This window comes from Pteropus medius, unplaced genomic scaffold (genome assembly GCF_902729225.1).
Source record: "Pteropus medius unplaced genomic scaffold, Ma_sr-lr_union100, whole genome shotgun sequence".
Lineage (NCBI taxonomy): Eukaryota > Metazoa > Chordata > Mammalia > Chiroptera > Pteropodidae > Pteropus > Pteropus medius.
Genome location: NW_024352293.1, coordinates 1 through 71494, shown reverse-complemented (window position 1 = coordinate 71494; position 71494 = coordinate 1). Strand labels below are relative to the sequence as shown.

Sequence of the window (71494 nt, the reverse complement as noted above, 5' to 3'; positions counted from 1 at the left end):
ACGGAGGGGCCGGGCAGGGTCAGTCCTCGCTCTGCCAGCTCAGCCATCAGAGGGAATCTCTTGCTATTACAGAGATGGGGAGAGGTGCCCGTGTGTCATGTCTTCCAACTCTGATTGTCACTTGCATTTTTCCTTTACAGGTGCTTCCTCTGTTTGCTATAACTTCACCATTACTACTTATGAGTACACGTGGTGTGAATTTGGAGGCCAGGTCAATGGAAGCACATTTCTGCGTTATACCTGTAGTCATAAAGCCGAATGTGATTGTCAGTTTCTGTCGACAATGGGGAATGTCACAAAGACCTGTAGTGTAGAGAAAGAAACTCTGAAAGATATGATGGAAAAATTCAAAATGATACTGCCTGAAATGAAACCAAAGAATTCTAGAACCAACAGTAAGTTTGAACGGCCCCGGGCAGAAGTAGAAAGGGTGTTGTAGGGATTGGGAGCTTGAATTTATGAAAATATTGGAAGTTGGTCCCAGCCAAGTGTCCCAGCAGCTAGGGGAAAACCCAGAGGATAGGGAAAGATTAGGTAAAAAGGAGGGTACAGAGGGCTGGCTCCCAGCTGGGGACAAAGCATCTGTAAAGAACTAGGGCTGACCTCTTTCCTGTGTGTGTTGTGGGGCAGATCTTCACACCCTGAAGGGCGAGATGACATGTCAGTGGGAAGCTAATGGACCTGCCTATGGAATCTGGTACTTCTACCTCAATGGAAATAAAGCTCTCCTTTTTGACTCAAAGAACGGAAACCAGACAGTGTTGAGTCCTGAAGGCGAGCAGTTAAACACATTGAACAAAGAGAAAGAGGTGTATGAGTTCCTGAAGAAAAACTCAGATGAAATGTGTGTGAGTTGGCCTAAGAAAATGAGGAATCAGAAGGATAATGCGTTGAACACAACAGGTAGATCTCTTGACATGACATTGACCTACCCCACAGTGCGCGTGCGTGTGCGTGTGTGCGTGTGTGTGTGTGTGTGTGTGTGTGTGTGTCGTCATTGATCCATCCGCAGTGAGTTCTTCCTGGGAGAATAATGGCCACAGGCGTGTCCTACCATCCTTCCTTCCCCTCCTCACCTCCTACATCTTGTCCCCACTGCACAGGCCTTCGGACCACTCCCCCTGGATTTCTTGCTGACCCCAAACATGAGGGCAGCATTCTCTTTCCAGACCTTTCCCTCTTCTTAACATCGCTTTTCTTTTTCGTCTCATCTGGTCTATTCCTAGAATCGTCAATAGCGCGTGAAAGGACAACTATTGAGAGGACGTTTCTACCACCTCCTCTTCTGTCGCTACAGGAGTGACGGGTCATATTGTATCCCTTCTTTCCCCCATTAGCTGCATGAGCCCAAGGGGACAGGGACCATCTCCTTTCTCTGTTCCAACCCCAGCATGTGTCCCTGCAGCTGCCACAGGTAGAGGGACCGAAACCGTCTGTGTTTTAGGATTAGCGGGTGCAGCAGAGCTGAGGAGACACGTCCTCAGATCAGGGGTCTGGACAAGGCTGTCACTCTCCTGTTTCCATTGCAGACCCAGTGACCTCAAAACGAACCACAGAGCCACCGACCAGGTCTCCTGCCACAAACCTATCCAAGACGACAATCTTCATCTGTGTAATCGTCCCTTCTATTGTTTTCGGCCTCGGAATCTTTGGCTTTTACAGATACAGGTACTGAGGGCAGAATTGAGTGTGAAATGAGGGGCAGATGGCCTGGAGTGAGGACCGGGAACAGTGAATTCCGAGCCCAACACCTGCCCCCTTGCTGAACCTTCTCATTGTGCAGATGAGACCAGATCAGACCTCATATCCCCTGAGAGCATCACTTGGACAAGCTCAGCACTGAGTTCTGAGATCTCCTCTCTGTGGGGAGGGGGAGGGTCCCCACCTAGGCTCAAGGCCTTTCGCCATTTCAGTCCTGATTCAGATTCTGTGTTTGGGAGAGTCTGTTTGGGCCCAGTGTGTGTGGTGTGGGGACAGCAGGCACACACGGCATGGGGGTATTCACATTCGTGTGAGAGCTGCATGGTGGCTCCGTGTGATGTGTCCAGGGGAAAGGGACTCATCCAGGGAACTGAGAGGAGAGAGGCCTGGGTCTAATCCCGGGACGGGGGGTGGAAGGCCTTGCAGACCCAACTCAAAAGCCTGGAGTCTGGGTTGTGCTCTCTCAGAAAGCGGCTTTGCGGACAACGAGCAAGGAAGAAGCCACCCAGTGGGGGCTGTGTAGGACAAGATGAGGAGGCCAGTATTCTCCGGACACCTGAGATTCCTGGTGAGCTCTCGGGCAGCCAATCACCTGACAGCCAGCTTCCAGCAGACTGGAGACAGAGATCCACTGAGGGGCTCTGCCTTGAGCAGAGGTGAGTAGGGAGACGGGTGTGGCTGAGCTGCCGTTGATGCTCACAGCAGAGCTGGACCAGGAATGGATGGGGCAGGGTGGGACCGGCATAGTGACAGCTACGTGTGCTGCCAGCTAAGAAGCCGGGTGAGAAGAATCACCCCAGGATAGAGGTGTCAAAATGAAGGCCCCGTTCCCCATCAGAACTACCACCTTGTCCTTTAGGCCCTCCCATCACAGGGAGAATCAAGAGGCGATTGAAGGGAGCATATTGAATCACTACTAGCTTTAGTCCTGAGCCGAAAAGGTCTGTAGCAGGGCCTGGGGCTGACTCTTTAGGTGCCTAAGTGGGGAGGAGGTGGGTAGAGGCTGCTGGTCCTAGGGCATAGGTGGCAGGTGCAAGGAAATTCATGACCGTCGTCAGGGCAGAGCCCAACATGAGGAGTGACTGTGTGCAGTAGCCCCAGGGGAACTGACCCAGGATTTCCTCAGCCACTGGGACCAACGCTTGTTCTTTCCTTCAGGCCGGCAACACACCCAGGAAGCCCAGTCTCCTGTGTCTGTCCTAGCGACTCTGATTTTGCATTGGCGGCCTTGGATGACCCGCTCTTCATTTATAGGCCATCAACACATCAGGATGATACAGTAGATGCAACATCTCGTGTCCTTTGTTGCATTTGCTGATTGCTTTGTGTGGTGCCTTTTTTTTTTTTTTTAACATATTAAGTCACTTCCTCTTGGTGCTGAGGAATGAAATTCCTACAGTGAAACTTTAATTGCTTGAATAAGAAAACTTAGCAAGAAAACATTTTCCATCTTCTCCCTTGATTCTGGAAAATCAGATACATTTCTGCATCATGATGTGCTCTTATAAATTACATTGCCCAAAAAATACGAAACCTCAGGAATTCTTCTTGTGTCCTCTTAAACAAACTCATTACATTTATGCAGAACAAAATTACATTTTTAATGTGTTTTTAGTAACTTATTACCCTATAATGTTTAAATAAACACCTGTATAGTCTAAGAAACTTAATGACTTGGAGTTTTGTTTTATAATCCAGTAGAGAATTTATGGCTTTTCACTATTTCTCCATGTGGTAGAGTAAATAGTACCAGTGATTCTACAATGTTTCCTGTGGAGAAGGAGAATTTGTGGATCACTCTTAAGTTAACATGCATCATATGTTGGTCTTAAACATTATCCTGATACTTGGATGCAAACCGATATTCTGACTCTTAGGCATTGAGAATCTTTCTGACCTTGCCCTGTTCCCACACTCCCAGCAGCAGCTTTACTGTGAGCCCCCGCCAGACTCACCTGCTTCATTTAGAATTTGGTCTTCACAGCAGACACATCACGACTCCTAAAAGTTGTTTTATTCCCCTATGGGCCAAACATCCGTATCAAAATATATAATGAACTCCTACAAACAAGTAAGGATAAGGCTACTTCTCCTAAATTTGGGCAAATGCTTCAAGCTGTCCACAGATGGTGAGTAAGCCTGTGAAAAGATTGAACGTGTCCCAAATCATCAAGATCAGGCAACATAGCAAGGGGACCCGTGGACACACCTGTGACCTTGAGAAAATGTCAGTGTCTCTGTAAGCGGGGACAGGAAGTGGAGCACCAGTTCTCTTCATCGTTAGCAGGAGCACGGATGGAGTCACTGCTCTCACTTCCCCACCACGTCCCGACCGGGGGTGAGGGTCCTTCCTACTCCACGAAGTCCCAGTGTTCGTCCCAGGCTGGCAAACATGGGCCAGAAAGCGTGTAGGCATTTGGTTGTTTATTCCAGTGTTTTGTGTCACAGCAAAAAGTGAACAATAGGATATCCTACTAAAGTAGAATGTGCTTTTCAGGGGAGTTAATAGATTTCTATTACTTCCTACTTCAGGCCAAATAATAAACTATCAAAATGAAACCACCAAAATTCCAGATGAAAACTGTTTAAACCTTATATATATATTTATTTATTTATTTATTTATTTGCTCATTTATTTATTTATTTATTTATATATATATAATACATACATATTATATATATATAATATGTATATATATATATACACACACAGACATGATTTATCATAAACATAATTTACATGTAATCAAATATCATTTTGCTTGTTTTATTTTTTTAGTGAGGCAAAATATACATAGAGTTAAGGTACATAAAGAACAATAATCTTAAGTCTCTAGCTTGATCAATATTTTATGTCATAGCCATACATTTTCCAAATCAAAACTTTAAATATTCTTGCAAATGTTATAGCAAAAATCGAATAGAGTCCTGCTTTCCAAAATGTGACATGATGTACGTGTGAGATCTCTGAATGACTAAGATTCCCTATGCAGCCTCAATGACTGCAAAACATCCTTTATATTACTGCCTTTGAATTATATGTCACTGCTATTTGAATTATACATCGATAAGTATGTTTTTAATAAGTCCTAGAGCCAGCATCTCGCCAGAGTAACCTGCGTCCCGAAACAGCCCAGGATTCTCCACACGAGTCCATAGACTTCCTGCATCCAAAGGGCCCACGAATATGTCAAACATGTTCATTTTGTCCCCCAAAGAATGTCTTTGGTAGGTTTGGAAGCTGGACTCAGAAGTGATCCGAGAGGAGATGCTCCCAGGAGAGGCGCCAGGAAAGGCCCTCAGAAACGCCCCCCACCCCAGCCTGGGGGAGAGGAGGAGGCAAAGTGTGGACTCAGCTGTCTGGTCTGGGCCTGGGCTCGGGGCTGAGGGGACTGGAATTGCTTAGAGTCTCTGGGCAAAGTGTCCGAGTTGCAAGACCCAGCCCAGCCCCGTTGGGCATGGATGGTGCCGGTGGCACCATTGACATCGGCCACAGCTCTGTGATCAAGGCCTGGACAAGTCCCCACCCACACCTCCCTGACCACATTCCGTACCTGCAGCTCCTCCATAATGTCCCCACTTTTCATTATGGAGCCTCCGCAGTCAGAGACACACAGGTCCTCCCCAGCACACAGGTACCCCTCACTTCACACGGTCACCCACACTGACTCTCCCTCTGCACACACTCAGCCCCAGCCATAAGGAGGCTTCCCATCTCCCCACATCCTCCCGACTTGGTAACTGTGTCTTTTTGGTGATCGCCATTCTCGTGTTGTGAGGTGGTGTCTCTTTGTGGTTTTGATCTACATCTCCCTGATGGCCGATGATGTGAGCCTCTTTTCGTGTGCTTGATGGCCATTTGTATTCTTCTTTGATAAAATGTCTATTTTTTTAAAGTGAGTCATTTGTCAGGATGTTACTGAGTGTCAGAGTTGTGTATATATTCTGGATATCAGCCCCTTTCCAGAGATACGACTGGAAAATATTTTTCTCATTCTGTAGGGTGTCTTTTCCTTTTCTGAATGATTTCCTTTGAAGCAGAAGCATTTTACATTTTAAAGAAGGCAAATTAATTTACTCTTCACTTTGTCATTTGTGCTATTGGTGTATTTAAGCACGTTTTGCCAAAGAAGTTCGGCAAGATTTATTCCTATGTTATTTTTCATTCTTTCATAGTTGTATTTTATAGACATTGTATATGTATGATCCGTTTTGAGTTAATTTTTACATGTGGTCTATTATCCTAAGGACACATTTATCGTTCCTAAAAATCATTTATCTCCTAAAGAGGACGACAGCCTCCCACAACCACACCCCCACCCGCGGCCTCACCTTTCCCTGTTAAAATCAGATTTCAGTCTGGATTCTAAGCTACCTCACAAGTTGCTTGCTTTTCCCTTGGTACACGGGGTCCTCATGTCCATAAACTTCTGTTTCTTTTTTGGTTTGTTACTCTGTCTTGTCTCAGAAGGGTCTCAGCCAAAAACTCAGAAGCGGAGAGAGAAATTATTTTTCCTCCCTTATAGGTGTCAAGAGGTCTAATTTCCTTCTTTTGCATGTGCTCTGGTTCACTTGAGTCGGTTTCTATGGATTCCTTTTCCTCCCGATTATCGATCACACTTTTTGCTTTTTAGCGGGTCCAGAAATTGTTCGACCGCGTGCTTCAACGTTAGGCTCTTGCACATTGTTGAATGTCGGTGGCCCTTCAGCAGTAGGCTCAGGTAGCCAGAAAGAAGCTGGCCATCTCCCAACCCCCAAGCGTTCGTGGAGGCCCAGCCTCCTCTCATCTTCACCCTTGACGCTGAGCTTCTGAACCCTGCTTTCTGCCTTCCTCGTGCTCCCCAATCCCATCTGCTACCGGAAATGCAATACCGCCTAACCTCAGCCTGCTGGGTCGGGGCACTTCAGTTCTTCCCAGTCACCTTCCACCAGGGGTTAATGTCAGAGCCCTGTGCCTGCATGTCAAGATCTTGCCCCACGTCTCCTAGAGTTTGGTTCAATTCTGCCCGCACGTCGGTGGTGTCTTCCTTCTTCTGCAGGTGAACTGCAGTTTGGACCTTGTTGTCATCACTATCACACTGAAGGAAAAGCTTTTTCTCCACTTATCCCTGAACTTCACACCAGGGCTGTCCAGGTCTGGACTGCAATTTGGCCGTGAGGTTGAGGCAAAGAGAGTGAGCCTCTGTGAGGGAAAAATGCAGGTGAGGCCCTGGGGACGTCCCCTGAAGGGCCTGGCTGCCGAGGGAGGGGTCTGCACGCCCGTGCCCTCCATCTCCTGCATCCTTAGTTCTGTCTCGGCTTTAACTGTCTGAGGTAGTAAAATACTCTGATGGACCCCTGCGTGCACATACTGTGACGAGGAGGATTCATCTGACAGAGGATTTCAGTGACCGCTAGTTACAAATGCAGATCTAGGTGAACACACAGGGCTTTCGACAGCATGGGAAGACCCCATAGAAGCCATTTCAAATTCATGGTGGGTCCTGTTTATTCCAGAAAGGCTTCCTGGAGGAAAAGGTGGGAGCTGGCAGGACAGAGGAGCTGCCACATGTGAGCACAGTACCAGGCACGGTGCTTTGGGCTGGGGTCCCCCGGGAACTGGGGTGAGTGACATCCTGGGACCAGCCCGGCTATTTTCATATATTGCTCCCGAAGCCTACAACAAATGTTCTGCCTTGGCCTTTTTAAACTTAGAACTGGTTTTGACAATCTCTGGTTTAATGTCAAAGAATTTCATGTCGAGCTCTTCCATGAGCTTTTTCAGAGTTTCTGTCGGTGTCTCTCAGTCTTTGGGTCATTCACCTTCATCCCCAGAGGACCAAGGAGTTAGACCTTCGTGCTACCAAAGTGACTGTAATGAAATGTGTTTCCATCGACTTGACCTTGAGGGGCACACCATGGTCGCCTAGCACTGAGCTTAGGAGTGATAGTGAAGTTACAGCAGAGAGAAGGAGCATTTGTAAATCAGAAATGTAGATGGGGGTTCGGATGCGCAGAAGAGGACCCAAAGCACCCCGTTTGCCCTATCTTGACAGCAGAGAATTGTCCCGACGGATGGGCTGACAGAGCAAGGACTGACTCGAGCTGGCTTCCTGTAGTAATGGGGATGGAAAATGTCAAAATCCTGGAGGCCAAGTGGAAGTGCTCTCTGTCAGGAGCAAAGCAGATACGATGATCAACATGATGAGGAAGGTCAGAAATCCAGCAGGACCTCCCCAGAGAGCCATGACTCCCGCTCCCAAGCCCACGGTGACCGTCAGGCAAAAGGGATGGGCAGCCGACCTGGATGCTTACTGTTGAACTCAAGGCATAAAAACAAGCAAGGGCAAAACACGAAAGTGGATGATCAAGAGGCTGAGAGTGGCCTCCCAACAACAGACTGGATTCAGTGTCCAGTTTCCAGAACTGAGATGCTTTTCAGACTTGGAACGAGTACAAGGAGAGGCCAGGTTTTCATGAGGACGGACCTTCCAACAAAGTGGCGAGTGCAAAAGTCCTTCGGCCTTTCCCAAAGAGCCATGTGGCCATTGCCTGTAAGTGCACATGGGCAAGCAGAAACTACCCTGACATTCGGATGGATCTAGTGAGTCAGTTTACATCTACCCAGTGATCCGAAGCATCATCGTGTGCCCTGTTCTTGAAGTGGCGCCTGGGGGTGGGGCCAGGCGATAAACAGACACATGTCCCAGGTCCCGCTCAAAGGCGGTATGGGTCCACAGATCCACTCAGCAGTCATTCCACAATCCCTGGATCTGTAACAGGAATAAAAAGTCTTGAAATATTTAATATATACCCATTTATAGTAAGTGTTTGGACATGGCTGGCAATTAAATAGAGGTAGGACAGGGATCACACCCCTGCGTCTTCAGAGACGTTTTAAGGTTGAAACTCATTGGGTCATTTCATCCAGGATTAGATACCGTTTTAACATTCTAATTAGAGGAAAGAAATGACAGTTTGAGAAGATGGTAAATTTGCCTACTCTGGTAGGCCTCGACTTGCAAGTAATTCGATAACTACAAAGATTTAGTGTTTCCGTTACAAACCCGGGGAATGTGAAATGTCCACTGTGTTGTTTCCAGATCCAAATGACAGTGCCGTGAGCAGGCCCTGGGGCAGGTGTCTGCTTATTAGGCACCACTTCAGCACCAGGGGCCCACGGTGATGCTTCCGATCTCTGGGGATGATGCCGTCCCACACTAGGTCCCAGGCGAACGTCTGGGTGGTTTCTGCTCCCCGTGCCCCCTTACCCGCATCGATGGCACGTGGCTCTCTGGGGAAGGCTGGCAGGAATCATTGAACTTGCTGTCAACTTGAAAGGTCCCTCCTCATTGGAACCTGGCCTCTCCTTCTAGTACTGGGCTCCAGGTCTGAGAAGTGGCTCAGTTCTGGAAACGGAGCAAAGGATTTGGTCTTCTTGTTGGGAGGCAGCTTTTAGCCTTTAGTCATCCATCTTTGTGTTTTATCTTTGTTTGTTTTTATTCTTTAAATCCATCAGTCTGTGGGTTGGCTGTCCGTCCACTTGGCCTTTAGGATCACTGTGTTGAATCAGCCAAAAAAGCGGCTCTCTGGGGGCCAGGCCCTAAGCTGCCATTGCCCATTTCTCTCATTTCAATAATTACACAGTCCCTACTGATGACACGTGAGTGCCTGTACCTCAATGGATTATTTCAGGATTTTTCATCCCCTTTAGTACTGGGAGCCCATTTCTGGAACACCATCTCCTACTGCCGAGCCCGGCTGTCAGAGACAGTCACCACCAAGCTTCCTGACGATGCTCTTGGGGAGGAACATTATTTCCTCACCCCTTGTAGATTCTTTTTGACTGGTTTAATAACTAACATGAGACAGATTAACAGGAAAAAGGAAATTTTAATTTGGTACATTTATAGAAATATGATCCTCTCTGAAGTGACAAAGGAGGCAGTTTTTTACCTTTTAGACAAACAATAAATTTGTGAAGAATTGACAAGAATACGGGATTGGGCTCGAGGCAGTAAATGAGTAAGGAAGTGGCCAGGCTTGTTCATACCGCCTCCTGGGCCCTGGATCCCCCAGCTCTGGTGTCAGGATGTCTCTGTACCTCCTGGTGAAGGGAGGGCACCTTTCACATGGGAGATTTATTCCCTGCTTTCAGGGGGACAAAGGTATATCAGAGAGTACTTCTTCCACTGCTGTTTCTACAGTAACTTCAATTGGAAATAATATACCAAAGTAACATGCTTTAGGGTGTCCTAACTTGAACCCCATCATCACCGTGCATTCTTCATAAGTTTGATGAACACAGAGTCCTGCGGACCTTCCCATGGAGCTCAGTCGGTGGACATCTTCTGTGTGTTCTGACTTTTGTATTTTGTAGAGCCTTTTAATCCCTCCCTGTGCTGTCTGCCTTGGAAGTGACTGATTTTTCTCTCCTATTTCCTTTTCTGATTCCCAAAACCCATTCGAGTAGTAGGTGAGCACCGTCTCCCAGGGCTGTGCTAAATCCCGAGACACGTACTGTCTACTCAAGTGTTGGGCTGTCTGTCACCCCACGCCCACCGTCACCCAGCTTTCTCGGAAGCAGCCAGTACACTCTCTACCAGCTCCCTGCAGGGCTCGGGACATTGTTTGACACTCCCCCGGCACCTAGACCGTTTCTTCCCTCAGCCAGCCTGGTACATCCCTGCATTGCTTATGGACTGCCGATGTTATACACTGGCCTGGTGGATGGAGGGGACATATGTGTGGTTTCTTGCCAGGCAGAGGCCTCCTGGTCCTTCTCAAGCAAGGGAGGGACACTAGCCTTCCACTGGAGTACGGAGGGGCCGGGCAGGGTCAGTCCTTGCTCTGCCAGTTCAGCCATCAGAGGGAATCTCTTGCTATCACAGAGATGGGGAGAAGTGTCTGTGTGTCATGTCTTCCAAGTCCAGTTGTCTCTTGCATTTTCCTTCACAGATGCTCCCTCCGTTTGCTATAACTTCACCATTTCTACTTATGAGTACACGTGGTGTGAATTTGGAGTCCAGGTCAATGGAAAGGCATTTCTTCAGTATGCCTGCAGTCAGAAAGCCAAGTGCAATTGTTACATTCTGTCGACGACGAGTCAAGCCACAGAGACCTGTAACGGAGAGGAAGAAAGTCCGAAAACGCTGACTGAAGAATTGAAAAAGATACTGCTTGACATGACAGGTGAATATTCTCCAACCAGCAGTAAGTTTGAACGGCCCACGGCAGAAGTAGAAAGGGTGTTGCAGGGATGGGGAGCTTGAGCTTATGAAAATATTGGAAGTCGGTCCCAGCCAAGAGTCCCAGCAGCTAGGGGAAAACAGAGGACAGAGAAAGATCAGGTAAAAAGGAGGGTACAGAGGGCTGGCTCCCAGCTGGGGACAAAGCATTGTAAAGATCCAGGGCTGACCTCTTTCCTGTGTGTGTTGTGGGGCAGATCTTCACACCCTGAAGGGCGAGATGACATGTCAGCGGGAAGGCAATGGACATGCCTATGGATCCTGGGACTTCTACATCAGTGGAAGTAAAGCTCTCCATTTTGACTCAAAGAACGGAAACCGGACAGTGTTGAGTCCTGAAGGTGCGCTGTTAAACAACGCATTGAACAATGACAAAGATGTGATTGGTTTCCTTCTTAAGAACCCAACTGAAATGTGTAAGAGGTGGTATGAGAAAATGAGGAATCATCAGGATGAAGAGTTGAATACAACAGGTAACTGAGCAGTAGGTCTTGAAATGAAACTGACCTACCCCACAGTGCTTGTGTGTGTGTGTGTGTGTGTGCGCGTGTGCGTGTGCGTGTGTGTGTGGTCATTGATCCATCCGCAGTGAGTTCTCCTTGGGAGAATAATGGACACAGGCGTGTCCTACCATCCTTCCTTTTCCTCCTTACTTCTTACATCCCGTCCCCACTGCACAGGCCTTCAGACCATTCACCGTGGATTTCTTGCTGACTCCAACAGGAGGGCCGCATTCTGCTTCCAGAAGTGTTTTTTTGTGACGTTCCTTCTTCTTAGCATCACTTTTCTTTTTCTTGGTCTCACTTGGTCTACTTCTGGAGGTTCTTCGAACCACTCCCAACGTCAGCTCCTGAGAGGACTTCTCTACCTGCCTCGTCACGTGTCACCTCCTCTTCCGTCATGGCAGCAGCGATTGGTTACACTGGGACCCTTGCTTCCCCCATTAGCTGTGGGAGCCCCTGGAGGACAGGACATATCCCTTCTCTTTCTGTCTACCTCAGGACCTGTCCCAGCAGCGGCCATTTGCAGACGAGGCACCATCTGCATCGTAGGCTTAGCTGGGCAGCGGGAGCGGGGAGGCATCTCCTTAGGTTGGGGGCATGGATAATGGCGGTCACTCTTGTGTTTCCATCGCAGACCCACCAACCACGGCCTCAGCCACAGCCCATTCCAAGGCCACGACCGTCACATCCACCATTTGGACTCTCCTTGTGGTCCCCACCTGCTTGATTATGTTTGGAATCACAGGCTGAGTCCTTTGCAGTAACAGGTACTGAGACAGAATTTAGGGGGAAGTGGAGAGGTAATGGCCTGGAGTGAGAACAGGGAAAGATGAATTTTCTGCCCAACACCTAAACCCCTGCTGAACCTTCTCGACATGGAAATGAGACCACGCCAAAGATACGTCACATCCTGTGACAGCATAACGTGGACAAGCTCAGCCCTGAGTTCTGATATCTCCTCACTGTCAATGCCAATAGGAAGGGGGAGGGGCCCACAGCAAGGCTCACGGCCTTTAGCCATTTCAGTCCTGACTCAGATTCTGTGTCTGGAGAGTCTGTTTGGGCCCAGTGTGTGTGGTGTGGGGACAGCAGGCACACACGGTATGGGGGTATTCACATTCAGGGGAGAGCTGCATGGTGGCTCCGTGTGATGTGTTCAGGGGAAGCGGACTCATCCAGGGGACTAAGAGGAGAGAGGCCTGGGTCTAATCCCAGGATGGGGGGTGGAAGGCCTTGCAGACCCAACTCAAAAGCCTGGAGTTAGGGCCGTGTTCCCACAGAAAGCAGAGTCATGGACAGGATGTAAGATAGAAGGTAAACAGTAGGGAATGGACATGAGAGTTAGAAGGAGGCCAGTTCTCATTGAACACTTGGTATCCCTGGCTGAGCACAGGTACAAATCACGTGACAGCCTGCTTCCAGCAGACTGGAGAGAGAGATCCACTGAGAGGCTCTGCCTTGAGCAGAGATGAGTAGGGAGACAGGTTGAGCTGAGCTGCTCTTGATGCTCACAGCTGAGCTGGACCAGGAATGGATGGGGCAGGGTGGGATCGGCATAGTGACAGCTACGTGTGCTGCCAGCTAAGAAGCCGGGTGAGAAGAATCACCCCAGGCTAGAGGTGTCAGGATGCTGGCCCCTTACCTATCAGATCTCCCACCTTGTCCTTTAGGCTCTCCCATCCATCACTGGAAGAATCAAGGCCTGAGTGAAGGGAGCAGATTGATTCACTACTAGCTTTAGTCCTGAGCCGAAAAGGTCTGTAGCAGGGCCTGGGGCTGACTCTTTAGGTGCCTAAGTGGGGAGGAGGTGGGTAGAGGCCGCTGGTCCCAGGGCAGAGGTGGCAGGTGCAGCGAAATACGTGACCTTCGTGAGGGCAGAGCCCAAAGTGGGGAGTGACTGTGTGCAGTAGCCCCAGGGAACTGACCCAGGATTTCCTCAGCCACTGGGACCAACGCTTGTTCTTTCCTGCAGGCCGGCGACGCAGACAGGAAGCCCAGTCTCCTGCGTCTCTCTCAGTGATTCTGATTTGTGATTGGCTGTCTTCGATGACCCGAAGTTCATTTATAGGCCATCATCAAATCAGGATGATACAGTCGATGTAACATCTCATGTACTTTGTTGCATTTGCTGATTGTCTTATGCGGTGCATTTTTTTTTTAAACATATTAAGCCACTTTCTCTTGGTGCTCAAGAATGAAATTCCTACAGTGAAACTTTAATTGCTTGAATAAGGAACCTTGGGAAGAAAACATTTTCCATCTTCTCCCTTGATTCTGGAAAATCAGATACATTTCTGCATCATGATGTGCTCTTATAAATTACATTGCCCAAAAAATACGAAACCTCAGGAATTCTTCTTGTGTCCTCTTAAACAAACTCATTACATTTATGCAGAACAAAATTACATTTTTAATGTGTTTTTAGTAACTTATTACCCTATAATGTTTAAATAAACACCTGTATAGTCTAAGAAACTTAATGACTTGGAGTTTTGTTTTATAATCCAGTAGAGAATTTATGGCTTTTCACTATTTCTCCATGTGGTAGAGTAAATAGTACCAGTGATTCTACAAGGTTTCCTGTGGAAAAAGAGAATTTGTGGACCACTCTTAAGTTAACATGCATCATGTGTTGGTCTCAAACATTATCCTGATACTTGGATGCAAACCGATATTCTGGCTCTTAGGCAATGAGAATCTTTCTGACTTTGCCCTGTTCCCACACCCCCAGCAGCAGCTTTACTGTGAGCCCCCGCCAGACTCACCTGCTTCATTTAGAATTTGGTCTTCACAGCAGACACATCATGACTTCTAAAAGTTGTTTTATTCCCCTATGGTCCAAACATCCGTATCAAAGTATATAATGAACTTCTACAAACAAGTAAGGATAAGGCTACTTCTCCTAAATTTGGGCAAATGCTTCAAGCTGTCCACAGATGGCGACTAAGCCTGTGAAAAGATTGAACGTGTCCCAAATCATCCAGATCAGGCAACATAGCAAGGGGACCCGCGTACACACCTGTGACCTTGAGAAAATGTCAGTGTCTCTGTAAGAAGCGGGGACAGGAAGTGGAGCACCAGTTCTCTTCATCGTTAGCAGGAGCACGGATGGAGTCACTGCTCTCACATCTGATCCACCGCGTCTCGACAGGGGGCGAGGGTTCCTCCTACTCCACGAAGTCCCAGGGTTCGTCCCAGGCTGACAAAAATGGGCCAGAAAGCATGTAGGCATTTGGTTGTTTATTCCAGCGTTTTGTGTCACAGCAAAAAGTGAACAATAGGATATCCTACTAAAGTAGAATGTGCTTTTCACGGGAGTTAATAGATTTCTATTTCTTCCTACTTCAGGCAAAATACTAAACTATCAAAATTAAACCACCAAAATTCCAGATGAAAAATGTTTAAACTTTACATATATATATATATACGCATGATTTATCATAAACATAATTTACATGTAATCAAATATTGTTTTGCTTGTTTTATTTTTTTAGGCAAAATATACATAGAGTTAAGGTACATAAAGAACAATAATCTTAAGTCTCTAGCTTGATCAATGTTTTCTTATGTCTTAGCCATACATTTTCCAAATCAAAACTTTAAATATTCTTGCAAATGTTACAGCAAAAATCGAATAGAGTCCTGCTTTCCAAAATGTGACATGATGTACGTGTGAGGTCTCTGAATGACTAAGATTCCCTATGCAGCCTCAATGACTCCAAAACATCCTTTATATTACTGCCTTTGAATTATATGTCACTGCTATTTGAATTATACATCGATAAGTATGTTTTTAATAATTCCTAGAGCCAGCATCTCGCCAGAGTAACCTGCGTCCCGAAACAGCCCGGGATTCTCAGCACGAGTCCATAGACTTCCTGCATCCAAAGGGCTCACGAATATGTCAAACATGTTCATTTTGTCCCCCAAAGAATGTCTTTGGTAGGTTTGGAGCTGGACTCAGAAGTGATCTGAGAGGAGAGGCTCCCAGGAGAGGCGCCAGGAAATGCCCTCGGAAACGCCCCCCACCCCAGCCTGGGGGAGAGGAGGAGGCAAAGTGTGGACTCAGCTGTCTGGTCTGGGCCTGGGCTCGGGGCTGAGGGGACTGGAATTGCTTAGAGTCTCTGGGCAAAGTGTCCGAGTTGCAAGACCCAGCCCAACCCTGTTGGGCATGGATGGTCCCGATGGCACCACTGGCAGCGGCCACAGCTCTGTGATCAAGGCCTGGACAAGTCCCCACCCACACCTCCCTAACCACATTCCGTACCTGCAGCTCCTCCATAATGTCCCCACTTTTCATTATGGAGCCTCCGCAGTCAGAGACACACAGGTCCTCCCCAGCACACAGGTACCCCTCACTTCACACGGTCACCCACATTGACTCTCCCTCTGCACACACTCAGCCCCAGCCATAAGGAGGCTTCCCATCTCCCCACATCCTCCCGACTTGGTAACTGTGTCTTTTTGGTGATCGCCATTCTCGTGTTGTGAGGTGGTGTCTCTTGTGGTTTCGATCTACATCTCCCTGATGGCCGATGATGTGAGCCTCTTTTCGTGTGCTTGATGGCCATTTGTATTCTTCTTTGATAAAATGTCTATTTTTTTAAAGTGAGTCATTTGTCAGGATGTTACTGAGTGTGAGAGTTGTGTATATATTCTGGATATCAGCCCCTTTCCAGAGATACGACTGGAAAATATTTTTCTCATTCTGTAGGGTGTCTTTTCCTTTTCTGAATGATTTCCTTTGAAGCAGAAGCATTTTACATTTTAAAGAAGGCAAATTAATTTACTCTTCAATTTGTCATTTGTGCTCTTGGTGTATTTAAGCACGTTTTGCCAAAGAAGTTCGGCAAGATATATTCCTATGTTATTTTTCATTCTTTCATAGTTGTATTTTATAGATATTGTATATGTATGATCCGTTTTGAGTTAATTTTTACATGTGGTCTATTATCCTAAGGACACATTTATCGTTCCTAAAAATCATTTATCTCCTAAAGAGGACGACAGCCGCCCACAACCACACCCCCACCCGCGGCCTCACCTTTCCCTGTTAAAATCAGATTTCGGTCTGGATTCTAAGCTACCTCACAAGTTGCTCGCTTTTCCCTTGGTACACCGGGTCCTCATGTCCATAAACTTCTGTTTCTTTTTTGGTTTGTTGCTCTGTCTTGTCTCAGAAGGGCCTCAGCCAAAAACTCAGAAGCGGAGAGAGAAATTATTTTTCCTCCCTTATAGGTGTCAAGAGGTCTAATTTCCTTCTTTTGCATGTGCTCTGGTTCACTTGAGTCGGTTTCTATGGATTCCTTTTCCTCCTGATTATCGATCACATTTTTTGCTTTTTAGCGGGTCCAGAAATTGTTCGACCGCGTGCTTCAACGTTAGGCTCTTGCACATTGTTCAATGTCGGTGGCCCTTCAGCAGTAGGCTCAGGTAGCCAGAAAGAAGCTGGCCATCTCCCAACCCCCAAGCGTTCGTGGAGGCCCAGCCTCCTCTCATCTTCTCCCTTGAAGCTGAGCTTCTGAACCCTGCTTTCTGCCTTCCTCGTGCTCCTCAATCCCATCTGCTACCGGGAATGCAATACCGCCTAACCTCAGCCTGCTGGGTCGGGGCACTTAAGTTCTTCCCAGTCACCTTCCACCGGGGGTTAATGTCAGAGCCCTGTGCCTGCAGCTCTGTGGATGGGATCCCCTCCCCTGTGACGATCTTCTGCACCCACCACGCTGCTGCCCGCGCCCCCAAGTCCAGGTCTACACATTCCCTGTGTTCCTGCTGCCACCACACCACCCAAAGCACAGGCCCTTTCTGGACCGTGGCCCAGGCCTGACTCAGTCATACTTGCCAAGCAATCTGGGACACTATTATTTGGTATTTGACTCTTCACTAAAATACAGACAGGCTGATACTGGGTATACTTTGAAGCAACTGAAAGGGTGGAAACGCTTCTTACATCAGTACATTGCTCCTCATTGAATCATAGATGGAGTGATGATTCTTCTTATCAAAAGCCGTCTTACGTTTGGGTTCACTGACAGCCCCAGCAATGTGACTTTAACCCTACATCTGCAACTTTTCCAAAATGCTATAATTCAATGTATAAGGTCTGCCTGGGTCAACCTAGACAGGACACTATGAGGACAATGATAGCGACGGAATAGAGAAGTGAATCCTTCGTGTTCGGGCAGACATGGAGAAAGAGGACCGGCTAGTGGACGTTGGCGTATAGTAGCTCTCTCCGTCTGTCTCTCTCTGCCTGCTTCTGTTTCTGTTTCTCTGCTTCTCCCTCATATAGACATGTCTGATTCCTATCAGAAAAAAGTGTATCGATAATTTAATTCATCATTGAATATATACCCGACAAGAGAAGACTGTGAATTTGTCAAACATCTTGAAATAGGACCCTCTGCTTAAAAATTGTAAAAACATGTTTTCTGTTGAAATGGAACATCCCGACAGTTAAGTGTACAAATCTGAAACGGTCAGGTTGATGCATTTACAAAATGAAATCTACCTGTGCATTCGCCTGTCATAAGAAATACTAGAGTATATTCAGGATATTCATTATTCTGACTCTATAAGCAAAGATCAGTTTGTCAGTGTTTGAAATTGATATAAATGGAACCATAGACTTTATGTTCCTTTGCCTGTGACATTTTCTCTGTATATTTTATCTATGAGGGTCACCCATGTTCCATGGAGAACCGCATTCTTTATTGATGTCTATATAGTGATGAATATCTAAATATATGATCTTTTATCCTTTCTTTTATTCCAGACACCTTAAGACTTGATAATATGTTAATGGATGAATTAATTCACATGTCGGTTCATCCTGCGGCCTGTACCTTTGTGTTACGACATACAGTCAGTCAGCATAGTGGACTTGATGTCTGCGCTTGACGATATCTTGTCTGTACATGAAAGCGTGAACACATAAATAAATGCATTAAACCCAAATAAATATATTTCTAATTATTCTTCGTCTAATTGAATAAAAAAATGCCAGCTGCCACTCCAATTCCACCTGACACGGGGAAGTCTGATGGAAAGGGCGTCAGGCTAAATCTAACACTCCTAATTGCTTACGAACAAATACCTTACCTCTGCAAATTGTTCAAAATGACCAAGTCGACACAAAGTCCTCTTCAAGGGCCACGGAGGGAGCTTGTGCAAGTAAGGGGTTCTGAAGCATAAGTTTCATCGGCTTCTTGGTAAACCCACTTCTGAGAGGAAGATAACATATTAGATTGGCATCCAGACTGTCATCGAGGGTCAGTTTTTGCCACCAGGGTTGGTTTGACGTTGTCACCTTCTCATGGTCAAGAGAAGAAACATCAGATGATAGAGCAGATCTTATGATATTAGGAAAATTGTAGAGCAAATCATTTTATCCTCAGAAAACAAAAAAGTTTTCCTGAACGTTCTTGGGAACCCTGGGTTGGATCACCAGGAGACGGCGCCTCACCCAGGCCTTCTAGACCTTCGCCGCACCCCTCCCAGGAGCAGGTGCCTGGTCTGCCCCTCCCCTCAGTGCACCATGGTGCTGCCTATGCCAGCCTCCTCCCCCCAACCTCAGGCTACCCCCAGACCCACTGTGGAGCGTGGGGGCTCGGCACTAAGAAAGTGCGTCATTTCCATGTAGACATGGATTAGGGGACAAGGGCTTGGGTGAGCCTTGGCTCACATCTCCCACATCCTTGCCGGACGGTGACCTGCTCAACGGCCAGAGCCAGCCTGCTTCTCACCTTCCATGGTGCCTGATCTCCTCCCAAGCGTTCTGACCCGATGGCACTTAAGATCGAGCAGATGAAGATCGTTGAGAAGATCCGTGCAGTCAACTAGATCGATGCAGTCTGGTAAGCTTCTGGGTCTTTAATGTTGGTACTGAAACAAAGAAAAAGGAACGATTTTCCAGGATTTTGTCAAAACAAAAAAGACACCTTCCTCAGCACCTACTTCTTCAGGCAGCACATGTCACTCATGTCTTTATTGACTCATTATTTAATATCCACTCTATTAACTCTTGGGGTAGAAAGATGAAAAGGACTCGTGCCCTGTTCTCCTTGAGTGCATATTTCTACTGAGGGAGATAGCAAATGTCCACCTCATTATCATAGGTTGGATAGGTTTTCTCTGGGTAGACCTCTTGAGGCTGACAGATTTGGGGTCACTCGATTCTGTCTGAGACAGGAGGTAAAGGCTTCATAAGATGTGAACTTTGCATTGGTCGAAAAATAGGTAGAACAGAGGAAGAAGACAAGGCCCGTGGGCACGATGGTGCAGTAGAGCTGGAGACTGTCTCACGATCCAGGGGGACAGGATCACTGGTTCATGAGGGAAGGGGACGCCTGCGCTGAGGGAGGTGGTGTGAGAACAGAGGATGGTGGGAGATCCTATGGCCATCAACCACTTTCCAGACAGGAATCCATCAAGAAATCAACTATCCGTCCATCAAACTTTAAATTTCACTCACAGACTCACGTCACACAGAGAAGGCACAAGACCTTTAAAGAGAGCCCCCACGTCCTCCACACCCAGCTTCTTCCCGTGGGCTCCAGCACTTTCTCCAGCGTCCTAAGAAGTCCCTGATGCAGTGACTGCAATCTCCTGTTGAAAGCTTCCTGACACATCTGCTGGTTCCTTGTTGTCCTCTTAGTCCTCCTTGATCCTTCTGGCTCCAGGATCAATGACCGTGCAGTTCATGGTCATCGCGTCAAAGAGCAGGTTGGTCTGTTTCTTAAAGCTGAACATCCTGGATGCCCTAGGGCCATGTTCTTCCACACGCTGACAGGACCGCTTGGCCTGCAGTGTGGGAGGACCAGCCATGCCCCACACAGCGACATTGTCGACATTGTCCTGACTCGTGAGATCTCCACCACCGCCCAGATGGTCGACTGTGTCTCCACACATTCAGGGGCCTGTTCCCTCTCCATGACTTGCCCTTTCTTGCCACTAGAGCCACAGTGTCTCTGAGGTGCGATGTTTTCCAGGAAGGCCCTCCCCTGTCTGTGCCCGCTCCTTCCTCTCTCCTGCTTGTGACTGTCTACCTACCCCCCCAAAATTCCTCTTCTTCTTTCTGACCTGTTCTCCATGTGCTTTGTGGCAGAATCATGTCAAGCTCTTGCCCCACGTCTCCCAGAGTTTGGGTCAATTCTGCCCGCACGTCGGTGGTGTCTTCCTTCTTCTGCAGGGGAACTTTAGTTAGGATCTTGTTGTCATCACTGTCACACTGAAGGAAAAGCTTTTTCGCCACTTATCCCTGAACTTCACACCAGGGCTGTCCAGGTCTGGACTGCAATTTGGCCGTGAGGTTGAGGCAAAGAGAGTGAGCCTCTGTGAGGGAAAAATGCAGGTGAGGCCCTGGGGACGTCCCCTGAAGGGCCTGGCTGCCGAGGGAGGGGTCTGCACGGCAGTGCCCTCCATCTCCTGCATCCTTAGTTCTGTCTCGGCTTTAACTGTCTGAGGTAGTAAAATACTCTGATGGACCCCTGCGTGCACATACTGGGACCAGGAGGATTCATCTGACAGAGGATTTCAGTGATCACTACCAAGGTCACAGTTATAAATGCAGAAGAAAGTATCTGTCCTCTTGGGAATTTAGATCTAGGTGAACACACAGGGCTTTCGACAGCATGGGAAGACCCCATAGAAGCCATTTCAAATTCATGGTGGGTCCTGTTTATTCCAGAAAGGCTTCCTGGAGGAAAAGGTGGGAGCTGGCAGGACAGAGGAGCTGCCACATGTGAGCACAGTACCAGGCACGGTGCTTTGGGCTGGGGTCCCCCGGGAACTGGGGCGAGTGACATCCTGGGACCAGCCCGGCTATTTTCATATATTGCTCCCAAAGCCTACAACAAATGTTCTGCCCTGGGCCTTTTAAACTTAGAACTGGTTGTGACATCTCTGGTTTAATGTCAAAGACTTTCTTGTTGAGCTCTTCCATGAACTTTTTCTGAGTTTCTGTCAGTGTCTCTCAAGTCTTTGGGTCATTCACCTTCATCCCCAGAGGACCAAGGAGTTAGACCTTCGTGCTACCAAAGTGACTGTAATGAAATGTGTTTCCATCGACTTGGCCTTGAGTGGCACACCATGGTCGCCTAGCACTGAGCTTAGGAGTGATAGTGAAGTTATAGCAGGGAGAAGGAGCATTTGTAAATCAGAAATGTAGATGGGGGTTCGGATGCGCAGAAGAGGACCCAAAGCACCCCATTTCCCCTCTCTTGACAGCACAGAATCGTCCTGATGGATGGGCTGATAGAGCAAAGACTGACTCGAGCTGGTCCCTATTTTCACCAGGTGAAGGTTAGAGCCACTCCTTTGTTGGAGGAAAAATCTAGGAGGCCTTTGCCTGGCAAGAGCCCACATGTCCCTGGGTATGTCCCCTCAGCCCACTAGGCCAATACCTGGCATCAGTCAGCCCATAACCAATGCAGGACTGCCAAATGGCTATGGAGGAAAAGATCTAGAAGCCAGAGGATGTCAGAAGTAAGCCTGGTGTCCTGTGGGGGGATGGTAGACTAGGAGGGGGCAGCTCCTGAGGAAGCTAAATCACAGTGCTTGTGGGGGTGGGGAGTGGTTGGATGTGAATACATCCCCAAAAAGGAGAAGGCAGACTTGACAATTATGGGTGACAGGATTTCACATAGTCCCAGGAGATGGTGCCAACCTCCTCCTAGGATAGAACTTGCAAGCTTGAGAAAAAGGCATGAAATAGAAAAGGCAGAACTTCTCAGGCACGTAGTGGAGGCAGGGATCAAAGGGCTCAGAGAAGTGAATACCCCAGGGGAGGTAGACTGAAAATGCAGAAAAGCGTCCAGTCAAACATGCTCCCTCAGAAAGTATGAAGATAAACTTTGGTTTTTCTCTGAGGATAGCATGTATCGGAGGAGTACCAGAATTCCCAGAAAGCCCAGTGATGACTTGCTGAAGGTCAGGAAGGGTGGGAGGGGTTCGTGATTCCCAAACGGGCTTCCTGTAGTAATGGGGATGGAAAATGTCAAAATCTTGGAGGCCAAGTGGAAGTGCTCTCTGTCAGGAGCAAAGCAGATACGATGATCAACATGATGAGGAAGGTCAGAAATCCAGCAGGACCTCCCCAGAGAGCCATGACTCCCGCTCCCAAGCCCACGGTGACCGTCAGGCAAAAGGGATGGGCAGCCGACCTGGATGCTTACTGTTGAACTCAAGGCATAAAAACAAGCAAGGGCAAAACACGAAAGTGGATGATCTAGAGGCTGAGAGTGGCCTCCCAACAACAGACTGGATTCTCTGTCCAGTTTCCAGAACTGAGACGCTTTTCAGACTTGGAACGAGTACAAGGAGAGGCCAGGTTTTGATGAGGACGGACCTTCCAACAAAGTGGCGAGTGCAAAAGTCCTTCCGGCCTTTCCCAAAGAGCCATGTGGCCATTGCCTTCAGTAAGTGCCCATGGGCAAGCAGAAACTGCCCTGACATTCGGATGGATCTAGTGAGTCAGTTTACATCTACCCAGTGATCCGAAGCATCATCGTGTGCCCTGTTCTTGAAGTGGCGCCTGGGGGTGGGGCCAGGCAATAAACAGACACCTGTCCCAGGTCCCGCTCAAAGGCGGTATGGGTCCACAGATCCACTCAGCAGTCATTCTACATTCCCTGGATCTGTAACAGGAATAAAAAGTCTTTGTAGTTATCGAACGACTTGTGGGCCGAGGGCTACCATAGTCGGGAAATTCAAGAACCATCTTCTCAAACTGTCTCCCCATTTCTCTCAATAGAATGTTAAAACAGTGTTTAATCCCGGATAAAGGGAGGGAGATGAGTGCCAACCTTAAGATCCATAAGGAGGCAGAGCGTGATCCGTGTCCTATAGTCATTGAATAAAACAGTCCAGTCTGAAGACTTTCTGTAAATGACTAGTTACTACATATTTTAGGCTACACAGACCATAAGTCTCTTTGCAACTACTCGACTCTGCTGTTGTAGCCGGAAAGAAGTTACCGGTGATACATGAGTGAATGAATGTGGCTGGACCTGCCACTAGGGCCCTATGACTCCGCAGCATCTATGATACTAGAGGTACCTGTGGTAGGACTTGGTGCAATGGAGACCCAAGGCATCTGAGGGGAGCAGTGAGCCAGGAGGGTAGGTAGGGGTTTAGTGAGAGCCTAGGGTGGGCATTGAGCCCAGCGTGGTGGCAGGCTTGGAGCAGGACTGAGTGAGGGGCGGGAGCTGTGGGATCCCAGGTGGGACCGGTTGTCCCTGCTGTGGTGTGTGTGGGTGTGGGGTAATGTAGGGGGAAGGCAAGAAAACTAAAATGTTAAGTCAAGCTATATTCGGAGACTGCAGGAAGCTGATCAGGCCCTATAGCTGTAGTAGACTGCAAAATGTGAAAAGTTTAAAGGATAATTAAAACCTGAAACTAGACAAAGGAAGTCTATCTCTTAGGCCTAACTTCTGGAACCCCTAACCGCATTCTGTTAATCATGAAACTTGTAACAATGAGCCCATACGCTAACTGCCAATTTTAGCCTGTGTAACTCTGCTTGCTTGCGTGGCATGAAAAATAATCAATTTTATATAAGCTGAGAATTACTGTTTGACCATCGCCTATGGGAACACTGGCTAATGCCCATGGGAACATAGGCAATCACCCATAGGAACATAACATTCTAACAACAAGCTTTCTGCTTCTGTTCTTGCGGCTTGCACACCTGACCAGTGGGTTGACAGGTAGTGAATAGGAGAAAGATGGACCTTTGTGTTTAAGACAGAATGAGGAATAGGATTTGGGGCTTAAAAACCTTGTATCTTGGCATTTCGGGGCTGCTCCTTTGGAAGGACAGCAGCCGGCTAATAAACTGCCTCTATAATCAAAGCACTCAGGTTGAGTCTGGTTATTCCGGTCACGACATTTGGAGGCCCCAGCGAGATCTTCTCGTGGTTGGGACAATTGGTCTGTGCACCAGGGCGACAAGCCATTTGCGGTTGCGGAGGCCTCTAGGGCATTTGCCCTAGCCCACCACCATGGTTTCCCGCTTTGTGGAGCAAGATCCAGGGAGTGCTGAGGCAGTCCTGGTTAAGGGCCCAAGGGACGGTGCGGACGTCGGACGCGACAAGTAAGTCGGCGGTCGGCTGAGACTGTGACGACAGTTTTCTCAGTCCTGTTCCTGGTTTGTTAGTCTGTGTCTGTTTTGCTTTGTGTGCTTCATTGTGGAACTATGGGGCAATCACAGGGTAAGCTTCCACCACTTTAGTGCATGCTCAACCATTTTAAAGATTTTCGCCACAGGGCAAAGGCTTATGGCGCTTCAGTAATCTCTTTTGATTTGCAGCGGTTTCGTCAATTAGATTGGCCGACCTTCTGGAGTAGGATGGCCCTCCGAGTGATCATTTGATATGCAGACTGCATTCCGGGTTCGAAGTATTGTTTATGGGAACCCTGGGCATCCTGACCAAATTCCTTGACATTGTTTCTGATGCCCCTAAGTACTTACAGAATTGCAGTCATGCCCCTGTTACTGTGATGGCAGCTATACCACAAGGCCTCAAGGAGCCCCACCGGTGCTACAGGGGCCTCCCTCAGAAGATGATTGGTATCCACCACCCTATAATGGTGACAGGGGTAGACGTCCTCCTCTGGAAGGACCAGAACCTCCTGTAACCCGGTCCAGGGGTCGTAGGCCACCTTCCCCTGATTCAACCTCCCTAAAGGAACTGGTGCGGGGAGCCGCGGGTCTTCGGGCCGCGGAGGCTTGGTTGCAGGACTGGGTGTTTTGCCTGCCTCAGACATTGCGGAGCCCTACTTCCTACTTCCTACTTCCTACTTCCTACTTCCTTTAACTTTCATCACTTCCTCCCCCTAAGCACACACCCCTTAGGCTGTCAATAACCCTCACCCCATCCCCTTAGACCCAATGGGCGTGTGGCACCGCCTACTCGGACCATCCAAGAGCCAATGCGCTTGTCTTCCGCCAGCTAGCCCCGCCTCCCTTTGTTTGTCCTGTATAAATATCCCCGCTGAAAAATAAAGTTTGAGGCTTGATCAGAATACTGTCTTGCCTCCGTCTCTTTGTGTCTCCTGTCTCGCCTTCATCCTCCATAGGTTCCTCCTCGTCCCGCGTTGTTTTGTCCCGCCGGCCGGGGCAGAGTTGGCGCCCAACGTGGGGCCCGAGGTACGGATCTTTATGGGGGACACCCGTTCATGAGGTCGGCCGACCGCTCCTAGAGCCTCCACGAGGTGTGAGTTAGGCTCGTTGCCTGTCGCTACGAGGTGTGGGACAGCGCTAGAAGTTGATCACCGTGGGACTAGCCGCCCTACGGATCGGATCTGAGTTGAGGTAAGCGGGTGATCATAATGGGACAGGAATTGAGTTCACACGAACTCTTCCTTGACGGTATCAAGGAGTCTCTCAAGGCACGAAGGGTTAAGGCTAAGAAAAAAGATATTCGCCACTTCTTTGTTTTTCTCTCTGATGTTTGCCCGTGGTTTCCTCAAGAAGGGACAATAGATGTAAAATGTTGGAAGAGGGTAGGGGATTGTCTAAATGATTATTTTAGAGTTTTTGGCCCTAGTAAGGTCCCTGTTTCTGCCTTCTCCTACTGGAATTTAATCAATGATATTCTCATGGTTCATTCCCATGAGCCTGACATTAAAAAAGTCATAGAAACGGGGGAAACAGCGCTTAAGACTGCCTCACGCCCCGCCTCTGCCTGCAACTCTATCTCTATCAATATGCCGGATGAGCAAAAAGACCAAGACCTTGCAGGTTTAACCCCCGCAATAAAACCCCCTGCCAAAATATACCCTTCACTCGCTTCCTTCGGCCCTCATGACGACCACCTTTCCCCACAAGATCAGGAGACCTTAGAAGATCAGGCCGCCCACCACCATGATGAGGGCGACTCTTGGGATCCCTCGGTTACCCTTAAAGCCCCCCCGCCATATAATGGCCTCATACGGATGCCTTCCTTCCTCGCTCCGGTAATAGACCAAAACCCCAACCCTAACCCAGTTGTCCTCCGACAAGCGAAGGCCTCTTTAACTCAGGAGGTCTCCTCCTTAAAAGATATCTTAGAACAAAAATGGGAACATTTAAAACTTATGAAGGAACTTCGTGCTCTTGAGGCTGAACTCGCCTCTTTTAATCCACTCCCTTCCGCTAAGAACAATTCCCCTTGGCCTAAAACAAAACCCCAATTGCTCGCCTTTCCTGTTACACGTAGTCAAAACCCTCCCCCTCAAGAAAGTGAGGAGGATCAAGAGGACCATGAAGAGGAGGAAAACCCCAATGACCCTAGTGAGGGACCTGGCATAGGGGGTCCTGGGCCTAACATAGATCCAGAGGATCCCACAGAGGATACTCAACCAAATAACCCCCACGGCCATAAATATCGCTGCTTAAACTTTAAACATTTCAAGGACTTAAAAACAGCAGTTACTACCTATGGGCCTACTGCCCCCTATACACTTGCTATTCTTGAGAGCCTCAGTGACCGTTGGTTAACTCCTAATGATTGGTTCACCCTAGCTCGCGCTACCCTTTCGGGCGGGGACTATGTCCTCTGGCGCACAGAATTTGTAGAAAACTGTCGAGAAACTGCCCAACGCAATAGTGAAAATAGGGAGTCCCGGTCTTGGACCCGAGATAAGTTACTCGGACGCCCTCCTTATGACACCAATGAGGTCCAAGCCGCCCTTCCACCCGGCCTCTTGGCCCAGGTTCAAAACGCTGGCCTTAAGGCATGGCGGCGTCTTCCTCCTAGAGGCGCGGCAACTACCTCCCTGGCGAAGATCCGTCAAGGAGCGGATGAACCCTATTGTGATTTTGTCAGCCGCCTAACTGATGCCGCCGAGCGTCTGGTAGGAGACGCTCAAATGAGACTGATAGTGCCTTTGTTAAACATTTGGCCTATGAAAATGCTAACCCAACTTGCCAGGCGACTATCCGAACTTATCTAACGGCTCCCTTGCCGATTACATTAAACTTTGCTCTGGGATAGGGACCTCCCATACAATAGGTCTGGCAATTGGGGCAGCTCTTAAAGATTTTGCTAAAGAAAATTTCACGAAGGAAAAACAACAAAAAACATGTTTCAATTTTCTGTGGGTAATTATAATGGCTAAAGCCAACAATCATATCCCCTTTACCATAACTTGGACAGTCACCGCAGCCTGGGATGGGGGCATCCTTAACAGCACCACCCAGATTGCACCCCAAGGGACTTGGTTCCCAGAGATTGGCTTTGACCTTATGAGGGCCATGCAGCCAGGGCGCGGATGGCGCCCTCCACAGGAAGGAAAAGTACAGTTTTATGTTTGCCCAGCCTCATCGGGCGACCGTAAGAGATACAACAGGTGTGGAGGCACGGAATCTTACTATTGTGCCTCTTGGGGATGCGAAACTCAGGGCCCCTGGAAGGCTACTGATAGCAATGCACTCATTGAAATTGTTAGAGATCCAAGGCTTCAAAATAATTGCTCATTCTATGTGAGTAGCTTTTGGAATCCACCGCCCCAACCAGGCCATTTCCCGCAGAAAACCCCTCCATGTAATCAACTTCTGATTAAGTTTACAGACCAAGGTAAAAAAGAAAATTGGCTTACCAGCAAATATTTTGGTATCAGACAATATTTGACAGGGATAGATCACGGGGGCATCATCCAAATTAGACAACAAATCGGCTCAGCCCTGACTGTGGCCATAGGCCCTAATCCAGTACTTGGACCCCCCGTTGAAAAACCTCCTCCCACACTAGTTAATAAGCCTCTTACACCAAAGACTCCTGTTAGTCCTCCCATTCCTCAGGGTCCTGCAAACCATCCTAAATCTACTAGGGAGTCATTGACTAACCTTATTCAACACACTTTCCTTACTTTAAATCACACTAGCCCGAACCTAACAAAATCCTGTTGGCTATGTTATGGTGTCAGCCCTCCTTTTTATGAAGGCATTGCTGTCTCAGGTAATTTTACTGTTTCCAACAACCATAGTCAATGTCGTTGGGCTCAACAAGGGTCGGCAAGACTAACTCTCCAATCTGTTTCAGGACAGGGAACCTGCTTAGGTAAGGTTCTTGTTGCACATCAGCATCTATGCACCCAAACTACCAATAGCCTTAATGATAACCAATATATTATCTCCCCAAACAATACATGGTGGGCCTGCAGTGATGGACTCACCCCGTGTGTATATAGTACCCACCTAAAGAGCAATACAACTCAGTTTTGCGTGATTGTACAGCTTATCCCTCGCTTGACTTATTATGATGAAGCTCAATTTGCACAAGCTTGGGACCCTAAAGATGACTATAGTCTCCTTAGACCCAAACGCGAACCAATCACGGCTGTGACCCTAGCGGTCCTTTTGGGAGTTGGCGCAGCAGGGGCAGGGACGGGAATAACCTCTCTCGTTCTCTCCAACAAGTACTACTCAGACCTTCGAATGTCCATCGATGAAGATCTCGAGCGCCTCGAAATTGCCATCTCCCACCTACAACAGTCATTGTCCTCCTTAGCAGAGGTTGTCCTCCAAAATCGCAGAGGCCTAGATCTTTTGCTTTTACAACAGGGAGGCCTCTGCGCTGCCCTAAAAGAAGAATGTTGCTTCTATATGGATCACTCTGGAGTCATCAAAGACTCCATGAGTAAGGTCAGAGAAGGCCTCGAGAAACGCCGCAAACAAAGAGAATCCGAACAAAGCTGGTTTGCTAATTGGTTTGCCACATCCCCTTGGTTGACCACACTCTTGCCCTCTATCTTAGGCCCTTTTGTAGGCTTTCTTCTGGTCCTATCTTTTGGTCCTTGGGCTTTCCACAAACTTACCACGTTTGTTAAGAGCCAAATAGAAAGTTTTTATGCAAAACCCCTTCAGGTTCATTACCATCGCCTGGCATTGTCTGAAGCAGGATTCGATGTGTGTAATGATGCATACACTGATGCTGGCCCCTTCCCTACGGGGACGACATAATGTACGGAGGTATGTCTACCCTTAGGGGTATGGGCACCGAGATGGGTGCAATAGCAAAGCTATTGCAAGGGAAGGTCATAATAAAAAGGACCCCCTCTGTATTTCTCTGTGAATACACCTGGTTTGCATAGAGGTTGGTACCAAAAATCAATTCTAACGGCTCTGCCTCTCCTCCCCAAAAGGTACCAAGAGCCATTACTAGTGGGCCCACATAGCCCACGGGAGGAACCAGGTCAATGTTCCCCCACTCGGTAAAGGCCCACCTTTCTTAAACAGAAAGGGAGGAGATGTGGGGAGCCGCGGGTCTTCGGGCCGCGGAGGCTTGGTTGCAGGACTGGGTGTTTTGCTTGCCTCAGACATTGCGGAGCCCTACTTCCTACTTCCTACTTCCTACTTCCTTTAACTTTCATCACTTCCTCCCCCTAAGCACACACCCCTTAGGCTGTCAATAACCCTCACCCCATCCCCTTAGACCCAATGGGCGTGTGGCACCGCCTACTCGGACCATCCAAGAGCCAATGCGCTTGTCTTCCGCCAGCTAGCCCCGCCTCCCTTTGTTTGTCCTGTATAAATATCCCCGCTGAAAAATAAAGTTTGAGGCTTGATCAGAATACTGTCTTGCCTCCGCCTCTTTGTGTCTCCTGTCTCGCCTTCATCCTCCATAGGTTCCTCCTCGTCCCGCGTTGTTTTGTCCCGCCGGCCGGGGCAAACCGGCTTCTGTTCAGGCCCCATTAAAGGTGGTTCCGGGAGGTGGGGGTGAACCTACTGTCATATATTCGCCATTCAGTACTAGTGATTTATATAATTGGAAATTGCAAACGCCATCCTTCTCAGAAAAACCACAAGGATTAACCTCCCTTCTGGAATCTATTTTCTTTACCCACCAGCCCACTTGGGATGATTGTCAGCAGCTTTTACAGGCTTTATTCACTACTGAAGAAAAGGAAAGAATTTTACGGGAGGCAGCTAGAGGAGCAACAGACCCAAATGGGCAGCCCACAGCAGACTTAACCAGGTTACAGGCTGTGTTTCTGATTCAACGTCCCCAGTGGGATCCAAATACTGATCAAGGTAAGGAGGCTCTCCTAAGGTATCGCCAGTTTCTGCTACAGGGACTCCAGGCTGCTGCACGTAGACCAATAAATCTGTCCAAGGTAAATGAAGTAATTCAGAGTAAGGACGAGTCACCTGCAGCATTCTTGGAAGGACTATTAGAGTCTTACCGCTTATACACACCTATTGACCTGGAGGACCCCAACAACAGAAGAGCCATTAATTTGGCCTTTGTTATAGCCAGTTGGCCCCTGACATTAGAAAGAAGTTACAGAGATTGGAAGGTTTTGAGGGAGAAAATTTATCCAAATTATTAGAAATAGCTCAGAAGGTCTTTAACAATAGGGACGATGTGCAAAAGGTCATGTTTGTGGGACAACAAGGAAACCGACCTCCTTGAAAAAAACAAAAAAACAAAAAAACAAAACCCTAACCATAGAGGGGGACCTAGCAACGAAGAAGGCCAAAATAGAAAACCTAGGCTAGGAAGAGACCAATGTGCTATTTGCAAAAAGGAAGGACATTGGAAGAATGAGTGCTCTGAAAAGGAGCAACCAGGAGGTGAGAAGAAAAAAGGCCCCTCATTCTTTTGGAAGATGAATAGGGGCGTCAGGGCTCTTATCTAATGAGCCCCCAAGAGCCCAAGGTAACTTTGCAAGTAGGGGCAAACCCGTGAACTTTTTAGCTGATACTGGTGCAACTTACTCAGTTTTAACAGAAACTGCTGGTCTATTGTCCAAAGAAAAGACTGTAATTCAAGGAGCCACTGGGAAAGGGAAGGCATATCCATGGACACAGGCGAGAATTACTGACTTGGGAAAGGGAACCATCACACATTCTAACCTGCCTGAATGTCCCTTTCCTTTGCTCGGAAGAGATTTGCTCCAGAAATTAAAAGCCACTATTTAAGTGACCAGTGGCAAGTCTCTCAAAGAGACTAGATCTGGTGGCTGGAGGATGGTCTAGTTGCCTGAGAGCACTAGCTGCTACTGCTATATTGACCAAAGACGCTTTAAAATTGACCTTGGGCCAAAATATTGAAATTGTGGCTCCACATGCAGTTGAAGCCATGCTGTGCAGCCCTCCTGAAAGATGGATTTCCAATGCCCGGATTACTCAGTACTAGGTACTGTTGCTTAACCCCCCACAGACCTAGTTTTTGAAAACTGCAGCCCAGAACCCCGCCACGCTGCTCCCGGATGATGACCCGCAGGCTCCATTGCATCACTGTGTTCAGCACCTTGAGCAGGTAACTGGACTACGGCCAGACTTGAAGGATGAGCCGTGGCCTAATCCGGATGCGGTATTATTTACCAGTGGAAGCAGTTTTGTATCCGACGGAGTAAGGTATGCCGGGGCAGCCGTAGTAACAGTCAGGGATGTGATATGGGCACAGGCCCCAAGCCATGGGACATCGGCACAGAAGGCTGAACTTAAAGCTTTAACACAAGCTTTACGGTGGGGAAAGGATAAAACTGTAAACATCTATACTGACAGTAGATATGCCTTTGCTACTGCCCACATACATGGAGCTTTATATAAGGAAAGAGGACTTTTAACATCAGGAGGCAAAGAAATTAAAAATAGGGAAGAGATCTTAGCCCTGTTAGAAGCCATTTGGCTACCAAAAAGAGTAGCCATAATTCATTGTCCTGGACACCAAAATGCAGAGACTGAGGTGGCACAAGGAAATTCCTTTGCAGATCAGATAGCAAAGGATGCTGCCAGAAAACCAGTGGGGCCCGGAGACATCTTGCCTTTAAAGCTTCCCCCAGCCTTCGAAGAAAGGCCTGAGTATACCCTGTTCGACTTGGAATTAAGTGAAAGACTGGAAAAAAAAAAGAGGGAAAACAAGGATGGAGAATGCTCCCTGATAGAAGATCGCTCCTTCCTCAGGCTTTGGGAAAGACTTTAGTAGACTTAACACACCAGTCCACCCATCTAGGAGGAACCAAGTTAACTGAACTATTGAAAAGGGATTATTATGTTCCAGGACTGAAAATTTAGCCAAGGACGTGGCTAATAGGTGTGCAGTATATGCACAAGTAGACTAAGGAAGGACCTCCACGGAACAAGGAGTGAGACTCAGGGGAAAGAGACCTGGAGAGCACTGGGAGCTTGATTTTACAGAAGTTACGCCTGGAACTTTTGGATTTAAGTACCTATTAGTTTTTATTGACACATACTCTGGTACCTGTGGTAGGACTTGGTGCAACGGGGGTCGAGGCATCTTAGGGGAGCAGTGAGCCAGGAGAGTCGGTAGGAGTTTAGTGAGAGCCTAGGGTGGGCATTGAGCCCAGCGTGGTGGCAGGCTTGGAGCAGGACTGAGTGAGGGGTGGGGCTGGGGAATCCGCGGTGGGACCTGTTGTCCAGGCAGTGGTGTGTGGGGGTGTGGGGGTAATGTAGGGAGAAGGCAAGAAAACTAAAATGTTAAGTCAACCTATATTCAGAGACTGCAGGAAGCTGATCAGGCCCTATAGCCAGACCAGGAGAAAATCTGCACAAGAAGAAAAGATTTCTGCTGGGATTGCTCACAACCCATTTCCCACACAGTGAAGGGAAAACAGGAGAAAGACAGTCTTTAAGTGGCTCCCTACCCAAAATAAAATCATTCCCTGAGGCTAAAACCATGCAGAACCTTTGGATCAGAGGCTGGAAATTGCCATCTGGTCTTTCAGGCTACACACTCTCATCCTTCTTCACAGTTGGTCCAAATCAAAGGCAAACGGGTAAACAAAGTCTTCAAACTCTAACTCACAGGAACTAAAGAATGATCTATAAACTGAACGCTCTGGGGCTCCCCTCAGTGCCTCACTCTGTCTCTGCCGCTGTCCTCATCTGTCTGGATTGTCTCTTCCCTCTGAGTCTCTCTGAGTCTCTCTTTGCCTCTGAGAGGAGACCACCCTCTGTCTATGGAGTGTTACTGTCTTCAATAAAACTTTCCTTTTGACTCTAACTTTGTCATGTATTTGAATTCTTTGTTGCCAAGGACATTCTTCTCTTTCAACACAGGGCTCGAGTTCTCCCGTGGGTCCCAGGTCTTCCCTAGGGCCCCGGGTCTGCCCCGTCCCAGCTGCCTCTGGAACATCTTTGTGGCTACAACAGCAGAGCCCAGTAGTGGCAAAGAGACTTGTGATCTGGAAACCGAAATCACAGCTGCTTGGTGTTTCATCACGCCCTCAGTCCCGGCCCCATGACTCCTCCCAGACACGCCCCCATGACTCTTCCCAGTCCTGCCCCATGACTTTAAAAGGGTGCTTCGCAGGCGACGCGCAGGAGAGCTGGGCAGAGCAAGGAGGCCAGTAGGTCTGAAGAGGAGTTCTGAGTCAGCATCGGGCAGCGCTACGACGAGGGCTAATACCGTGCATCGCTTCGCCTCGATGCGCCTGCGTGTCCATCGTCAATCGGCACTTGTCAGGCGCTGAGACTTCAGCCTCAGCCACGCACCTTTCCCTCTAGCAGCGACCTCCAGTCAAAGAATACTTTTCCACACAAGTCGCTTTTGCCAGAAGAGGGAGGAAGGTGGAAACACCCCGGACGCTTTCCCAGCTCTCCGCTCCGATAAAACTCCCTGCCGCGGTCGTCGCCCTGCCGGCCGCTCGTGGCCATGGCGCCAAAGTTGAATCTTCTCCTGCTCCTGCTCCTGCTGTGGGTCTGTTCCTGGGCGCGCCCCGGTGAGTTGGGATGTAACAGGCAGTGGAGGGGCGGGGGAGGAGGGGATGGGGACGCAGACAGGGGCGGGGGCGTCAAGTCGAGGGACAGGGATTGATTTCCCACCGGGTTGGCGAATCTTTCCATCGGGTGGCGCGGCCGCCCCCTCCTCAATCTCTGCGGGCTCCTTTCCACTTCGGCGACCTCCGAGACTGGTTGTCGCCCTCCAGGCAAGAAGTCAGGCGAGAGACCGACTGAGATGGAGAAAAAGTGTATTTGGGCAAATTGGGAAGCGGGGAGGAGCAAAGGGGAGGGCAGGAGGAGCGGCAGCACATTCTACCGAAGCACCCCCACCCTTTCCGTGCACGGGCGCTTCTGGGGAGGCGGCAGCCGCAGCCCAGGGACCCCGGGCGTCAGGACAAGGGGGCTTTTGCAGGATCGCGACCCAAGAACAACCCTATGTCCCTACTTTCATCACGGGACTTTCCCCCCCACTGACCCTGCGCACTTGAATTCTCAGCGAGCTCTGCCCGCAAACCACCCATTTCCTTCCCAGTGAAGCTCTAGTGTCACTTGTCCCGCCACAGCTCCTGCCACCTTATTCCATAGTTCTATGGGGATCCAAGAACTCCAGTGCTCCCGAGTGTGAAGACCCTAGTCACTTCCTCCCCCTAGTGGCACTTTATGACTCTTGGCTGAGGACACGCAGCAGTGTCAGGTCCACGGTCAGAGGGACAGGAAGCAGTTTCCAAATAGGACCCTAGAACCCAGGGAAGGGAGGTCACTCTTCTCTACTCTTCGGTCCAAACCCACATTTTCCACCTACTGAGGAGGAGGTCATTCAGGACACAGCAGCAAAGGGCATGTAGTGGGTGTTATGATCTTCGCAGGCCACTTAGTACCTGTCTCTGATGCACCACGCACCTTCAGCTTCTAGTGCAAAAGCAGCCAAGGACAGCGTAGGAATGAATGGGGAACCAGATCTGGTCACTGTCCTGGTTTCCTGGCCCCACATTAGTGCATATAGGGTGTTCCAGATACGAGTGCCCCCTTCCCTGGGAAATCATCTCCCAGAGAGCTTGCTGGGTGTCTTGAAGAGCCAAAAATAGGCTTTTTCTGCCTGTGGCTTCTGGGTGCAGAGCATGTGAGAGGACGTGTGTCCCACAGGTGCAGGAAACTGCCTCCTCTTTTCTCTAGACTGGATTCCTTGATCTAACGGGATCGTGAGTCACTGCATGAAGCCATAGGTGTGAGGTGAGGGTCGTGCTGGTGCAACTTTTCTCGTGTCAGAATCAGGGCCACCCGCTTCTGCATCTGTTTTGTTCCTTGTGCCCCTGCTCATTTCAGTGCCCAAAGAATCACTTGTATCTCATGATCACTGGGCCTCTCTGACCTAATGACCCCTGTGATGGGCACTGGGATAGCCCATAATCTACAGAGGCCTCAATCTACAGGCCCCAGTGCTTTACAAAGAGCCTCTATAAATGGCGTGGATGTCCCTGTTCCAAGTGGCAGGGCCTTGCCTCCTAGCACTAGGGGTCTGTGATGTGATTCTCCAGTAGAAATGCCACGAAGTCCCCATAGCACCTAGTCCGACTACAGGTACCTCTCGTACCCCGGGGCTGCTGGGTCTTGTGGCCCAAGAACAAGGTCCAGCCTCCTTTCTCCATCCACGTATTGTCTATACGGCCTTCTGCCACAGTAGCAGGGATGAGTCATCGCAACAGAGACCTGTGACTCGCCAAGTTGGAAATATTTAATATATAGTCATTTACAGCAAGTGTTTGGACACGGCTGGCAATTAAATAGAGGTAGGACAGGGATCACACCCCTGCGTCTTCAGAGACGTTTTAAGGTTGAAACTCACCCGGGTCATTTCATTCCAGAGAAGATACCATTTTAACATTGTATTTAGAGAAAAGAAAAGACAGTTTGAGAAGATCGTAATTAAATTTGCCTACTCTGGTAGGCCTCGGCCTGCAAGTAATTCGATAACTACAAAGATTTAGTGTTTCTGTTACAAATCCGAGGAATGTGAAATGTCCACTGTGTTGGTTCCAGATCCAAATGACAGTGCTGTGAGCAGGCCCTGGGGCAGGGGTCCACTTATTAGGCACCACTTCAGTACCAGCGGCCCACGGTGATGCTTCCGATCTCTGGGGATGATGCCGTCCCACACTAGGTCCCAGGTGAACGTCTGGGTGGTTTCTGCTCCCCGTGTGCACTTTCCCGCATCAATGGCACGTGGCTCTCTGGGGAAGGCTCGCAGGAATCATTGAACTTGCTGTCACCTTGAAACGTCCCTCCTCGTTGGAACCTGGCCTCTCCTTCTAATACTGGGCTCCAGGTCTGAGAAGTGGCTCAGTTCTGGAAACGGAGCAAAGGATCCGGTCTCCTTGTTGGGAGGCAGCTTTTAGCCTTTTAGTCATCCATCTTTGTGTTTTATCTTTGTTTGCTTTTATTCTTTAAATCCAGCAGTCTGTGGGTTGGCTGTCTGTCCACTTTGCCTTTAGGATCACTGTGTTCTATAAGTCAAAGGATCAGCTCTCCGTGGGCCAGGCCCTAGGCTGCCATTGCCATTTCTGATCTTTTCAATAATTGCATAGTCCCTGCTTATGACACGTGAGTGCCTGTACCTGAAAAATATTATTTCTGGATTTTTCATCCTCTTTAGTACTGGGAGCCCATTTCTGGAACACCATCTCCTACTGCTGAGCCCGGCTGTGAGAGACAGCCACCACCAAGCTTCCTGACGATGGTGTTAGGGAGAAACAATTTTTCTTCTCCTCTTCTAGGTTCTTCTGACTGGTCTAATAATTAACATGAGACAGAGTAACAAGAGAAAGGAGATTTTAATTTGGTACATTCAGGAGCTCACAGAAAAGTGAGCCTCTCTGAAGAGACAGAAGCACTCAGTTTTTATACCTTTTAGACAAACAATAAAATTGAAGAACTGACAAGAATAAGGGATTGGGCTCGAGGTGGTAAATGAGTAAGGAAGTGGCCAGGCTTGTTCATACAGCCTCCTGGGCCCTGGATTCCCCAGCTCTGGTGTCAGGATGTCTCTGTACCTCCTGGTGCTTGGAGGGCACCTTTCACATGGGAGATTTATTTTCTGCGTTCGGGGCGACAAAGGTATATCAGAGAGTACTCCTTCCACTACTGTTTCTACAGTAACTTCAATTGGAAATAATATACCGCAGTAACATGCTTTAGGGTGTCCTAACTTGAACCCCATCATCACTGTGCTTTCTTCATAAGTTTGATGAACACAGAGTCCTGCGGACCTACCCATGGAGCTCAGTCGGTGGACATCTTCTGTGTGTTCTGCCATTTGTATTTTGTGGAGCCTTTTAATCCCTCCCTGTGTGTCTGCCTTGGAAGTGACTGATTTTTCTCTCCCAGACGATGTAGCCATTCCCTTTTCTGGATTCCATTCTAGTAGTAGTGAGCACCATCTCCCAGGGCTGTGCTAAATCCCGAGACACATACTGTCTGCTGTCCCTTCTCAAGTGTTGGGCTGTCTCTCACCCCACGCCCACCGTCATCCAGCTTTCTCGGAAGCAGCCAGTACACTCTCTACCAGCTCCCTGTAGGGCTCTGGACATTGTTTGACACTCCCCCGGCACCTAGACCGTTTCTTCCCTCAGCCAGCCTGGTACATCCCTGCATTGCTTATGGACTGCCGATGTTATACACTGGCCTGGTGGATGGAGGGGACATATGTGTGGTTTCTTGCCAGGCAGAGGCCTCCTGGTCCACCTCAAGCAAGGGAGGGATGCTAGCTTTCCACTGGAGTATGGAGGGGCCGGGAAGGGTGAGTCCTCGTTCTGCCAGCTCAGCCATCAGAGGGAATCTCTTGCTATCACAGAGATGGGGAGAAGTGCCTGTTGTCATGTTCCAACCCCAGTTGTCACTTGCATTTTCCTTCACAGATGCTCACTCTGTTTTCTATAACTTCACCATTACTATGAATGGGAACCCGTGGTGTGAATTTGGAGGCCAGGTCCGTGGAAATACATTTCTTCAGTATACCTGCAGTCAGAGAGCCAAATGTGATTGTTACAGACTGTCGATGACGAGGAAAGAGAAAGAGACCTGTAAAGAAGAGGATGAAATTCTGAAATACCTGACGGAAGAATTCCCCAAATTACTGGACGACATGACATGTAAGTATTCTGCAACCAGCCGTAAGTTTGAACGGCCCAGGGCAGAAGTAGAAAGGATGCAGGGATGGGGAGCTATGATCTTATGAAAATATTGGAAGTTGGTCCCAGCCAAGAGTCCTAGCAGCCAAGCTAAACACAGAGGACAGAGAAAGATCAGGTAAAAAGGAGGGTACAGAGGGCTGGCTCCCAGCTGGGGACAAAGCATCTGTAAAGACCCAGGGCTGACCTCTTTCCTGTGTGTTTTGGGAGGCAGATCCTCACACCCTAAAGGGTGAGATGACATGTCAGTCGGACGTCAATGGACGCGCCTTCGGATCCTGGAACTTCTACATCAATGGAAATAAAGCTCTCCAATTTGACTTGAAGAACAAAAACAGGACAGAGTTGAGTCGTGAAGGCGCGCAGTTAAACAACGCATTGAAGAATGACAAATATATGATTGGTTTCCTTCTTAATAACTCACCTAAAATGTGTAATAGTTGGCCTGAGGAAATGAGGAATCACCAGGATGAAGAGTCGAACACAACAGGTAAGTGAGCAGTAGGTCTCTTGACATGACATTGACCTACCCCACAGTGCGCCATATGCAGTAAAGCGGCGCAGTGCTGCAAAGGCAGGCGCGGTGTGTGTCGCTATTGACCCATCCCTCAGTGAGTTCTTCTTGGAGAATAGCTTGCCAGGCGTGTCCTACCATCCTTCCTTCCCCTCCTCACCTCCTACATCTCGTCCCCACTGCACAGGCCTTCGGACCACTCCCCCTGGATTTCTTGCTGGCCCCAAACATGAGGGCAGCATTCTCTTTCCAGACCTTTCCCTCTTCTTAACATCGCTTTTCTTTTTCGTCTCATCTGGTCTATTCCTAGAATCCTCAATAGCACGTGAAAGGACAACCATTGAGAGGACGTTTCTACCACCTCCTCTTCTGTCGCTGCAGGAGTGACGGGTCATATTGTATCCCTTCTTTCCCCCATTAGCTGCATGAGCCCAAGAGGACAGGGACCACCTCCTTTCTCTGTTCCAACCCCAGCATGTGTCCCAGCAGCCGCCACACGCAGAGGGACAGAAATCGTCTGTGTTTTAGGATTAGCGGGGGCAGCAGAGCTGAGGAGACACGTCCTCAGATCAGGGGACTGGACAAGGCTGTCACTTTCGTGTTTCCATTGCAGCCCCAGTGACCTCAGTACCAACCACAGAACCACCAACCAGGGCTCCTGCCACAGACCAATCCAAGAACATGAACATCACCTCAATTTTCGGGATAACCTTTATTGTAATTCATAGTCTAAAGAAACAGGTACTGAGGGCAGAATTGAGTGAGAAGTGAGGGGCAGATGGCCTGGAGTGAGGCCCGGGAACAGTGAATTCCCAGCCCAACACCTGCCCCCTCGCTGAACCTTCTCATTATGCAAGTGAGACCAGACATAAAGACTTCATGTCGCCTGAGGGCATCACTTGGACAAGGGCAGCCCTGGGTTCTGATATCTCCTCACTGTGGGATGGGAGAGGGTCCCCCGCAAGGCTCACGGCCTTTAGCCATTTCAGCCCTGACTCAGATTCTGTGTTTGGGAGAGTCTGTGTGGGCCCAGTGTGTGTGGTGTGCAGACTGCAGCAAGTGGCTTAACGTCTTGGTTCAGAAGAACCCGGCAGAGACAAGAGGTAGCTGAGAGGATGGCGACAAAGTGGGGGTTCTTTTGAGGCGACGTTAATTTACACGTGTGTGAGTGCGTTTGCGCATGTGTGTGTGTGGTTTGAAGAAGTTTTCCATCTGCGGTGAGTTCCTGAGACCGTACTGGCCACAGCCGTGTTCTGTCACCCTTCCTCTCCCTCCTCACGTCCTCCACCTCTGTGTCACTGTCCAGGCCTTTGCACCACTCCCCGTGGATTTCACGGTCCCAAACAGGAGGGCCGCATTCTGCTTCCAGAAGTGTTTTTTTGTGACGTTCCTTCTTCTTAGCATCACTTTTCTTTTTCTTGGTCTCACTTGGTCTACTTCTGGAGGTTCTTCGAACCACTCCCAACGTCAGCTCCTGAGAGGACTTCTCTACCTGCCTCGTCACGTGTCACCTCCTCTTCCGTCATGGCAGCAGCGATTGGTTACACTGGGACCCTTGCTTCCCCCATTAGCTGTGGGAGCCCCTGGAGGACAGGACATATCCCTTCTCTTTCTGTCTACCTCAGGACCTGTCCCAGCAGCGGCCATTTGCAGACGAGGCACTATGTGCATCGTAGGCTTAGCTGGGCAGCGGGAGCGGGGAGGCATCTCCTTAGGTTGGGGGGATGGATAATGGCGGTCACTCTTGTGTTTCCATCGCAGACCCACCAACCACGGCCCCAGCCACAGCCCATTCCAAGGCCACGACCGTCACATCCACCATTTGGACTCTCCTTGTGGTCCCCACCTGCTTGATTATGTTTGGAATCACAGGCTGAGTCCTTTGCAGTAACAGGTACTGAGACAGAATTTAGGGGGAAGTGGAGAGGTAATGGCCTGGAGTGAGAACAGGGAAAGATGAATTTTCTGCCCAACACCTAAACCCCTGCTGAACCTTCTCATCGTGGAAATGAGACCACGCCAAAGATACGTCACATCCTGTGACGGCATAACGTGGACAAGCTCAGCCCAGATTTCTGATATCTCCTCACTGTCAATGCCAATAGGAAGGGGGAGGGGCCCACAGCAAGGCTTACGGCCTTTAGCCATTTCAGTCCTGACTCAGATTCTGTGTCTGGAGAGTCTGTTTGGGTCCAGTGTGTGTGGTGTGGGAACAGGAGGCACACACAGCATGGACGGTATTCAGATTCAGGTAAGAGCTGCATAGTGGCTCCATGTGATGTGTCCAGGGGAAGGCGACTCGTCCAGGAAACTAAGAGAAGAGAGGCCTGGGTCTAATCCCAGGATGGGGGGTGGAAGGCCTTGCAGACCCAACTCAAAAGCCTGGAGTTAGGGCCGTGTTCCCACAGAAAGCAGAGTCATGGACAGGATGTAAGATAGAAGGTAAACAGTAGGGAATGGACATGAGAGTTAGAAGGAGGCCAGTTCTCATTGAACACTTGGTATCCCTGGCTGAGCACAGGTACAAATCACGTGACAGCCTGCTTCCAGCAGACTGGAGAGAGAGATCCACTGAGAGGCTCTGCCTTGAGCAGAGATGAGTAGGGAGACAGGTTGAGCTGAGCTGCTCTTGATGCTCACAGCTGAGCTGGACCAGGAATGGATGGGGCAGGGTGGGATCGGCATAGTGACAGCTACGTGTGCTGCCAGCTAAGAAGCCGGGTGAGAAGAATCACCCCAGGCTAGAGGTGTCAGGATGCTGGCCCCTTACCTATCAGATCTCCCACCTTGTCCTTTAGGCTCTCCCATCCATCACTGGAAGAATCAAGGCCTGAGTGAAGGGAGCAGATTGATTCACTACTAGCTTTAGTCCTGAGCCGAAAAGGTCTGTAGCAGGGCCTGGGGCTGACTCTTTAGGTGCCTAAGTGGGGAGGAGGTGGGTAGAGGCCGCTGGTCCCAGGGCAGAGGTGGCAGGTGCAGCGAAATACGTGACCTTCGTGAGGGCAGAGCCCAAAGTGGGGAGTGACTGTGTGCAGTAGCCCCAGGGAACTGACCCAGGATTTCCTCAGCCACTGGGACCAACGCTTGTTCTTTCCTGCAGGCCGGCGACGCAGACAGGAAGCCCAGTCTCCTGCGTCTCTCTCAGTGATTCTGATTTGTGATTGGCTGTCTTCGATGACCCGAAGTTCATTTATAGGCCATCATCAAATCAGGATGATACAGTCGATGTAACATCTCATGTACTTTGTTGCATTTGCTGATTGTCTTATGCGGTGCATTTTTTTTTTAAACATATTAAGCCACTTTCTCTTGGTGCTCAAGAATGAAATTCCTACAGTGAAACTTTAATTGCTTGAATAAGGAACCTTGGGAAGAAAACATTTTCCATCTTCTCCCTTGATTCTGGAAAATCAGATACATTTCTGCATCATGATGTGCTCTTATAAATTACATTGCCCAAAAAATACGAAACCTCAGGAATTCTTCTTGTGTCCTCTTAAACAAACTCATTACATTTATGCAGAACAAAATTACATTTTTAATGTGTTTTTAGTAACTTATTACCCTATAATGTTTAAATAAACACCTGTATAGTCTAAGAAACTTAATGACTTGGAGTTTTGTTTTATAATCCAGTAGAGAATTTATGGCTTTTCACTATTTCTCCATGTGGTAGAGTAAATAGTACCAGTGATTCTACAAGGTTTCCTGTGGAAAAAGAGAATTTGTGGACCACTCTTAAGTTAACATGCATCATGTGTTGGTCTCAAACATTATCCTGATACTTGGATGCAAACCGATATTCTGGCTCTTAGGCAATGAGAATCTTTCTGACTTTGCCCTGTTCCCACACCCCCAGCAGCAGCTTTACTGTGAGCCCCCGCCAGACTCACCTGCTTCATTTAGAATTTGGTCTTCACAGCAGACACATCACGACTCCTAAAAGTTGTATTATTCCCCAATGGGCCAAACATCCGTATCAAAATATATAATGAACTCCTACAAACAAGTAAGGATAAGGCGCTAATTCTCCTAAATTTGGGCAAATGCTTTGTGCTGTCCACAGATGGCGACTAAGCCTGTGAAAAGAGTGAACGTTTCCCAAATCATCCAGATCAAGCAACAGCAAGGGGACCTGCGGACACACCTGTGACCTTGAGAAAATATCAGTATCTCTGTAAGAAGCGAGGACAGGAAGTGGAGCACCAGTTCTCTTCATCGTTAGCAGGAGCACGGATGGAGTCACTGCTCTCACATCTGATCCACCGTGTCTCGACAGGGGGCGAGGGTTCGTCCTGCTCCACGAAGTCCCAGTGTTCGTTCCAGGCTGATGAACATGGACCAGAAAGCATGTAGGCATTTGGTTGTTTATTCCAGTGTTTTGTGTCACAGCAAAAAGTGAACAATAGGATATCCTACTAAAGTAGAATGTAGTTTTCAGGGTAGTTAATAGATTTCTATTTCTTCCTGCTTCAGGCAAAATTATCTAAACTATCAAAACTGAAACCACCAGTCTTCCAGATCAAAAATGTTTAAACCGTACATACATATATATATATATATACACATGATTTATCATAAACATAATTTATATGTAATCAAATATTGTTTCGCTTGTTTTATTTATTTATTTTTAAAATTAAGTTAATTGCGATAACATTGGTTAATACAATTATATAATTTTCAGGTATACATTATAATTTTACATTTGTATATTCTATTGTGTGTTTAATACCCAAAGTCTAGGTTCCTTCAGCTACCATATATTTGACTCCTTTACTCACTTCACCAACCCCCTACCCCCCTATATTTGACCCCTTTTATCCAGTCTACCACCCCTCTCCTCCCCCGCCCCCTACCCTCTGGTAACCACTAATCTATAGTTTATGTCCATGAGTCTCTGTTTGTTTGTCCTGTTCCTTTGTAGCTTTTAGGTTTATATCATACATATAAGTGATATCATATGGTTTTCAACTTTTTCTATCTGGCTTATTTTGCATAGCACGATTATCTCGAATTCCATCCTTGTTGTCACAAACAGCTGTATTTCATCTCTTCTTATGACTAATATTCCATTGTATATATGTACCACAGCTTCTTTAGCCAATCATCTATCATAGGACACTTCGGTTACTTCCGTGGCATTGGTGTGCAAATATCTTTATGGATATGAGTTTTTAAGTCTTTGAGGTAAATACCCAGTAGAGAGATTGCCGGATCATATAGTAGATCAATCTTAGTTTTTTGAGAAACCTCCACACTGTTTTCCATAGTAGCTGTATCAATTTGCAGTCCCACCGGCAGTGTATGAGGGGTCCTTTTACTTCACATCCTCTCCAGCATTTGTTGTTACTTGTCCTGTTGATTATAGCCATTCTAAGAGGTATGAGATGGTATCTCATTGTGGTTTTGATTTGAATTTCTCTAATAGCTAGCGATGTTGAGCATCTTTTCATGTTTGTTGGCCATTTGTATGTCCTCTGGGGAGAAGTGTCTGTTCAGATCCTCTGCTCATTTTTTGATTGGATTGTTGTTTTTTTTTGGTTATTGAGTTGTATGAGTTCTTTGTATAGTTTGGATTTAAGGCCCTTATCGGAGGCGTTGCTTGCAAATATATTTTCCCATTCGGATGGTTATCTCTTCACCTTGTTGACAGTTTCTTTGACTGAGCAGAAGCCTTTTTGTTTGATGTAGTCCCATTCATTTATTTTTACTTTTACTCCCCTTACTTTTGAGGTCAAATTCATAAAATTCTCTTTAAGTCCAAGGTCCTTGAGTTTCGTTCCTATGTTTTCTTCTATGTATTTTATTGTTTCAGGTCTTATTTCAGGTCCTTAATCCATTTAGAATTAATTTTGGTGTGTGGCGATAGACAACAGTCTAGTTTCATTCTTTTGCAGGTGGCTTTCCAGTTTTCTCAGCATCATTTTTTGAAGAAGCTTTCCTTTCTCTACTGTATGTTTTTTGCTTTTTTGTTAATAATTATTTGCCCATATATATGGGTTTACTTCTGGACTCTCAATTCCGTTCCACTGGTCCGTGTGTCTGTTTTTCTGCCAATACCATGCTGTTTTGATTACTGTCACTTTGTAATATAATTTGAAGTCGGGCAGAGTGATTGCTTTAGCCTCATTCTTTTTTCTCAGGATGGCTTTGGCAGTTCGGGGTCTTTTGTGCTTCCATTAGAATCTGATGATTTTTTGTTCTATTTCTTTAAAAATGCCGCTGGGATTTTGGTAGAGATTGCATTAAATCTGTATAATGCTTTAGGTAATATGGTCATTTTAACTATGTTGATTCTTCCAATCTAAGAACATGGAATATCTTTCCATTTCTTTGTATCTGCTTTGATTTCTTTTAATAAGGTCTTGTAGTTTTCATTATGTAGGTCCATCACTTGTTTCATTAAATTTATTCCTAGGTATTTTATTTTTGTTGCAATTGCAAAAGGAATTATTTTTTCACTCTTTTACTGATACTTCGTTGTTAGAGTATAGGCATGCTATAGATTTTTGAACATTGATTTTGTAACCAGAAACTTTATTGTGTTTGCTTATTGTTTCTAATGGTGTTCTTGTGGAGTTTTTAGGGTTGTCTGTGTAGAGAATCATGTCATCTGTAAATAGCGACATTTTGACTTCTTCGTTTTCTATTTGGATGCCTTTTATATCTTTCTCTTGTCCGATTGCACTCGTTAGGACCTCCAATGTTATACTGAATAACAGTGGCGATAGTGGACAGCCTTGCCTTGTTCCTGATCTTGGAAGGTTTTTAGTTTTTCAGCATTAGGTATAATGTTGGCTGAGTGTTTTTCATAGATGGCCTTTATTATGTTAAAGTACTTTCCTTCATACTGATTTTGTTAAGTGTTTTGATCATAAATGGATGCTGTATGTTGTTGAAGGCTTTTTCTGCATCAATTGATATGGTCATATGATTCTTATTTTTTAATTTGCTTATGTGGTGTGTCACACTAATCGATTTGCGTATGTTGAACCGTCCCTGTTAAACCCATATTCTCTACCTGCTTACGGGGCAGCACCATGTATTATATGTAGGCAGGTGTCTGCTTGCATTTTCTATAAAGCACAGAGAGCGAATGTTGCGATTTTCACAGGCCACTTAGTTTCTGTCTGATGCACTGCTCACCTCCACCTTCTAGTTCAAAAGCAGCCAAAGACAGCACACAAATGCATGGGGGACCAGATCTGGCCACTGTCCTGGTTTGCTGAGCCCAGATTTAAAGTATTTATGGTGTCTAGACATGGGTGCCCTGTACCCTAGAGAATCATCACCCCAGGAGCCTCCACTATGTGTTGAAACACAGAAACATGCCTTATCCTGTCTGTGGCTTCTGGGTTAATTGAATGAGATGTGTGTCCCACGGGCGTATGCCACTACCCCTTCTTTCTCTAGACTGCATTCCTTAATCCAAAGGGGCCTAGACAAACACTGCATGAAACCATAGGTGTGAGCTGAGGGTCTTGCTGCTGCAACATTTTTGGTGTCTGGTCTGAGCCAACTGATTCTGTATCTTATTTGTTCCCTGTGCCCCTGCTCATTCCAGTACCCAAAGAATCACTTCTATCTCATGACCACTGGACCTGTCTGACCTAATGACACTCGTGATGGGCACTGGGATAGCCCATAACAAGAGGCCTCAATCTATAGGCCCCAGTGCTTTACGAGGAGCCTCTATAAATGGCGTGGATGTCCCTGTTCCAAGTGGCAGGGCCTTGCCTCCTAGCACTAGGGGTCTGTGATGTGATTCTCCAGTAGAAATGCCACGAAGTCCCCATAGCACCTAGTCCGACTACAGGTACCTCTCGTACCGCGGGGCTGCTGGGTCTTGTGGCCCAAGAACAAGGTCCAGCCTCCTTTCTCCATCCATGTATTGTGTACACGGCCTTCGTGCCACAGCAGCAGGGCTGAGTCATCGCAACAGAGACCTGTGCCTCGCCAAGCCTGAAATATTTAATATATACCCATTTACAGCAAGTGTTTGGACACGGCTGGCAATTAAATAGAGGTAGGACAGGGATCACACCCCTGCGTCTTCAGAGACATTTTAAGGTTGAAACTCATCCGGGTCATTTCATCCAGGAGAAGATACCATTTTAACATTCTATTTAGAGAAAAGAAACAACAGTTTGAGAAGATCGAAATTAAATTTGCCTACTCTGGTAGGCCTCAGCCTGCAAGTAATTCAATAACTACAAAGATTTAGTGTTTCTGTTACAAATCCGGGGAATGTGAAATGTCCAGATCCAAATGACAGTGCTGTGAGCAGGCCCTGGGGCAGGTGTCTGCTTATTAGGTACCACTTCAGTACCAGGGGCCCACGGTGATGCTTCCGATCTCTGGGGATGATGCCGTCCCACACTAGGTCCCAGGTGAACGTCTGGGTGATTTCTGCTCCCCGTGCGCCCTTTCCCGCATCAATGGCACGTGGCTCTCTGGGGAAGGCTGGCAGGAATCATTGAACTTGCTGTCACCTTGAAACGTCCCTCCTCGTTGGAACCTGGCCTCTCCTTCTAATACTGGGCTCCAGGTCTGAGAAGTGGCTCAGTTCTGGAAACGGAGCAAAGGATCCGGTCTCCTTGTTGGGAGGCAGCTTTTAGCCTTTTAGTCATCCATCTTTGTGTTTTATCTTTGTTTGGTTTTATTCTTTAAATCCAGCAGTCTGTGGGTTGGCTGTCCGTCCACTTTGCCTCTAGGATCACTGTGTTCTATGAGCCAAAGGATCAGCTCTCTGTGGGCCAGGCCCTAGGCTGCCATTGCCATTTCTGATCATTTCAATAATTGCACAGTCTCTACTTATGACATGTGAGCGCCTGTACCTCAAATGTATTATTTCTGGATTTTTCATCCCCTTTAGTACTGGGAGCCCATTTCTGGAACACCATCTCCTACTGCTGAGCCCGGCTGTGAGAGACAGCCACCACCAAGCTTCCTGACGATGGTGTTAGGGAGAAACAATTTTTCTTCTCCCCTTCTAGGTTCTTCTGACTGGTCTAATAATTAACATGAGACAGAGTAACAGGAGAAAGGAAATTTTAATTTAGTACATTCGGGAGCTCACAGACATATGAGCCTCTCTGAAGAGACAAAAGGAGTCAGTTTTTATACCTTTTAGACAAACAATAAAATTGAAGAACTGACAGGAATAAGAGATTGGGCTCGAGGTGGTAAATGAGTAAGGAAGTGGCCAGGCTTGTTCATACAGCCTCCTGGGCCCTGGATTCCCCAGCTCTGGTGTCAGGATGTCTCTGTACCTCCTGGTGCGGGGAGGGCACCTTTCACATGGGAGATTTATTTCCTGCGTTCGGGGGGACAAAGGTATATCAGAGAGTACTCCTTCCACTGCTGTTTCTACAGCAACTTTAATTGGAAATAATATACCAAGGTAGCATGTTTTGGGGTGGCCTGACTTGAACCCCATCATCACCGTGCATTCTTCATATTTTTGATGAACACAGAGTCCTGCGGACCTTCCCCTGGAGCTCAGTGGGTGGACATTTTATGGTTGTTCTGACGTATGGTTTCATAGAGCTTTTTAATCATACTCCGTACTACGTGCCTTGAAAATTTCTGATTTTTCTATTTCATGCACTGTAGCCCTCCCTTTCCCCAAACTCCCAAAACCCATTTCGTAGAAGGTTAGCACCATCTCCACGGCTGTGCTAAAGCTCACAACCCATAATGTCAACTCTCTCTTCTCCAACGTTGGGTTCTCTCCTCACCAACACCCCCAACCCCTCAACAACCCCCCGCCCCCCACTAATCATCATCCAGCTTCCTCGGGAGCAGCCCTCTGCAAACTCTGACATCTTTCTGTAGGGCCCCGGCTAGTTTCTGACACTCCTCTGGGTTTTCTAGACTTTTCCTCCCTTAGCTGGCCTGGCACATCCCTGCATTGGTTATGGGTTAACTGATGCTAGATATTGGCCTGCTGGACACGGGGACATATCTGTGGATGTGTGGTTTCTAACCAAGCAGAGATTTTCTGGTGCTTTTCAAGCAGGGGTGGGTCACTAGCCTTTCACTGGTAAAGGCAGGGGCTAGGCAGGGTCGGTCCTGCTCTGCTAGCCCAGGCACTACAGAGATTCTGTTACGGTCACAGATTTGGAGAGCAGTGCCTATGGGCTGTTTTTGTCTAACCTTAACTGTCAGCTTTATTTTTCCTTTATAGATTATCCTTTTGTTTGCTATAACTTCACCGTTACTCCTAAGCCCAGTTCTGGAAAACCATGGTGTGACATTCAAGGCCAGGTCAATGGAAACATATCTTTTCATTATGACTGTGGTAGTCAAAAGGTGAAACCCTTCGGTCCTCTGGGGATGAAGATGAATGACACAAAGGCCTGGGAGAAACAAACAGAAACTCTGGAAGACCTGATGGAAGGGCTCAAAAAGAAATTGCTTGACATTATTACAACCTGTGGTAAGTTTGACAGGCCCAGGTAGAACAGTTGTTGCAGGGTTAGAGGACAATTCTGTTTTTGTAAATATTATAATTTGGTCCCGCCCAGGTGGCCCTGCAGCCAGGTCAGAAACAGAGCACAGCAGGACCAGGAGATAAGAAGGAAGCAAAGGGCTGGCTACCGCGGGGGGGGGGGCAAAGGCTCTGTAGAGACCAGAGGTTGTCCTCTTTCCTGTGGGTGGGGTGGAGGGTGCAGACCCTCTCACCCTGCAGGGCAGGACGATGTGTCATTCGGAAGCCAATGGACGCGCCAGCGGATCCTGGGAGTTTGACTTCGATGGACATAATTCTCTTCTCTTTGACTCAGGGAACAGAAACTGGACGGTGTTGTATCCTGAAGGCATACTGTTAAATGAGACATTGGACAGTGACATGTATGTGAGCAGTTTCCTTGTTTGGAGCTCAGCTGAAATGTGTGACAGGTGGCATAAGCAAATTTGGAGTCCCCAGGATAATGTGCTGAGCACAGCAGATAATTGAGCAGAGACGATAAAGTTGTAGGTCTTTCGAAATGACATTGACCTACCCCACTGTGGTGTGTGTGTGTCTTGTGTGTGTGTGTGTGTGTGCATGTGTTTGTGTGTGTGTGGGTGGTGGTGTGTGTGTGTGTGTGTGTCATCATTGATCCATCCACAGTGAGTTCTCCTTGGGAGAATAATGGCCACAGGCGTGTCCTACCATCCTTCCTTTCCCTCCTCACCTCCTACATCTCCTCCCCACTGCACAGGCTTTCGGACCACTCCCCGTGGATTTCTTGCCGACCCCAAACATGAGGGCAGCATTCTGTTTCTAGTCCTTTTCTTTGTACCATTCCCTCTTCTTCTTCTTTTTTGTTTTTTATTCCCTCTTCTTAACATCGCTTTTCTTTTTCATCTCATCTGGTCTGTTTCTGGAAGTCCTTCAATACCACCTGAAAGGTCAACTCTTGAGAGGACTTCTCTACCACTTTCCTCATGTGTCACTTCTTCTGTCACAGCAGGAGTGACTCTTGCTTTTCCCCTTAGCTGTGTAAGCCCCAAGTGTACAGGGACCACGTCCTTTCTTTGTTCCAACCCCAGGGCCTATCCCAGTGGCTGCCACAAGTAGAGGGGATGAAACTGTCTGCATTTTAGAATTATCAGGGGCATCAGGAGCTGGGGAGATATTTCCTCCATCTGGGGGGATGGATGACAGTTTTCACTCTTGTGTTTCCATTGCAGCCCCACCAGCCATGTCCAATCCAAGGCAACGGCCATCATGCCCATCGTCTGGACCCTCCCTGTGATCCTCACCTGCTGGATAATTGGCATCTCAGGCTGAGTCCTTTGCAGTAACTGGTACCAAAGGCAGAATAGAGTGGGAAGTGAGGGGCAGATGGCCTGGAGTGAGGACAAGAAACGGTGAATTCCCAGACCAACACCTGCCCCCTTGCTGAACCTTCTCATCGTGCAAATGAGACCAGGTCTAAAGACTTTATATCTCCTGAGGACATAACGTGGACAAGCTCAGCCCTGATTTCTGATATCTCCTCACTGTCAATGCCAGTGGGAAGGGGGATGGGCCCTCACCAAGGCTTAAGGCCTTTAGCCATTTCAGTCCTGACTCAGATTCTGTGTTTGGGAGAGTCTGTTTGGGTCCAGTGTGTGTGGTATGGGGACAGCAGGCACACACGACATGGGTGGTATTCACATTCGGGTGAGAGCAGCATGGTGGCTCCATGTGATGTGTCCAGGGGAAGGGGACTCATCCAGGGAACTGAGAGAAGAGAAGCCTGGGTCTAATCCCAGGAAGGAGGGTGGAAAGCCTTGCAGACCCAACTCAAAAGGCTGGAATTTAGGGCTGCATTTCCATAGAATTTGGTTTAGGGGTGGCAGAAGGAAAGCAGTAGGGACTGTGCAGGATGAGGTGAGAAGGAGGCCCCCTGGGATTCCTGGTTGAGTCCGGTGCAGCCAATCTGGCAGGTGGCCTCCTGCAGACTCTAGAGATTGAACCGTTGAGAGGCCCCTGCCTTGAGCAGGGGTGACGTGGGAGACAGGTGCGGCAGAACTGCTGTGGAGTTGGATGCTGACATCTGAGCTCGACCAGGAATGGATGGGGCAGGATGGAGAGTGTCACACTCAGAGCTTGTGTCCTGTTACAGGGTGAGGAGAGCATGAGAGAGGAGGGGAAGAAGGATCGTAGCCTGCAACCCTCCCCAGTGCAGAGGAACCAGGCTGGAGGTCCCTCTCTTTGGACAGGGCTCCCCAGGGGTGCTTTTGAATCAGAACTTCAGTAGAGGAAGCTGACCAGTTCATTCGTGCATTGCGTCCTGTGCCCTACCAGTCTTTAGTGAGACCCGTGGCTGTCTCTATCATGTGGTAAAGAAGGAAAGACATTGGTACAAGCTGCAGGACCCAGGGTGTGGTGAGGATTCAGGGGAAATATAGGACTTCCACTGAGGGTAGGGCTCTGAGATGGGAAGTGATTAGGGTTGGTATTCTCAGGCTTACTGACCTGGGATTTCCTCAGCCACTGGGACAAACACACTTTTTTTTTCTGATGGTGGAAGATGCTGCTCAGAAGCTCCTGAGAGTGTGGTTTTGTTCAACTCTTGTCCTTCTGCTTGGCTGCCATTCCATTTCTTGTTGTCCATCTGTTGACTGCCAGGCGGTGCTATCCATCAAATGCAGAGAACTCTAGAAGATCATGATGATACAGTAGATGCAATGTTATGTCCTTTATTCCATTTGGTGATAAGTCAACTCTGCACATGTTTTTAACATTTGTTTTCATTTTTTCTTGGTGCCAATGGTTGTAATTCCTGAATTTAACCTTCTAACTACTTGAACAAGCAGTCTCAACAAAGAATGTTTTCCATCTTCTTCAGCTGTGGAAAATGAGATACATCTTTGCATCAGGATTTTGTTCTTGCAAATGATATTGACAGTAAAACATTGCGTGAGACCTCAGAACCTCAGGGATTCTTTCCATATCCTGGTCAAATCTCACTGTCTTTTAAAAGGACAAAATGATATTTATGATTGTTACTTTTAAGACTTTTTCAATATGTGATTCTATTTAAATTTATATCTCTATGGTATAAAGAGTAATTACGTAGGTATTTTGTTCTGTAACCCACAGAATTTTTGGCGATCATTATTCCTCCCTATAGTGGAGTGAACTAGAGATTCTGCTAGATTGCTATGGAAACAGAATTTCAGAATCGCTCTTAAATTAACCGGCAAGATGTCCATTTCATTCTCAAACCTTGTCCTGATAACTATTAAAAAAATCATATGGATCTTAAAGAATGAGGATTTTCCTGATTTTACCGAGCATACTCTATTTCAGCAGTGACTTTCTTGTACCCCTCCCCCAACTCACCTCCTTCAGTGATAAGCAAGTCTTTACAGCAGAAGCGTAAACATCTATACTTGTCAAAGTTGTTTAGTCCCCTATGAGAAAGGATCAATATCCAGAATTTATAAAGAGCTCCTATAAATAAATTAGAACCTGTCATGTTCTCCAAAGATACAGGATGAAGGATGTGAGTTCATGGATGGATAATACCCTATTCAAAAGAACGACAATCTCACAAATAATCAAGATAATGCAAATGAAAAATACAAGAGATACCCTTACGCGCCCATGAAATTGTCAAATATTTTCAATTATATCAACCTAATCATTGAACAGGAAATGAAATAGCAGGAATTCTTTTGCATGGTTGGTACGAGTATGAATTGAATCAACCCTGTGAAATATAATTTCACAATATCTGGTACAGTGGACAATATGCTCATCCTACAACATGGCAATCTGAGTGTTAGTTCCAGTCTCAAAAACATGGACAAAATAGCTTGTAATGTGTTTCGAAGAGGATCTTTTTGTATTGAAATAACATGGTGATCTATTAGCTGCTTGTATTTTGATGTCCAGTTCTGTCCCTAGGTTTGAGAAGTTCTGAGCTATTACATCTTTAAAGAAATTTTCTGCTCCCTTCTCTCTTCTTCTGGAATCCTGATTACTTAATATTTGTCCTTTTGACGGAATCCCATAGATCGTGCTGGCGCTCTTTGCTTTTAAAAAATTCTTTGTTCTCAGATGAAAAAAAAATGACGTAGAAGACAGAGGCTCTGTTCATCCCTCTGGCGACCAAATCAAAACCGTGATGGAAACAAAGAGCAGTAGCAAGGAAAAATCGCCTGGGATATTGATGAACAAGCCATACAAATAGGGAGAAATCCAAGAAAGAACACTGCAACGGCAGAAGGTAGGACGGGGTGAGGACGCGGGGCTGCCCGGTCTCCAGTGGCTGAGTGAGACAGAGGCTACAGCAGACGCCTCTTAAAGGGGCCGCATCCACGAGCGGATTTTCGCAGCGATGCACCTGCTTGCTCTGAGCACCGGTGCCAATTCGGTTGCATGCAGAGGGCACCAGGGACTTACAGGGAGATATTGTCAGAGTGAGGGCCAAGGGGAGACTCACTCTGTACAGAAATGCCTGCAGTATCCATTGTTCCCTGTTGAGCCCTCCCCCTCCCAGTGCATGGGCAGAACGCTGCCGTGATGTCATCGAACTGGATAACAGAGGTCGCTCAGCCCAGAGGATTCACCAACTCACGGCCCCACCCATGCCACATTCAGGTATATCCTCAGTGAGTCAGGTGCTCCTTGCTGAGCAGTGCCTAGACTCACACTGGAGGCAGCTGGCCTCGGTTCCTGGTGTGGCCTTTTGAGGCAACTCTAAGCATAGCATCTGTGGATTGCTTACTGAATCTTAACAGATGGCTCTGGAGGGATAGAGGCTTTGGCTAAGGTTGGCCTGCAGCTGAACCCCTCTCAGGACTGTGCCACTGGACACCTACTTCACAAATCCACACTAATAAGACCGGGAGACTTAGGAGCTTTGTTTAGTACATAAAAACAGACACGGAAAGGCAGCCAAAACGGGAAGACAAAGAAGCAGAAACCATATGAGAGAACAGCACAGAGATCCAGATATAATGGAGTCAAGTGATCTAACAGATTCAGAGTTCAAAACACTGGTTGTAAAGATGTTCAATGAACTTTTGGGCAGTGTAGAGAACTTCGACAAAGAAAGAACACATAAAAATGGAAATGGAAATTATAAAAGGGAACCAGTCTGAAATGAACACATTATCTGAGACGAGAAGTATATTAAATGGAATAAACAAAGGAATAAACAAAGTGAATAAAGAAAAGGATCAAATGCTCTATCTAGAGGATGGGCAAGCCAAGGACACACAATCAGAATGGCAAGAGATAAAATACCAAGACAATAAAAATAATTTAAGGAGGGTATAGGACACTATTAAGAATCTAAATATCTGTCGGATCGGCATAACTGAAGAAAATCAAGATATTGAACATCTGCTTGAAGAAATAATGATGGAAAACTTCTCTAACCTGGTGAAAGAAATGGACGTAAAAACCCAGGAATCTCAGAGAATTCCAAAAATCAGGGATCCAAAGAGGCCCACACCAAGACACATCATAATTAAAATGCCAAAGGTTAAATTCAAAGAAAGAATATTAAAAGCAGCAAGAGAAAAACAATTACTTATAAGTGAATACCCATAAGACTGGCAGCTGATTTCTCAAAAGAAACTATGCAGGACAGAAGGGTTAGGCAAAAAATATTCGACAGGCTGAAGACCCAGGATATACAACCAAGAATAATTTATCCAGCAAAGCTCTCATTTAGAGTTGAAAGACAAATAAAGAGCTTCCCAGACAAAAATAAGCTAAAGGAATTTATGACCACCATGCCAGAATTATAGGAAATATTGGATGGACTTCTTTAAGAAAAAAAAACAGGTATCAAAAACAAGAATAAAGAATGGTAACAACTACATTCCTATCAATAAGTATCTGAAATAGAAAAAAAATTAAGTGCTCCAACGAAAAGATAGAGTGGCTGAAAGGATAAGAAAATAAGACCCCTACATATGAAAAGGAAGGGGATGGAGAAAGATATTGCTTTGATGGACCTACAAGGTATTTAAGTCAGACAGAGAAAGATAAACACTATATGATTTCACTTATATATGGAATCTAAGGAATAAAAAGAACAAACTAATAAAAAACAGACTCACAAATACAGTAGACAATTTGGTGATGGACAGAGGGGAGGGGAGTTTGGGGGCTGGAGATGGGAAGGTTGAAGGAGTGCAGAGCAATGGCACAGTTGAATTCACGGGATACAAGGGGAATTGCGGCATAGGGAATGCAGTTAGCGTTCATACGTTGGAGGGTCAGGGGAGGGAAGGAGCAATTGGGGGATCGTTTTACAAACTATATAGATGTCTAACCAATGCACTGTATACTTGAAACTACTTAAAATAAATTTAAAAAATTCTTTGTTCTCCTCTCACTAGGTTATTGCAAATCCTATCCTATAACTCACCTATTTCGTCTTCCATCTGCTCTACTCTGCTATGGATGTGCTCTATTGAATTTTTTAATTTCATTTATGAAGTTCATTAGCTCCAGAATCTCTTTGGTTCTTTTAATGATTTCTATCTCTTTGACAACAACCTCATTTTGATCATTTATTTTTTTCAAGGTTGTATTGAATTGTCTTTCTGAGATTTCTTATAGCTCATTGAGTTTCTTCAAAACAGCAATTTTGAATTCTTTATTAGCTAGATTGCAAAATTCTGTGCCTTTGAGTTTGGTCATTGAAGAATTATTATCTTTTATGACATGTTCCCTTGATTTCTCATGTTTCTTGTAGTTTCGAGTTGCCGCTTTTGCATTTGAAGTAACAGACACTTCCTTAAATCTTGTTAGTTACATGCGGATGGTGTATTCTGTTAGATGGTGGTGCTATTATGGCAGGTTTTCTCTGTGTCTGTACGAGTTTGCCTGCTCTTCTCATTTCACTCTTTCTTATGGCAGAATTCTGAAGCTTTTATATTTTTTTCTGATTTTTACAACTCGCCAGGGTGGTTAATGGAAACTTCTCTTTTGTTTTTCAGAAAGTGGTGCTATAGCTCAAGTTTGTGATTTCTCCCTTGCCCAGGCATCATGGCCTATTTTTCCAGTGCATACCCTGTGTCCTGGAGCTTTCTTACACCACATGCAGAAGCTCACACAAGGAGGCAGCTGCAGAGTGGGGGGAGGTGTAGCTTTAGCATTTCCGGTGTTGGGGGTGCTCAAGGAAGTCGTAGGGAGATCCTCAAGTGTGGGTGGGCTTCCCACAGTCATAGAGATACTTCCTCAGTATCTGGAGAAAAGGGTTTTCTCCAGCCACACCCCACACAACTAATACAGCCAGAGCACTAACTCACCACTACCCTTCCCTTCACTCCTCTCTAGAAGTACCTACCCGCAAATAGATTAGCCTTGGGCAGTGTTTCCTTTGGTGGGAGGGGGCAGCTCTGGAAAAGTTTCTCTTATTGTTGCTATGGCTGTGACCAAAGTCATATTTTTTATCCTCCAATGGTATGCTGAAATCTGCCCTAGGGAAAGAAAGCTGGAGTTCTGCAAATTCTCTGTTCCATGGGTATGTGCACAAGTTAATACTCTCTAGGTTTTTCCCCCCAACTGCAGAGAGAGGGGTCTTGGCAGGTTTCTCAGCCTGAACAAGGGTCTGTGTCCCTATTATCAAATGCCCAGGTGGGTGAGACTTCTCCAGGCTCCCTTACCACATGATGCTGGATCCCACGACACCCACAGAGGTGCTTTTGTTCACAGATAGTATCTCATTAGCTGTTAACAAAGGGGGATGAAAAGGGCGAATGGCTCACGCCACCATGGTGCCACGCTCTTCTCAAATGATTCAGGATTTGCCTCCCCAGGTACATTCCTGTCTTGATCAAATACGTTTTGCTGAGCCTCTGTACATCATGAGATGTGGGGACGATGGTTGTTAGTGCGAGTAGGATGTGGCAATCTCACGGAATAGATTGCTACAGATTTTCAGACACAGGGCCCTCAGTGCTGTCCTTGGTTATCTGAGTGGGCCCAAAGTTATCAATCACATGAGCCCTAAAAGTGAAGAACTTTATCAAACTAGAGGCAACAAAGAAGCAGTAGAAGGAGATGTCAGAGAGATTTAATGCACTGCTCTGTGAGATGTAGAGAGGACCATATGCACATAGAGGAGAGAGGCGCCTGAGTCAAGGAGAGCTTTCAGCTGGTAGCCAGCAAGAAAGCAGGGACTTCAGTGCCCCAAACCCAAGGAATTGGATTCTACCTGCAATCTGCATGAGCTTGTTAGCAGTTTACTTCCTCTCAGCGCCTCTGGTTAAGAGCCCAGGTGGTTGACACCTTTATTTTGGCCTTGTAAGGCCCAGAGCAAAGAAACTAACTGAGCCAACTCCTACTTCTGACCTCTAGAACTGTGAGGTAATAAATATGTGTTGATTTAAGCAGGGAAGTTTGTGATGATATATTATGGCTGCAATAAAAACTAATGCATATACCCTCTTATTTATTCGTTTATTTATTTACTCCTATTTAAATGAGGATTTGACTTGATATCAAATTCTAGGCCCAAATCTATTTTCCTTCGTTACTTTGGAGGTAATATTCCTTGGTCTTCTTGCAACCAGGGTTGCTGATGAGAAATCTGCCATTGATCTGCTTCCTTCTTACGTCTGTAGTTTCAGGGCCTGTTTTGGGGGAGGGGCTGGAAGACTATGCTCATTTGTCATCTATGTTCAGTTGACTTTGTACTATACTAGGTTGCCAGTGGTGGTCTCAGGGAGGTAAAGGAAGGTTTTAAAATTTTTTCAATCAATGGATCAACAAATGCACTTAGAGGTATGACAAGTTCATTGTTTTTCTTTTGTCTAACACTACTGGTCTTCTCTCCCTCTGCCTTTTATAAAAATCAAATTTATTGAGATGTCATTTACAGACACTATTCTCCCTCTTTCTGAATCCAAGTGACCTACAGTCACTTATCTTTGGGAGTATATGAGAACATTTGTCATTGGGTCAAATTCTAAGGCATGTTCCAAGCTATGGAAGTAGAAGCAGATAAGTGATATTACCGCAGCCATGAATCATCTTATCAACCTGTAAATTCTATAGAGAATCATATTTCCAAGCAGTACTATCTTCAGGCTTGCAGAGGGAAAAAAACAAATAATATTTTCAGTAAACACGCTTTAGCTTTTAGACAAAATGAATACTGGAACTAGAATAAGTCACTTTCACTTGCTGTCATTTTTATATTTTATAAATTTCATAAAACCAGTCCACATAACCCTAGATTTATTGTGAATATGACAGATATTTTAATAAAATATCTAACCCTTTTTAGTCATTGGAAATGCTTATATTAATTCCAGGCTTTAAAAAATAACCACATTGTAGGACAACACCACCCTTTGAAACCTGAACTCAGCTGAGTTAATCAGCTATTACAAGATATTTTTAGGACTCTAATAGATGCTTAGTAAGTAATTTTAAATAGTTGAAATACATTTTTAGAACATATCTAAACTGTGAATTATAGTAACACCCTGCCTTTGAGGAGAAATTATTCATTTTGGATTTAACATACAGAGTGGCACCATAGGAAAATATGTAAAGTCAGGGGAATTGTACCTTTAAGAGTACAAACAAGCAATGAAAATACACATTACTAGAGTTACCTCATGGGACGCTTAGACATTTCCTTGCGACACAAACATTTTTTCTGCCTAGAAACTGCGTAATTGACTGTTCAGCTCTAGCTGGCAGACACCATGTGACATAGCAACCGCAAAGCAAGAAAACTAGGAAATTTTCTGCTAGAAATGAAATGATTTCAACTCTTCTTTTGAAAAGCGTTTGGCTAAGGTCCTCCCCCTCCCAACAAACAAGGAACAACAGCAGTGATGACGAGCAACAGTTAACCCTCTGATTTCTGCAATAATAGGTGAAAATTGCCAATAGAGGGAATTGATATTTATCTGAGAAAGAAGGTATATTGACATAAAATGAAAAGCTAGTAATACATTTTCCAAAAAGTTTCGCTTTATTAGCAAGTATTTGCTAAACATCTGTATTGAACTAATCAGACAATAATTTTTATTTTCCAAGTTTTCTGATTATTTTTGTGTATTATGAGACTTTTCTTTTAGTTTTTCTTCCATGACAGTGAATGCTAAAATACTCCTGTCAGAGAATGCTATCCATCTTAATTACTGTCAGAATATTTCTTATGTCTTCATAAAAGTAATCCTTGTCTCAAAGGTGTGTGCTTTTCTGTATGATGTTTGCTTGCAGAACATTCTTACCTGATGTTATTTGATTTCTCCTTTACCTCTCTCTTTTTTTTGTAAGGACCCTTCCTGGTCTCCATTCTGAGCCAAAAATATTCATCTTTGCAATTATTACATTTAATCTCTCTGCTTCCCTTCCTGGAAAACCTTAAGCCAGTCACTGGTATTCCACGGCTGAATACTTTGGTTTACTGCAAGCAATGCTCATTTTCTTTAATCATTTGTTCAGTAGCTATTGGTGGGAAAGAGAATGGACTGGGCCGTAGTGTGAGCTGTCAAGGACATGCCCAGAAAAGAAAGAGATGGAGAAGAAAGAAGAGAGGAATGAGAAGAAGAAGAAACATGAGACAGAATCCTATTCATCATAAACAGAGGGATCAGGTGGTGTTTAGAGAACTGCAGTTATTCATGAGACAAACACTTGCCCAGGAATTCTTTGACTGATTAATCACTGTCTCCTTGGGCTCTCTTTAGTGTGAGGAAAATCCTCTTTTGATGTTTTTTGTAAACATTGTCTAGGCCTTTCTCTCACACCTTAGAATTTTAAAAGAAAAGAAAGGAATCATTTCCGTTTTCTCTTCTGCCATGAATCTCACCTGAGGGAAAGAAACCAGAAAGCTACTCTTGCTTAGATGGAGAGAAAGGAAAGTGGAAATACATAGAGAAAAATCTAAAACTGTTGCTACAATAAAGTCCACTCAGCTGACGTGGGTCAGATTAGATTTTATTCTCTAAAAGTTAACCTGGATAAGAACACCTGAGAATCTTTCATTGTTGCTCTTCCTATGTGTCCTAACTTAAGATTCAAGATGAATTTATCTATCTATCTTGAACTGAGAAATATGACATTTTCAGTTTGGGCTGTTTCCAAAGCAGAGGGATCTGTAACTCCCTTTTTAACAGCTCAGTGGAGTTTACATGAGAGGGAAATTTATAAGGGCCAAACCCAAAAAGAGAATGGAAAAACTGAGTGGTACACCGAGGGTGAACATGTGGTTCCCAGAGGTTGGTAGAAGGGCAGGAAAAGGAAGTGGGGGTTCTTGGGCTCAGTATGCAAGAGGTTTCGATTTTACTCCCGTTCTGGGACCAGGGAGTAGGCTATGGGCTCTATGAAAGGGAAGAGTGGGGCTGACACAATATAAGCTGAGATATAGTGAAAAAGTGTATGTGTCCTAACTTAAGATTCAAGATGAATTTATCTATCTATCTTGAACTGAGAAATATGACATTTTCAGTTTGGGCTGTTTCCAAAGCAGAGGGATCTGTAACTCCCTTTTTAACAGCTCAGTGGAGTTTACATGAGAGGGAAATTTATAAGGGCCAAACAAAATCTGCTCAAGGGCACAGGGAGACAACAGCAAAGGAGAGAGAAGGCATACTTCTTTGTCTTGGTCTGGGTTCTGTGTGGAAAAATAAAATGAATAAACGGATTTAAAAAACACTCTTCCATAAGAATTAATAACTACAGGTTGTCCTTCCTTGGCTTTAGGTTTAGAATTTACTCTGCCTAACTGATCCAGGAATCTGCAAGCCACAAAATTAACATAGAAATGATTCTTGGTTAGTAGAAATCCATGGGTGTCTAGCAGAATCAAACATCATACCCCTCCAGAAGGACACAACCTCGGGTAGGCTGCAGAGATTTCCTACTGATAGACCCCTGCCCAAGAAAAGCTCAGGATTTAAACTTATAGAACACATCAAGACTCAAAACCACAATAAGTGAAATTAGCCAATCTGACACAGTAGGTTAGGCCCTCAAGAACTACAGATATTAGAGCTATCAATAGGACTGTAAAATATGTATATTAAAATCATTAAAGGACTGCAGGAAAGAATAAAAGCATTGCAAATAATGAGGCACTATCAAAAAAGACCAGTTACATTTGAAATAGAACTAAACAGAACGACAAAGAAAAACATGTTTTTTAAAATTAAAAACTCAGTACACTGGTGAACCAGCATAGTAGACATAAAAGGATAGAGAGTCAGTGAAATAGATAATCCTTTAAAATTCAGTGCAGAGATTCATTCTGAAACTATGAGAGAAAGGTATAAAGATGTGGATATACGATAAGATGGTCCGACTTACATCTAATGGGCCTTCCAAAAGCAGAGAAGAAAAGAAAATCTCACACCTGTTACAATAGCTGTAATCAACAGGACAAGGGATAATAAATGTTGGAGAGGATGTGGAGAAAAAGGAACCCTCATACAATGCTGGTGGGACTGCAAATTGGTTCAGCCACTATAGAAACAGTACGGAGGTTCCTCAAAAAACTATGAATTGATCTACCATATGATCCAGTAATCCCTCTACTGGATATTGACCCCAAAGACTTGAAAACTCATATCAGAAAAGATATTTGCACACCAATGTTCATAGCAGCACAATTCACAGTGGCCAGGACATGGATGCAACCGAAGTGTCCTACGATAGACGATTGGCTAAAGAAGCTATGATACATATATACAATGGATATTACTCAGCCATAAGAAGAGATGAAATACTGCCATTTGAGACAACATGGATGGACCTTGAGATAATCATGCTAAGGGAAATAAGCCAGACAGAAAAAGTTGAAAATCACATGACATCACTTATATGTGGGATATAAACCTAAAAGCAACAAATGAACAGGACAAACAAATGGAGACTCATGGACATGGACTATAGACTAGTGGTTACCAGAGGGTGTGGGGGAGGGGGAGGGGGGAGGTAGACGGGGTAAAGGGGATCAAATATGTGGCGACTGAAAGAAATCTAACCATGGGAGGTGAACACACAGTGTAAATACATATATGCCTTACTGTTAAAGTGTACAGCTGAAACTTATTGGATTTAGTTAACCAATGTCACCATAAAAAAATAAGAAAAATAAATAAATAAATTTAAACAAACAAATAAATAAATAAAAAGAAAGAAAATGAGGAAGAGGAAACTGTCAAAGAGCTAATGGTTGAGTACTTTCCAGATGATAAAAGACATTAACCCTCAATTTCTGGAAACATAATAAGTCCTAAGCAAGATATATAAAAATAAATCCACTTCTGAGCACACAGTGGTGAAACTGCAGAGTATCTTCAAGATCTTCAAAGAGAAAAACTTAAAATTTTAAAGCAACGATTGATAAGATTGCCTTTGATTAAAAGACAATTAATTTGACAACATTTTTTTTTTTTATCAATTTAGAAAATTCTTAGCCATTATGTCTTCAAATATGACTTCTTTCCTATTTTCTTTCGCCTCTCCCTTTAGGGTTCTAATTAAACATGGTGTGAACCACATGTGCTTGCTACGTCCCTCACGTTTTCCTGTGTGTTTTTCTACCCTTTGGTCTTCATGTACCTTTCTCCAAATAATTTCTTCTGATCCACTTTCCAGTTGACCAAGTCTCTCCTTGAGTATGTATAATCTGCTGTTAAAGGCATCCATTGCATTCTTAATTTCAGTTATTTAATTTTATAGTAATGGATTATTCCATATTTCAAATATCCTATGTCACTTTTATATAATTTCTTGTCCTATATTAAATTTTTCCATTTTTTTAGCTCCTTAAATATAGTAAGCATACATATTTTTAAATTTCTTCCTGATAATTCTAAAATCTAAAGCTGCAAGCTTTAATACGATAGTCACTAGTCACATTGGACCATCAAGCACTTGAATGTGGCTCATCTGAATCGAGATGTACTGTGAGTACAAATATCTCATTATTAATTTTTATATCGATTACATGTTGGAATCATAATTTAGGTTAAGTAAAAATTTGAGTTAAAATATACTGAGTTAAGTGAAAACATTTTTAAAATTAACTTTACTTCTTTTTACTTTTTAAATGTGGGTACTATAGAACTTTGAATTAATTACATATGTGGCTCACAGTGTGGCTTGCATTATGGTTGTATTAGAGCACTGAACTAGAGCTTCTGTTTTTTGTTTCTATTGTATGTTGCTGCTGGTTCTCCTTGTTGTCTTGTCTTCTCATGTGCTTGGTTATGTTTGTGTGCCGGGCATTGCATTTTTTAAATTGCTGTTGGAAGAACTAGAAGTCTAAGACGATATCTTCTTCCTCTAGAAATGATTTTCATTTGCTCAAATCAGATATTTGGTAACTAAATCCAGAATCCCTTTCATTATATTTCAAGAATCAAGATGTTTTTGGCCATGAAGAAACATGGCCATATAAAACTATTTATATTAAAATTATTTTTGTCATATAAAACTATTTATTCATAAATATTTTCCAAAATGAAAATAGGTTTATGAAAAAATGTCCCTCACTGGTGAGGTGAGGAGGGGGCAGGCCTTGTCCCTGGGGCCCCTAGGGTGGAGCTGAGAGGTGCTGGAGCTGGACTGCAGTCTGTTTGAAGGTATGTTTACCTGTAGTTCACCTTTACCAGTAGGGTCCAGACCCTCAGAGTCCCTGAGCAAAGAGCAAGGAGTTTTTCAGGGGCCCCTCCCTTGGCAGGGCGTGGACTTCAATACTTTTGGGTTTTGTCCCATGAAACTGTCTACAAACTTCATAAGCAACCAAAAGAGCTACTCTGCCTGAGATCAAAAAGCTGCTGATTCTGTTACCATACCACAACCACCACAGTTAGGAAATTGTCATATAAAGTTAAAAAGTTACTGTAATCAAGAAGCGCAACAATAAACGGAATTTTGTTAGCCTTCCCAGGGGCTCCCCCAGTACCTCATCTCAGCATAACTTCTTCACTTCCCCCAAAGTAATCATTTCCTTATGTCTGCACCCAAGTGCAAATATTCTTAGACACTATAAAGTTGCCCATTAAAAAAAACTGTTTTTCTCTCTTTTTTTTATTATAAAATCTGATGTTATTTATTTAAAGTTTTAAGATATGCAAAGTAACACTGTATCTTGCTTATTGATATATTATGACATATGTACATGCACATCCACACATCTATATCTATATATCTACAGATCTACCTCTACGTGTCCAATTGCTATAAAGGTCGAAGATCGGCAGTGGTTTCAAACACGTGTTCTGGAATCAGGTTGCCTGGTTCAAAATCTGTATTTGTGTGACCTAGAGGACATGTTTCCTAAACCTCTCTCAAAGCTTATCTTTCTCTATCTGTGAAATAGCTATAGTGATAGCACTTAGTTTAAAACATTGCTGTAGGGGCTCACATAAGATAATGGGTATAGTGGACTCAGCATATCACAATGCCCAGCTTGTGGTAAGTACTTAGGAAAATCTTAGGTCTTTTTGTTTCGTGGTGGCAGAAGATCTAGGTGCTAACCCCAACTGATTGCCATGTGCCGTGTGCCCTGGAGACAAACTGGCAGGTCACTTAACTTCTCTGGGTCTTGATTTCTCTGTCTTTCAGATGAGGAAGTTGTCTTCCAGGCTCTGTAAGCTGAGTTTCTGAGCGAAGGGTCTCCGATTCTCTTACTGGAGAAAGTGAGGCACTGGAAGATGTTATTTATTTAGCATTTTACTAAGTAAGCAGGTTGCAGACTGTAATTTATTAGCATTTTCATTTTTATTTTATATATTTACAAAAGTCTTCTAATTCTAATTTATCTCTAGGTGCTTTATAAGAGAAACAAAGGATAAAACAACCAATGGGAAACACTTTGAAATGGGATGCAAAGGCCAGTGACTTTGGCTGCTTAAACCAAGAATAACACCAGAGGGCTCTTCATTTAAGGAGCGAGGCAGAAGAAAGTAAAGGCTGAATGTAGCCAGTCTTTTGAGAAGGTGAGAAAAAAGTGGGAGCAGAGGCCTGGCTGTGAAAGTAGTAGCATATTAATCTTCTATACAAGTCAAGTGAAAAAATGTTATTTGAGTCTTCGGCTACCTGGGTATGCCTGCCTTGGGAGAGTGGTTGTGTATAGCTTTGTTACTCTCATTTGGATTGTTTTATGAAGCTTAAAGGGTCATATTAATAAAATGAAATCAAATAACAAAAATGAAACCTTTTTTCTTTTGCTGTAGATTCTTATGTAGTGGGAAGCGCTTTCAGGATCCTAGTATTTGGTGAATGAGAAATGTTCTTGTTTACAGTGTCTGTCAACATCACTTAGGGGAGAGGACCCCCAGAAGTAAACTAACCTTGTGGCAGTATATACACAGAGGGACTTTATTCTCGAGGAAAATTTATGTTCAAAGAAGTGCACATTAGGACGATAATAAATATTGGAGATGGATAAAGATGGATGGGCAATAGTTGAAATATAATTTATTGAAATTATATTATTTAATTAAACCATTTTAAACTTTCACTGAGGTGATACATTTTAAAAATTAGAAATATGAACAACTTCATGGAGACTCGTTAGATTCTACACAGGGCTCTTAAATAATCTTCCAATAAGGCCTTATAATTGGGCCTCTATCCTTCTTGTCCAGTTAATATAACTTCAAGAGAACAAATAAAGATCTTTATACAAATAACCTTTCGTAATACAATAAACTGCCCTAAGGTCAGAAATGATGAAAATCTAGGCAAACGAAGCCTCTCATAGGCAACGAAAGGCTTCCGTTAACTGCTGCTCTCCTTCTTAATCTCAGCACTGCAAGTTCAGAAAATTGGAAGTCTGTAGCTGATGTAATCGTAGAGGAGAATGGACATTCCAGCTCTGACATATGAATATTCCAAACACTGAGCAGATATCTATACAGTGCCTTAGCTACTTCCATAAAAACAAAGGCTTCGATAAAATTTTAAAAATTCTTTTAGTTGCCAAGAGCTATCAAAAGAAGCATGGATGCTTTCCATAAGAAGTTGACAACAGACTTGCTTGGGGATTAGTAAATGGTGGAGTGATAGTTAACATTTAATCAAATTTCTAGTGTGCTGCATGTTACTCTGAAGATCTGTGCTGTACTCATTTGTTCAGCATGAAGCAGATGTTATCTGTTGGTAGGCGACTGTTTGCCTGGAACTTGGCTCTTTCAGGGGACACTGGGTCCTGGGCCAGGCTGGCATGGGTGCAGATGGAGGGTCCACCCTATTTCGGAGCTTATATAAAAGTAAAAATCATTATTTTTTAATTGCCTGCTTTTCAGTACTCATTATCAAACCTGAGTGTGTCTTCATATATTTTATTTTGTTTTTGTTTTATTTTTTTTTTGCATATTTGACCCCTTTTACCCCATCTGCCTGACTTCATGTATTTTAATTTGAAGCCCAAGTGTAAGACTGTGGGGGTGAACATTTAAGAGATTTATAAATCTCTGCAACTCACACTGGGGTGCGTGGACCTATTTGTACACTGCTGAGTGACAGAGAGTAAGAGAAAGCACAGGTTAAGCCTGTGCATCGCCTTAGAGAATCCATTTTAGTTAAAAATTTGTGTAGGATAAGCTTGCTAATTTATGTTTATATTAAAACAAATCTAAGTATACTATGGAGTATAATGCAGAACTGCGCATGAATTTTTCAGTGGGAAAAAGGAAGTTCCAATTTAGTTTCTCTCTTGCGGAGCACTGCTTTGGGCTGGGTTTCTTGGTCTTTGGGAGGAAAATAAATAGCAGTACTTTTGGGGAAATATTTGTAATTCTTGTTTAACAACCTCAGCTGACATCCAAGGAAATAAAGCCGAAACAGAAAACTTCTAATTTATGAATGTGATTTAGGCTTTATATACCTTCCATCCTCTTCCATCTAACCTTAGACATTTCTTCCCATGCTGGGCTCCAGCCCTGGCCAGTTAGAAAATTCTGAGAAAGCAAGATCTGGTGAGAATGAAGAGCACAGGGCGATCCATGGTTTTAAGTCTTGTTCTGCCACCAACCCCTGGGTGTCGTGAACAAGGAATTTAAGTTTCAGTTCCTCCGCAATAGAGAGATTTATTTAAAGTCAAGAAGTCAAAATAGCCTTCATATTTGCCTCGTGCGGTTATTAGAGAGATCAGACGAGGTAACAGACGTGAAGTGAATTTCGAAGTGTTGTAAAAAGAGATGGTGCCCACTTTTAAATAAATGGGGCTGGGAAAACTGGCTCTCCACATGCAAAAGAATGAAGCTGGACCCTTATCTAACACCACATACAAAATTTAACTCGAAGTGGGCCAAAGACCGAAATGTAAAACAATAAAACTATTAGAAGAAAACAGGACAATAGCTTCATGACATTGGATTTGCAAAGATGTTTTGGATATGACACCAAAGGCACAGATAACAAAAGAAAAAAATAGACAAAGCAAACTTCAAGGAAATTAAAAATTTTGTGCATCAAAAGATGCTATCTACAGAGAAAAAAGACAACCCATATGACATGGTAAAAGCCGTCATAAGAGGAAAGTTCATATCATTACAAGCCTATCTCCAAAAACAAGAATGAGCCCAAATAAACAACCTAATGCTTCATCTTAAAAAACTAGAAAAGGAAGAACAAATGAGGCATAAAGTCAGCAGAAGGAAAGAAAGAATCAAAATTAGACCAGAAATAAATGAAATTGAAAACAAACAAACAAACAAAAAAAACAATAGAAAAAATAAATGCAACAAAGAGCTGGTTCTTAGAGAAGGTTAATAAAATTGACAAACCCCTGGCTAGACTCACTAAAGAAAAAAGAGAAAGGACAGAAATAAACAAAATCAGGGATGAAAGAGGGGAAATTACTACTGACATCGCAGAAATACAAGGATCATGCAAGAATACTATGAAAAAGTATATAACACCAAATTTAATAACCTAGAAGTACTTAGAAAGCACTTAGAAAAATACAACCTTCTTAGACTGAATCAAGAAGAACTGGAAAATCTAAATAGACCGATCAGCAATATGAAAATAGGAACAATCACCAAAAACCTACCAAAAAGTAAAAGTCCAGGACCAGATGGCTTCACCAGTGAATTCTACCAAACATTCAAAGAAGATTTAATACTCTCCTCAAACTCTTCAAAAAATTGACAGAAGAGAGGGGGAAAATAAAAAAATAAATGTTAAAAAAAAAAAAATTGAAGAGGAGGCAATACTTCCTAACTCATTTTATCAGGCCAATATTACCCAGATACCAAAATCTGGTTAAGATAACACTCACAAAAAAAACTACAGACCGATATCTTTCATGAACACAGATGCAAAAATCCTAAATAAGATACTAGTGAACCAAATATAGCAACATATTACAAAGATTACATGCCACGATCAAGTGGGCTTTATCCCAGAGGCATAGGGATGGTTCAACATATACAAATCGATTAATGTGATACACCACATAAACCAATTAAAAAATAAAAATCATACGATCATATCAATAGATGCAGAAAAAGCCTTCGACAAGATACAGCATCCTTTTATGATCAAAACACTTAACGAAATCGGCATAGAAGGAAAATACATTGATATAATAAAGGTCATATATGACAAGCCATCAGCCAACATTATGCTTAAAATCTTCCCTCTAAGATCAGGAAAAAGGCAAGGCTGTCCACTATTGCCATTGTTATTCAATATAACATGGGAGATCCTAGCGAGTGCAATCAGGCAAGAGAAAGATAGAAAGCATCCAAATAGGAAATGAAAAAGCCAAACTGTCACTATTTGTGGATGACATGATTCTCTATATAGAAAACCCTAAAGACTCCACAAGAATGCTAGTAGAAAGAATAAGCAAATACAATAAGTTTCTGGATGCAAAATCAACATTCAAAAATCCATAGCATTCCTATACTCTAATAACAAAGTGTCGGAAAAAGAAGTGAAAAAAATAATTCCTTTTGCAATTGCAACAAAAAGAGTAAAATACGTAGGAATAAATCTAATGAAATATGTGAAGGACCTATATAATAAAAACTATAAGACCTTATTAAAAGCAATCAAAGAAGATACAAAGAAACGGAAAGATATTCCATGTTCTTAGATTGGAAGAATCAACATAGTTAAAATGACCTTAATACCTAAAACATTATACAGATTTAAGACAATCCCCATCAAAATCCTATCGGCATTTTTTAAAGAAGTAGAACAAAAAATCACCAGATTTGTATGGAAGCACAAAAGACCCCGAACTGCCAAAGCCATCCTGAGAAAAAAGAATGAGGCTGAAGGCATCACTCTGCCCGACTTCAAATTATACTACAAAGTGACAGTAATCAAAACAGCATGGTATTGGCAGAAAAACAGACACACGGACCAGTCGAACAGAATTGAGAGTTCAGAAGTAAACCCATATTTATATGGGCAAATAATTTTTGACAAAAAAGCCAAAAACATACAGTGGAGAAAGGAAAGCTTCTTCAATAAATGGTGCTGGGAAAACTGGAAAGCCACCTGCAAAAGAATGAAACTAGACTGTTGTCTATCACCACACACCAAAGTTAACTCAAAATGGATTAAGTACTTGCATTTAAGAAACAATAAAATGCATAGAAGAAAACAGGAACGAAACTCAAGGACCTTGGACTTAAAGAGGATTTTATGAATTTGACCTCAAAGGCAAGGGAAATAAAAGCAAAAATAAATGAATGAGACTACATCGAACTAAAAAGCTTCTGCTCAGCCAAAGAAACCATCAACAAGATAAAGAGACAGTCATCCGAATGGGAAAATATATTTGCAAGTTATGCCTCCGATAAGGGCCTAATATCCAAACTATACAAAGAACTCATACAACACATACAAAGAACTCAATAACAACAACAAAAAAACAAAAGATCCAATCAATGAACAGGCAGAGGACCTGAACAGACACTTCTCCCTAGAGGACATACAAATGGACAACAAATATATGAAAAGATGCTCAACATCACTAGCTATTAGGGAAATGCAAATCAAAATCACTATGAGATACCATTTCACACCTCTTAGCATGGCTATAATCAACAGGACAAGTTATAACAAATGTTGAAGAGGATATGGAGAAATAGGAATGCTCATACACTGCTGGTAGGACTGCAAATTGGTACAGCCACTATGGAAAACAGTATGGAGTTTCCTCAAAAAACTGAAGACTTGAAAGTTCATATCAGAAAAAATATTTACACACCGATGTTCACAGCAGCATTATTCATGGTGGCCAGGACCTGGAAGCAACCAAAATGTCCTATGATAGATGATTGGCTAAAGAAGCTGTGGTACATATATACAATGGAATATTACTCAGCCATAAAAAGAGATGAAATATCACCTTTTGCGACAACATGGATGGACCTTGAGATAATCATGCTAAGCCAGACAGAAAAGGTTGAAAATCATATGATATCGCTTATATGTGGGCTATAAACCTAAAAGCAACAAATGAACAGGACAAACAAATGGAGACTCATGGACATGGACAATGGACTGGTGGTTACCAGAGAGGAGGGAGAAAAATAAATAAAATGTTAAATAAATAAATAAATAAATAAATAAATAAATAAATAAATAAATAAAATGTTAAAAAAAAAAGATAACCCATAGAATGGGAGAAAATATTTGCAAATTATATAACTAATAAGGGATTAATGTCCAAAATATAAAGAGAACTCTTAAAACAACAACGAAAACACACGCAACGTGATACAAAGCTGGGCAAAGAACTTGAATATTCATTTTTCCAAAGAAGATACACAAATGGCCAAGAAGCACATTGAAAGATGCTCAACATCACTAATCACTAAAGGAAATGCAAATCAAAACTATAATGAGATACCACCTCACACTCATTAGAATGGCTACTATCAAAAAATAAAAAAGAAAACAATGAAACAGGAAACAGCGTTTTAGAGAGGGTATGAAGGAATTGGAACACCTGCGCATTGTTGGAGGGACTGAAAATGATAGAATTGCTTTGGAGTAGTATGGAAGTTTCTCAAAAAATAAATAGACTTGAAGTGAGAATTGGAGGACGAGTAAATGTGAGGGGGCATGGACTCCTTCCAGAGCAAAGAAATGATACTGGGCATCAATCATGGTGCGTTTGGGAAAGAGCTCGTAATAACTACTTATAGGGAAGTGATGGCAGGTGAAGTTGGAAAGGCAGATTGGCGCCATGCCATGAGAAGCACTGACTATCAGATCTAAAACTTTCCAAATGTTAAATATT

At 45.1% G+C, this 71494-nt stretch overlaps 2 protein-coding genes and 1 pseudogene across 5 annotated transcripts in view; 2 read left to right on the top strand and 1 right to left on the bottom strand.

Moving 5' to 3' along the window:
• LOC120589466 (UL16-binding protein 1-like) overlaps positions 1–13911 on the top strand; it is an 18143-nt gene extending 4232 nt beyond the window's left edge. Inside the window, exons 2-6 of one of the 2 annotated variants that reach the window (XM_039846995.1) lie at positions 141–395; positions 631–903; positions 1530–1668; positions 2169–2357; positions 13404–13911. In XM_039846995.1, coding sequence (XP_039702929.1) covers positions 141–395; positions 631–903; positions 1530–1668; positions 2169–2357; positions 13404–13464 — 917 coding nt within the window. In that variant the 3' untranslated portion in view covers positions 13465–13911. Of the gene's footprint in view, positions 1–140; positions 396–630; positions 904–1529; positions 1669–2168; positions 2358–2859; positions 3372–13403 lie in introns of those variants that run through there. The other variant, XM_039846994.1, reaches the window with a different exon arrangement.
• A 6094-nt stretch (positions 13912–20005) lies between these two features.
• Positions 20006–23150, bottom strand: LOC120589469 (retinoic acid early transcript 1E-like; annotated as a pseudogene).
• A 1995-nt stretch (positions 23151–25145) lies between these two features.
• Positions 25146–53402, top strand: LOC120589468 (UL16-binding protein 6-like). 3 transcript variants are annotated; one of them, XM_039846997.1, is made up of 8 exons: positions 25146–25745; positions 30263–30446; positions 33441–34102; positions 38015–38248; positions 38502–38777; positions 48994–49245; positions 49592–49662; positions 50484–53402. In XM_039846997.1, the coding sequence occupies exons 3-8, from the start codon at positions 34036–34038 to the stop codon at positions 50595–50597; spliced, it is 1014 nt and encodes a 337-aa protein (XP_039702931.1). In that variant the 5' UTR covers positions 25146–25745; positions 30263–30446; positions 33441–34035; the 3' UTR covers positions 50598–53402. The 3 variants fall into 3 exon arrangements, with proteins under 3 accessions (XP_039702931.1, XP_039702932.1, XP_039702930.1); XM_039846996.1 differs by lacking the exons at positions 25146–25745; positions 30263–30446 and adding an exon at positions 37730–37896 and having other exon boundaries at positions 34033–34102; XM_039846998.1 differs by lacking the exons at positions 30263–30446; positions 33441–34102 and having other exon boundaries at positions 25152–25745.
• Positions 53403–71494: the final 18092 nt, after the last annotated feature.

Excerpts from the sequence above, each read along its gene's own strand:
- LOC120589468 (XM_039846996.1), top strand. The coding sequence starts at position 37,803 with ATGTGTGGTTTCTTGCCAGGCAGAGGCCTCCTGGTCCACCTCAAGCAA. Across the intron at positions 38,778-48,993 it reads TGAAGAGTCGAACACAACAG|ATTATCCTTTTGTTTGCTAT; the intron begins GTAAGTGAGCAG and ends TTTCCTTTATAG. Across the intron at positions 49,246-49,591 it reads TGACATTATTACAACCTGTG|GGAACAGAAACTGGACGGTG; the intron begins GTAAGTTTGACA and ends TCTTTGACTCAG.